Here is a 59,649-nt window from a genome sequence, read left to right as displayed (position 1 = left end):
CACATACACCTCAGTGTCTTCCTCAAACTCATTTCACCACAAATTAGTTTTCCTTTAATACTCTCCACCCACGATCCATTCAAACAACTGCATCGGTTGGCAATTTTTCCTCATCTGACCACAAAGCTCTTAATTTACCACGATGGCGCTGATGCATCACAAATCAAATGAAATAAAATCGAATTGCCTTTCGATTGCATATCAGCTTTTTTTAAACGTCCCAATTGCATATGATTTTTTTCGCTTGCCTGTGGTACTCTATATGTATGAAACCACAAAGCACTGCCAATTCGAGTGTAATCGTAAAGCTTTTACTGCAAATTATTTTTGCTACCACGAAGTAACCTAACCATATTTACACCTGCAGCACGCAGCCAATCCGTGCGCCAAAGGACCCCCAACTAAGTATTGGCAACACTTGCCACCACTCACTCTATCTATCACGTACCCATTCACAATGGTGGAGCCATTCGGTTTGATGCTGGCGATGATGGTTTCAATGCTAAAAGCTACTATGACAAAACGGAGACAACAAAAAGTGTCGCTAATCAAATTAACTCTTTGTGAAGTGCTGTGAGCGACCCGGGCACTTTGTGGATTATGAAAAGCGAAGGTCAGTCGTAGTTGGACGAAAATGGCTGTGTGGGGTGTGGGGTTCAGCGATTGCAGCGTAAGCAGTATGTGTGTGTGCAAAGACTTCCAAGGGCCTGCCAGTGCCGCCAGCTATAATAATTTTGGCCAACCTAACCGAGAGACTATTACACGAAATTTGTCAGCACCAACAACAACACACAAGATTGCAGTAATAGAATGGGTTGCTGGCGATCTGCTGCTGGTAGATGTCGTCGGAAATACTTTGATGTATTGTCACCTTTTTGACTTGGCTATTTTACACTTTCATCAGCAAATGTTGCACAAAAGCGTCTTCGGTTCGCAGGAAAATAATAAGGAAATGAGATTTTTGATGCGTCGCGTAACAAGTTCAAATATTGTATGTATGTATGTAAATAAGTATGCATGTTTGTGGGTCTACAATTAAAGTGGCATCAATGTCGACAATTGTCACAAAGTAAAATGAATTAGGCGCACATAAGAAATGTAATGCTTTCTAATTTGAACTTTGCGAACTTATTCACCTAAAATCTATTTATAATATTCATATACCGTAATCAATTACGATGTAAATATGTGTAAAAGTAGTACAGTGGTACATGATAACGGCTTATATAAGAATAACGAGGACATTCCAATTGATGGCGGCACTATCGCAAAATAAATTGACTACTAATTTACTAGGTTGGTATGACTGTCATTGACATCTGTGCCAAATGTCATATCAAAACAATATTTCTTCTTTACTGCCGTAGACACCGCTTACGCGGTTATAGCCGAGTGAACAGCAGCGCGCCAGTCGCAAGGTGGCGGCAATTGAAGATTCCAAGCGAAGCCAGGTCCTTCTCCACCTGGTTTTTCCAACAGAGTGGTAGTCTTCCTCTTCCTCTGCTTCTCTCAGCGGGTACTGCGTCGAACACTTTCACCAGTGAAAGTGTTTTCGTCCATTCAGGCAATATGGCCTAGGCAGCAAGAAGTGGTGTGTTTCGGTGGCACCAAACCTTTTTGAAGGGCCGGCAATAGGTCGCTGATGAGTGAGCAAATCCAAAGTGAAAACGATGCTCATTGTCTTTTTTGACATCACAGGTCGTGGACAAACCATCAACGCCAAGTTTTGCGTGGAAGTTCTCAAAAGACTCAAACGAAGAGTCAATCGGGTCCGACAAGACATCGCAGCCGATTGGAAGTTGCACCACGACAACGCCCCGGCTCACACCGCCTTTCTTGTGAACAGCTACCTAACCAAGGCCGGCATCCCAACGCTTCCGCAGTCGCCCTACAGCCCAGAAGTGACCGCCGTATTTTTTTGTTGCCTTGTCCGAAACAGGCCGATGAAAGGCAAGTATTTTGAGACGACAGTGGGGATCCAAGCAGCTTGCACCTCGGCTCTCAAGACTATTCTAGAGAATGCCTTCCGTGACGCCTTCTATGCTTGGAAATTGCGCTGGCAGCGCTGCATCGACGCAGAAAGAGTTTTTAAAGAATTGTAACGATTGGTTTAATAAATTTTATTAAATCGACTCAGTCCTATTACTTTTCGGACAAACCCTGTAAATCTTCCGCAGAACTTTTCTCTCGAAAACTCGTAACGTCGACTCATCAGATGTTGTCATCGTCCATGCCTCTGCACCATATAGCAGGACGGGAATAATGAGTGGCTTATAAAGTTTGGTTTTTGTTCGTCGAGTCAGGACTTTGCCTCAGACTCAGTTGCCTACTCAGTCCGAAGTAACACCTATTGGCAAGAGTTATTCTGCATTAGATTTCGAGGTTGACATCGTTGTTGCTGTTAATGTTGGTTCTAAGGTAGCCGAAATTCTGTACAACTTCGAAGTTATGACGTGGGAGCCTAGTCGCGAGTGCGACGACTATGACAGTAGATATTTCGTCTTGCCTTCGTTCACGACCAGATTCATTTGCTTCGCTTCCTTATCCAGTGTGGAGAAAGCAGAACCAACGGTGCAGTTCTTGAGGCCAATGATATCAATCTCCTCGGCATGCGCCAGCAAACTGTACACTCTTATAGAAGATTGTACCTTCTCTGCAACTCGTATTATTTTCTTCAGCAACAGATTGAAGAAGTCACACGATAGTTTCCTTGTCTGAAATCTTGTTTAGTATCGAACGGCTCGGAGAGGTCCTTCCCGATCCTGACGGAGTTTTTGGTGGTGCTCAACATCAGCTTATATAGCCGTATTAGCTTTGCGGGGATACTAAATTCAGACATAGCGGCATAGAGGCAGTTCCTTTTCGTGCTGTCGAAGGGGACTTCAAATTCGACGAAAAGGTGGTGTGTGTCGATCTTCGTTTCACGGGTCTTTTCCAAGATTTGGCGCATGGTGAATATCTGGTCGATTGTATTTTTCAGGTCTAAAGTCACGCTGATAAAATCCCACTTTTTTTGAAGGCAATAATAAAGATTTGTATTAAAATAGTGAAAATGTAGGTTTTTTGTCAGTTCGGGGTGGTATTCTAAATTAAACAGTAAGCATTCACAAATTCTAAATATGGCACAAAAGTTTACATAATATGATATTTTAGGCTATTTTTTGCACAGCCTTATGAAATACATATGTGGGCAGATGTAATTTTTGGCCTAATTTAACCAAGTTCGCATACCCTCACATATTTGCATATGTAGATAGTACATACATATATACAAGAACAAGAGTTAAACGCCCACACAACGCACTATGCTGCGCACCAAAAACAACAACGTCCTGTGCTGACATGAAAACACTTATGGTGTGCTATTCAATTCAACGAAACATATTTGCATTCAAAAGAATTCCATAACACTTTCGACACTTAAGCACATTAAAATCCATAAAGTGGTAATTTCGAAATGATAACCCGTTATTATTACATGAGCTGCATTTATCTTTGACACCTGAGTAACTGTTATCCATGGCAATGCACACACGAACAAACACGCATACATTTGCATGCATATTTCTGTGTGTGCGTGTGTATGTGGTGTTGAAATTGAAGTGAGATATAATGAGAACTAACGGTCACCGGTGACTCGTAATGGGCGTGATAAGAAGCGCATAAAATCAAGGAAATTGAATAGGCCAACTGGTGCCCACACACACCCACGCACACTCCAGCAGAAGCGCTCGTAGTTAGTGAAAATTACTCGCACGCATAACAATGCACAATAAAGTGTGTATTGGATATAACAAAAAATGTTCGCCGTAATGAATTATTGTTCGTGAGCAGTGTTGCACAGTGTTTCAGAGTGTTGATCTACTAGTTATTGGGTTATACTGACTAGTTTGTACAGAGGTCTCTTTGGTAAACTATTTTCCAGGTTTCTCTTAGTGGCAGTTCTTTGGTCATTCCTAGGGCTTAAATGGATCATAAATATACACGCAGTAGACAATAGATCTTACCAAGTAGTATTTTCTTCTTTGGCAATACAACCGTGGGTCGATCTGGTTGTTAGTTCCATTAGATCCGTGGGGTCCTTGCTTTCGTTGTCTACTTTTCGGTGCATCATCTTTTTCTATGGCCTAACCACTAGTAGAACTTATACAGTTCGTGGTTTCATTTTCTTCAATACTCATCGCTTACACGATAGGCTCCAAAGACCTTGCGGAAAACAGTTCTCTCATATATTTCAAGTACTTTTTCAACTCTGTTCGTCATCGCTCACGTTTCTGCGCGGTATAATACAGGATTAGTCCGAAAAGTAATAGGACTGAGTAGATTAAAAAAAAAAATTTATTGAACCAATCGTTACAATACTTTAAAAACTTTCAAAATAGCTTCCTTCTGCGTCGATGCACTGCTGCCAGCGCGATTTCCAAGCATTGAAGGCGTCACGGAAGGCATTCTTCGGAATAGCCTTGAGAGCCGAGGTGCATGCTGCTTGGACCCTCTCTGTCGTCTCAAAGTACTTGCCTTTCATCGGCCTTTTCAGGGAAGGAAACCAAAAAGTCCGAAGGGGCCACATCTGGGCTGTAGCGCAACTGCGGAAGCGTTGGGATGTCGGACTTAGTTAGGTAGCTGTTCACAAGAAATGCGGTGTGAGCCGGGGCGTTGTCGTGGTGCAACTATCAATCGGCTGCGAAGTCCTGTTGGACCCGATTGACCCTTCGTTTGAGTCTTTTGAGGATTTCCAGGTAAAACTTGGCGTTGACGGTTTGTCCAGGAGGAACAAATTCATGGTGGACGATGCCTTTGATGTCAAAAAAGACAATGAGCATCGTTTTAACTTTGGATTTGGTCATTCTTCCGGTCTTTATCAGCGACCTCTTCCCGGCCCTCCAAAAAGGCTTAGTGTCACCGACACACACCACTCCTTGCTAAAGCATCATCTGGGTAAGCGAGCTTGATCTTATCAAATGTCTCTGTCACAGATTTACCGAGTTTCACATAGAATTTAATTGCGTAACTCTGCTCTAACGAACGCTACATTTTCGGCTTGCACCACCCACAGAAACACGTCAAAAATGTTTGTCCTGATTCTCCGTGTATTCGGAGACAACTGAACAGCCGCTCGTTCGTTAGTTAGGAACGCTCTGTACCGTATCCAATTGGTGAGCGCACGCTCCGAAGTACAGTCACGGCGGAAGAAAATCAGTCCTATTACTTTCCGGACAAACCCTGTCGCAAAATTGGTAGTTTTCACAAGAAGCTATGTCCATGTTACACAAGTGTCTCTTGAGCCTGCTGTGCCCAGTATAGAGTGCGATAAGAAGACGTTGGTACCGTCCGCATAGTTGCGATGGATATTGATTTCTTCACACCAACTTATAGCAAAAACTTCTGCTTGAAAGATGCTCGGAAAACGTCCCATTGGTATGGATAGTTTGGTATACGGTCCGCAATGCCTGCTCCAATGACTTCCGGTGTTTTCGAGTCGTCAGTGTACCACTGGATAGTGCTGCTCCTCAGTAGGAGGAATCACTCCACTCCGCCTTACTGCCGAGAGTAACTCTAAACTTCTTTGTGAAGTTTACCTTCTTCGTTTCTTGGAAGAAGGGCCAATGGTGTGTCTTTCCTTAAGGCCTTCATTTGTTGAGATGACACTATCTTCCCTTTGCCAAAACCCTATGCTGTCATGAGCAGCGTGGTATGTTTCGCTGTCTGTTTGATCACTAAATGCAGCGGTCCATCATGACTTTAAGTTGTGGACCAGAAGCGCAAGCGCTGGCGAGTCTTTGCAGCTTTGATAGTTAAAAGCTTACTGAAGACTCCGTAGCCCTCGATGCCCAAGCAACCGCTTCATAAATGACAATAGGGCTTACGATCATGGTATACAGCCACCTGATGATACCTGGTTTGCAGCCCAGGATCTACCGGCTAGGCGTCTGCATATCATGAGTGCCTTGGTGGCTTTTGACAATGTTAATTCCACGTGAGGCCTAGAAATTTCACCTCTTTAGACACCTCCAACTCCCTGCCATCAAGATTTGGTTGCCTCAAGCCCGAAAGAGATCTTCGCTTTGTAAAAGGGACGACGGTTGTTTTTTGACGGGTTGGTATTAAACCCTAAGACTTAAGCCCCTTTGGACTATTTCAGAGTGTTTTCAAAGCTACTTACGTACCTCGTATCCCGCCAATTTATATTTTCGACTATATTCCACTTTCCACCTCACCTGCGAACATATGTCTAATTTTATGACGACAAATTCGCTACTCGAATACTAGTGTTTGATCTGCAAAGTCGCGTATTTAATCGTGCCGCCTCACAGCTAATTTTGCTGCATTTTTGTTGCCTTTTGATGTCAGATAACATATATAACCTTTGCAACAATTGGGAGTTTACGAAAATGCGACGATAAAAACGAAATCCTATGAGCTTCGACACCGGCGACACACGCACATGCCAACAACTAAACGACAAACTAATCAGCGACGATATCTGTCACAAAAAAGTCAACGCCACACGGATATTTTACTACTCCACGCCTCATGGCGTTGGCTTTCTTTGTCTGTGAGGCGAAAGTGTCGTGTCGGGCCACACAAAGCACAGACAGACAAATTGCCGAAATTGTTCAGGCACCCTTCCATCAACAGAGCCGTAGTCGCCCACTCGGCAGAAGCGCAACACTCTTGTCTGCCAACAGGTGTGTTCCGAAGCGGTGGGGAAGGCGCACAGGCAAACACACGAACACAAAAACGTACGATTACATGCAATCGGCCGTCCCATTAGCGCAGCAGTGTGCTTGTCTATTACGTGTTATCTATCTCGATATGTAAGTGTTGTTGTGTGCGCCTGTGTGTGTGTTCTGTGAAGTTGCAAGCGCAGCAAGCATGCTGCCGTGTCCGCTGCGTATAAAAGCCGCAGCGCTTTTGCTGTTGATTCTCAGTCGTAGTCGACATTTAGGCGTTGAGCATTGTGCGCTTAACGGTAAACCGAAACATTGCTGTTCGAACGGAAGTTTAACAGTTAATTGCAACATTTTGATAAACTTTCAACTTGTTTGCAACAGTCTTTTTAAATACTTTAACCTCTTCGTGCGCGCTTTCAATTAAGTTTGGTGTGTTTATTGCTGTTATTGTTTTCGTGAGAAGCCCGTAGGTGGAGCGTGCTACAGCATGTGGCTATTAAAACGCGGCATTTAACAACAGCTCGGATTACTTGAAATTTCGAAAAAAAAAATTTGTTTCGTAATGTTGGCAACATTTATTTGTTGTAGTCGCTGGAGAGGCGTGGGCAACAGTTGCAGCCGCGGTATGTTTACATTGTGGCCGTTCAAGTGGACTCTGCTGTTGTTGCTCATGTTTCTCATTAACAAAGGTAAGTACGCGTAGCAGTGTATGTGTGTGTGCGTGTGTGTGTGTTGTGTATCCTTTCGTGGTGGTCCGGTTGTCGAGTGTGGCTTTTGGCGGCATCTAAAAAAATGTTATGCCAAACGGGGGAATATAAAGTAAAAAAGTGTGGCAAAAAAGACAGAGGAAAAAGTTTCCCCACCTTGAGGTGTTGGTAATATGATAGTAATTGCTCAAACATTTTTAATTATCACTTTTTAATAATTTCCCTTCCTTGCAGCAAAGTCGAATTTTAGCTGTGTTAATATCCCTTAATTGCTTGTCATTTTGTTCCTCCAAAAATTGGAAATTTCACACTTTTTCTTTTACTGTTTGTCGAGACATCGTTAAAAGTAAGTGAAACATTTAAAATTTTCTCGTAATCTGCTGTAGTGAGCTCCTTCTCTTAACATATGAATATAGACAATATCTGGCATTATGTAGAGGCGTATAACATTTATTCCAAATAAAATATAACAAAAAATTGAATAATCAAAATGTTTGCTTCCTAAGTTAGCACATTTTGAGAAATTTAGTGTCCGAACAGGGCTTTGGATTATCGCCAGAATGCCTTTGGCCTATGAGAATCGTCATTATTTTGTTGTAACTAAAGGGTGATTCATTTCGAGGTTCCTCACTTTTTCAAAGAAAAACACAGAAACTTCAAATTTAATGGGAATGTTTATTATCATTCGAAAGAACATTCGTTGGCATTTCTTTTTTTATCTCTCTCTTTCAAATGTTAGCCACGCTAACTTTTCAGAAAGTCCATCCATTGAGTACAATTTTCGATGACCCGTTCAAGCATTTCGATTGGTAACTAGCGAATGACTCGCGTCATGTTTTGCTCCAAGGCCTGAATCGAAGCGGGATTGTCCGCATAGACTTCTAAACTTCATATCCCCACCAGAAAAGGGAAGTGGCGTCGTTTTGTTGAAATCAAATGTCGTCGAGATCACGAGCTTCCATTTCAGGTATCAAATAGTCGGTTATTACGGCGTGATAATGGTCGCCATTGACGATTACGTTCTCACTGGCATAATTTTTGAAAAAATAGGGTGTGGTGATTCCACCGACGGATGAAATGACAGCTCTTGAATCTCTTCAGGTTGCTCTTTGTTCCAAATGCGGAAAATTTGCTTGTTTACATTCCAATTGAGCCAGAAATGAGTCGCATCGCTGAACAAAATTTGCCTCGAAGACGTCGGATCATCTTCTTGAAATTTTTAAAAGCCCATATAGCGTAGCGATATCGCTTGGGAAGGACGAGCGGCTTCAGCGCAAGCTGTATTTTGTACACTTTGAATTTAAGATCTCGACGGAAAATGCGCCAAGTCGTTCCATACCTCAGTCCAAGTTGCTTCGGTCCATGGTCTACGGCTGCTATATTTTCCTCACTGCGTAAATGAATTTTCGTAATAAAGTTGAACGGTTTGTAAAGGTTGTTCAGGCGTAATACTGAACAAAAATGACATGACAGCTTGGCACGACTCACGCGAGAACGTGGATCACGCGTTATATTGGTTTCAAACGATTCGTCTTGACATAACGCATCAAAAAGTCGAGAATCATTTAGCTTTAGCATCTGATAGTGACTTTGTTATGGATAGAAAACCATTTTGAGTGTATCTTCGGGGTTTTTCAAACAGGGTGGGTTTGCATTAGCTTCATTGAGAAAATTAAGAGCCATTTGTGGTAAAATATCTGTTATCTAAATTACTAGTCATAGAGGAGATTGCTTTGTTCTTCATATAAATAATGTCGGAGTGAGGCATTGAAAATGCTAAATAAAAATTGTCTGAAAACATTATTAGCAATACATAACAGGTCAATTGAAAAACACATAGACGACGCCATATGATTTTTAGTTAGCCTTTTTAGTAAGCCTTCTTAGTCTACAAGATGATTTTGGATGAGCGAGTTGATGTTTTGGAGCAGTGTTTGTGGAGATGTTTTTGCGTAGTAAACCAAGGTTTTACTTTATGGATCCATCATTTCACACCAAAGTCCAATTGACAGTCATCTGAGTGGATTCAGTGAAAACGTTGGCAAATATCTATGAATTGGGCTTCGAATTGCTACCGCATCCACAGTATTCTCCTGGTCTGACCCCAGTGACTATTTCCTTTCCTCAGACCTCAAAAGAATAATCGCTGGGAAGAATTTTTCGTGATCGCCAAAGCTGAGACCCATTTTAAAGCAAAGGACAAATGATACTATAATGGAACGAAATCTAGGAAACAAAATTTGGCATTCGAGTTCAGTCAACATATCTTTTCAGTACACATTACATAATTTCCACCGTGCTTAAACTGCATTTTGTCCCTTTCGATAGTAAAATAGTAAAAAAATGGCGAAAATGCCGCGAATGCTGTTTTCGATCTTCCATCTTCGATGGGGAACCAAACAACAACTGTTCCAAAAAATTTAAGAACATATTTTACAAACAAATCTTACTATATCAGCTGTTCAAATATACAATGGTTAAGCGGTTAAGTATGAAGTTGGCTGCAAAAAAATCCAAAAAGATCAACTGTTGTCATCAAACGAAATTACTTATTAAATGATAGAATAATACAGCCTATAAGAAATCGGAATCCTAATTTTGAAAAGAATGATGCAAGTTATTACTTTTCAATTTTCCCAGAATTTTTTTGAGTATAACGTATATTTTTTTAAAAGCTTTATATATTTGTAGACAATCTATGTACCCATATTGTGTAAAAATTCTCACATTTTATATGTATGTCACTTATTTGTGTAAGAGTGATGTCATTAGCTCCTCTAAAAATACAACTCCCATATGCTGAGTGGCAAATACTTACACACATATGGTATGTAAGAGAACACCTCAGGAGTTTTTATAACTTCATTGATTTGCTCGGTAATTTGCGATTTGATCTTACTTTAGCAAATTAAGTTCGTTTTTACGCTACTTCGATTATCGCTGGCCAACAACTGAAAAAAAAAACTGATTGAGGTGAGCGGTTCTTAATCGCTCACGTAGTCGGTCGTCATTAACGCTTTTTAGCGGAGTGGGTGTAAATTCCGCATTTTTTAGTAGGTATATATTACCAGAAATATAAATATATCGTTTTCAAATAATATAAATCCAATTCTAATGCGCTGGATAAGCAAACCATATTCGTTAATGCGAGGGAGCAAATTTTGTTCTGTAAGAACATGAGGAACCCATAAGTGGGCGAGTTAGGATATCTAATTACGATTACTGAGCGAGTTATTCAAATACGGTTGCAAAGAACTAAGCAGCATGCATCAGCTTCTTTGTAGAATATGGTCAGATGAAAGCATGCCCAACGATTGGAATTTAAGTAAGCTTTGCCCAATCCAGAAAAAGGGAGACCCCACAATTTGAGCCAATTGCCGTGGGATAAGCCTCCTAAACATCGCATATAAGGTTCTATCGAGCGCATTATGTGAAAGATTAAAGCCCACCGTCAACAAATTGATTGGACCTTATCAGTGTGTCTTCAGACCTGGAAAATCAACTACTGATCAGATATTCACCATGCGCCAAATCTTGGAAAAGACCCGTGAAAAGAGAATCGACACACACCACCTCTTCGTTGATTTTAAAGCCGCCTACGACAGCTCGAAAAGGAACTGTTTCTATCCCGTTATGTCTGAACTTGGTATCCTCGCAAGACTAATACGGCTGTGTATGCCGACGTTGAGCACTACTAAAAACTCTGTCAAGATCGGGAAGGACCTGTTCGAGCCGTTCGATACCAAACGAGGTTTCAGACAAAGCGACTCCCTATCCTGCGACTTCTTCAAACCTTCTTCTGGAGAAAGTAATTCGAGAGAACTTAATAGAGAAGGTACCATCTTCTATAAGAGTGTACAGCTGCTGGCGTACGTCGATGATATTGATATCATTGACCTAAACAACAGCGCTGTGAGTTCTGCTTTCTCCAGGCTGGACAAGGAAGCAAAGCAAATGGGTCTGCTTATGAACGAGGACAAGACGAAATTTGACTCGTGACTTAGCTCCCACGTCACTACTGACAGTCATAACTTCAAAGTCAAAGATAATTTCATAATTTCGTCTATCTTGGAATCAGCAACAACACCATAAATAATATCAGCCTTGAGTGGATTCACTCTTTCTAATAGGTGCTACTTTGGACTGAGTAGGGAATTGAAAAATGAAGTCTTCCCCCCACGAACAAAGACCGAACTGCACCCTCATCACTCCTTTTCTTCTATATAGCGCGGAGGCATGGGCAATGACATCATCTTATGAGTCGGCCTTAGGAGTTTTCGAGATAAAAGTTTTGCGGAAGATTTATGGTCCTTTGCGCATTTGCAACGTCGAGTACCGCAGTCGATGGAACGATGAGCTGTACGAGATATACGGCGACATTGACATAGTTCAGCGAATCAAGAGACAGCAGCTGTGCTGGCTAGGTCATGTTGTCCTGGCGCGCTGTAGTTAACTCGGCTATATCCGCGTAAGCGGTGTCCACGCCAGTAAAGAACAAAAAAAAATATTACAAGAGTGCACAAAAAAGTTTCAAAAGAAAATAAAATAAATTCACTCCTCTGGTCTTTTGTAAAAAACAGAATAAATTCTGAATAAAATGACATTATGGCAAGAAACTTAGAAGGTTAAATATAAAGAAACAAATATAGCAAAATTACGGTTATTTCGAAAATGTCGATTTTCAGCCATTTTTAACTTTTCCGAATCAAAAAAAAATAATAAAAATTTAGAAAAAAATTATTTTTATTTCATAGAAATAATACGGAAAGGGAAAGTGCTGGAAGATTTTCTCTCTAAACGACAAATCATTTAATTCAATGATTTGTTTGCTCTTATTCCCCCTCCCCCCCAAACCAGATTCCACCTTGATATATCCATTTTATCATTCTCAAAAGTTCACTAGCGCACCCCTTTTGATGCATGCAAGTGTCATGAGCTTAATAAGTTGCTCATACGCCCCGTTAGCCATTTATTTAAACGGATACTTATTCATTACTTATCAGCCTATTTATAAATACTCTCAAAACAAAAACGTTATCTGCTAAAAATGAATGAAAATTTCATGCGTAACAAAACAGTGCTACAACAACACTTACCGGTCTCTAGAGAACTTGCAATCATAGTAAACATTGTTAAATTTATGCTTTAATATTTTTTTGTGGTCGTTGACCATTTTTCATTGCATACTTGTATAAGTACTTATGTGTGTTGGTAAGTGTTAATTATTGGCGGGTAATTTGTTATTTTAATTATAAATTTCAGATTTTACGTGGATGTTAAGTTTGGCAGCGACATTGACAAATATTTGAAAGTATTAAGAGGTATACCTAGTGTAAAAAAAAACAGATTTTTTTTTATAAAAAAAAACATCTAAACTGATAGGTCATCGTATGCATAACTATACACAGAACATTCAGAAAATTGGTTCGTATTGTTTGTCTCAAGCAAATTTGAAAAAAAAACGTTTGACTATAAACCGATGGAGCTGCTTAAGCTGAGGGTTATACTTTAGAAGGATGTAAATTAAAAAATATTTGAATATCGATATGAAAAAATAATAATTTTTTAAGTTCCAATTTTTTTTTTAATTTCATACTGGGTGTGCCCCTTATAAATGTAAATTTTTATAGAGTGCCTCAGATACATACATACATATGTGTTTACTTCCGTGTTTATTCACTTAAATTGTTTTAATTAAAATTGGCGATCAACACAATCACACAAATGTATGTACATATGTATATTTTGGCTTGCATATGTACATATTGATTTCCACTTGTAAGTGAGCATATTTACATGTATGTACGTCTACAGCTCCAAATAAAATTTTTGAAATCATAAATGTGCATATGTGTGTAGCTCATATCTACATATTATGATAAAAGTTCGCATATACACACACACATAATAGCAGAGCATTTGTTAAAGAAACTATACAAATCGTATTCGCGACGACACACCAACACACTGACCTCATTTATCATAGAGAAACACATACAATTTATGGGAAAAAATCTCGGTAAAACAATGGGTCGAAAAATCGCGACACCTTATCAGCGAATGTCACACAAAATCAAACAAAACATTACTCACATCTAACTTGCCTTCAAATGCGCACATTTCGGTTGTTGCATAATTGAAAGGGAATATTCATTGCGAAGGGTTCACTTAAAAAATATGCAATTCAATTTTCACAATAAAAGTAATTAAGCGCACAATATATACAATGGTGCTGTAGGTATGGAGTCTAAACAATATATTATTACAAGCAATCGAAAATGAATTAACTTCAATTATCATATGCCTTCATAAAGACTTTATCGTCATGAACCACGAAAACAAAACAATTTTCTCGAACTTTCTGAAGGCCATCTCTTCTGGCGTTACTGTTGTTTTAGTTGCATATTTGACCGCCAATACAATGTGCTTTTCATTCACTGGGACCTACATATAAAGCGCACTGTTACCGAATGTGTAGGATCAATACGGATATGGTTGGAATTTAACTTTCTGTACCAGACAGTTTTGGATTAGCAAAATAACTAAGCTTCAGCATTTTTTATCAATTTTACGGAACGTCCAACCTTCGTTGTCATTTTGGCTGCCTACTGCGATAAATATACGACTTTAAATTCCGCCAGATATATTATACATCAAATGTCCAATAGTACTTTAAATGTTGATGGATCCCTAACAACAGCACACCAAGTTGAAATGGCATTGTCTCTGATTAAGTTCTCCCTCTATGATTTAGTTCAGGTCATAAGAGTGGAGTACTGGAAAATCTGTGAGATTAAATAATGTTTTTCTTAAATTAGAGACTTTGATCGGGCAACGCATTCGATATAAATCTGATTAATCATGGTAGACAAATATGGCAACTTGACTTCTAAGTTTAAATGACCAGTATTACCACTGAATTCAGTTGACAACAAAGGAGTGCTACATAATTTGCTTGGTCAAATTAACTTCAGGACCCCACGGAATGTCTCAAGATCTATGCTCTTTGAATGGCGCAAATTCTTGAATGCGTGATAGACTAGACTTCCCAAACCGTTCACATTTTCAACAATTCGGCAGACGCGATTCCATTGGAAATATAAAATTACAAGGAAACTCGTTAAATTTTTTCATGACAACAATTACCAGACAAATTTTTCGCCTCCTAAACAAATAGCTGCCAAACAAACACTAATTGACATATTGATAAAACTTAACGCGTCTAGTCCGGATCAAATTTGATGAGATGGTTTTTCAGTTTGAAACTCCATAGAATAGAGAATTTCGGTCTCCTCCTTCTTTAATCCACATCAGTTACAGATCTCGTGTTTCTTTTATAAAGGATCAGCCATTTCGAGGTTCCCTACGTTTTTAAAGAAAAAACTCAGAAACTTCACATTTAATGGGGAATGTTTTTTCTCATTCGAAAGAACATTCTTTGCCAATTATTTTTTTGGAGATTACCTCTTTAAAATGTTGGCGGCGCCTACGTCTTAGATGGTCCATCTGTTGAGTCCAATTTCAGATGACTCGTTCGAGCATTTCGACTGGTAACTGCCGAATGACACGCGTGATGTTTTGCTCCAAGGCCTGAATCGAAGCCAAAACGTGAAATTATCTGCTCACCGAAGTATTAACTCGATATATTCATTGATTGATGCGGTGTGTGGGAGTTACGTCATCTTGCTGAAATCAAATGTCGCCGATATCACGAGCTTCAATTTCAGACATTAAATAGTCGTTACCATGGCAGGATAACGGTCGCCATTGACGGTTATCTCATCATTTTTGAGGAAATATGGATCGATGATTCTACCGGCCTACAAACCACACCAAGCCGTTGTTTTTCTGGGTTTTCTGGATGCTTCACTTGAATCCCTTCTGGTGCTTTTCGTCTCAACTGAGGCAAATTTGCTTGTTTACATACTCAGTGAGCTAGGAATGGGCCCCACCGATGAACAAAATTTGGCTCGAAAACGTAGGATCTTCTTGGAAGAAGGGTGAAGCGATGTCGCTTAGGAAGATCGAACCTCGCCTCGTTGGGCCATATCATTTCCGAACCATGGTTTCGCCTGTAGTAAGATATATACATATAGATATACATATCTCGTTTAATTCATAAAATTTAAAAGAAAATTTCTCTTAAACGTTAAATTCAGTTATTTGTATTATATACTTTGTCTCCGCAGTGGCAGCGAAATGGCCACCTGACGCACCGCTGCGCTACTATCCCCAACACAGGCCTCGCCAATACTTTGACGACTTTGCAATTGACTCGCGAAATTTCGACAATGAAAACTCTATAGACGGAAACGGAAATGCCGTATTTGGCAAAACATTCGCAGATGAAATGACGTTGCGAGATTTATTGCAATCAAATGATATTGAAATTCCTGCCGAGGATAGACGTCAGCGGCAAATGCAATGGCTGGGCAGTTGGTTATTTGGGCAAAGGCGACCGGAAGCGATGCGAGCGCAACAACAAACAGGCGAGGCGAAAACGTCACAACAGCAGCAGCTGGCATATACACCAAGGTTACTAATTCCCTTAGAACCGGCACCAAAGCAACAACAAACACAGCAACAAAATGACTTTGACATACACGACGCAGATATTGTTGTCTACAAGAAGACACCCGAATTTGTGCCAGGTGAGGAGAAGAAACTTTCACCTGAAACGGATAAAAGTCAGAATGATGTCGTCGCGACTGACGCGCTGGAAGAAGGTGGGGAGAAACGTGACAAAACTATTGACACCTTAACGGATTATGATTATAAACTGGATATGACTGTAGATAATGGGCAGTATAAAATCGAACAACCGTTACGTTCCAAACGTATTTTATACGCGCGTAATATTGGGCTAGATTCTGGTTATATACCCTACACAGCATATCAGCACGAACGACAGCAAGAGCTTAACGAAGCAAAGAAATTGGCTTACAAGCGCAACAAAACCGGCAATATGGATCAACGGAATTTTCTGCCCTCCATTAGCGCTGGTGAGTCTAAGCAATTGATTATTTATATTATGAAATATATTGCATATATATTTAATGTATATTATTCTAAAATTTTAGGCGCCATGACCCATCTGGGCAACTTCTTTACGGATCTCTCGAAGAATGTGCGCCACAATGAGAAAGCCCAACCGTTAAACCATGAGGAGGCGAATTTGCTCGAAGGTCATCATCCCTTCCGACACGAGGCAAATGCGGGTTGGTACACAGAACTTGTTTATTACCCTTGTAGTTCTAGTAGATTTCAGGCTTTCTCTGTTTATATTTGCAGATTTATTGCATGCGATTCGCACTTATCGGCCCTCGCAGAAGATCCGCTCTTTGGTGGCGATGAATCCGCGCGGCTATCATGGTGCACAATTCATCGATCCCAATTACATGTGGGTGGGTTTGGGTAAATAGCGTTACGCGCGGCGGCGTTGTGGTAGCTGGCATTGTGCCATTGATCCGCCTTGTTGGCATGGAGTAAGAGAATGAGGTTCTCAAGTGCCCTGCTCTCCTTCTCATACACTCCACTCCGCATATTCCACCACACCCCACCACACCGCGTTTGAATAGTTACAACGAAACACCATGGATGCAAATATGTTAATTAGAATGAAGCAAATATGTCTGTGAATATGATTGGCTTAAGTCTTTTCCATCCCAGAGTTTTATATATTGAATATGTACCGATGTGTTGCATTCTTTTTGTTTTTGAATTCTTTTCGAAAAAATTCAGAGTCGAAAGTGTGTGTATGCTCCTTCTCCCCACCTAAAATTCAGCTCATTATAAATAATATCCTTAAAATGTGTGAATTTATTCGTAAACAAATATTCAAATGGTATATACATAGATACATATAAAGTAGCTGCAAATCGTGAAAAAATGTATAAAATTCACCTAAATTGTTATTTTTGAAGTGTAAAGTTGCAATGCAAATAAATGCGTTTAATATTCTAAAAAAAAAGAGGAAAATAATTTTTAGATAAGAGATTTGCAGGTGAGATGAAAAAATTTCCTTAAACTGGATTTTACTCACCACAAGTGATTCGAACTTGATTAGCATAAAAGGCCAAGGCGAGATTTGTAGGTGAGGTGAAAAATACTTTTAAATTACTTTAAATGGTTTTTACTCCCCACAAGTGATTTGATCTTAATTAGCATAAAAGTTAGATAAGAGGTTTGCAGGTGAGGTAAAATTAATTTTACTTACCACAAGTGAATCGATCTCGATTAGTATGACCGGCCAAAGTGTGATTTGCAGGTGTGGTGAAAAAAGTTTTTAGTTCATTAAAATGGATTTTACTCACCACAAGTGATTCGATCCCGATTAGCAGGAAAATTGAAGGTAAGATTTGCACGTGAGGTGAAATACATTTATAAATTTCTTAAAATTAATTTTACTTACCACAATCATTCGATCTCGATTAGAAGTGAAGTTGCCGAAGAGATTTGCAGGTGAGGTGAAAAACAGTTTTAAGTTCCCTAAAATGTATTTACTCACAACAATTTATTCGAGCTCGATTAGCATGTAAATTGAAGGTGAGATGTGTGTGAAAAATATTTTTATATTCCTTAAAATGGATTTTACTCAACACAAGTGATTCGATCTCGATTAATAGGAAAGTTGAAGGTGAGATTTGCAGGTGAGGTGTAAAACAAGAAAATTGGCAATGATGACGGATGACTAAAGAGGTTAGTGACAATTAAATGGTACATAGTTGAAAACGGCGAAATTCTGAGATGGAATCCTGGGCTGGGGTTACTCGTAGAATACTGACAATATTCAAATATTGCTAAATAATAAATAGTTTTTGGACACACGAGGTAAGTAAATCTTCCGAGATAATCGTAGGAGAGGGGTTTATAGGATCCACTATCAAAACTTTACGAAACTTGTCCTAGCTGCCATATAACTAATATGGGGACCGGTTGACTTTATACCGATTTAAAAAAAATCAAAGAGCACCTATTTCTGTTAGCGATATGTGGTATTGCCGAAAAATTGATAAAATCGAGTTAATACTCCCTTTCTCCCATATATATTTTTGGTTTTTGGTAGAGTTTATTATTATTTTATTTTCTGAAAATTTATCGCGATATGGTAACAAAAAAATTTAAAAGTTATCGACAAAAATACTAAAAAATCTCTGACCAAATTAATTAATATAATATAATTATATTTGCTTATTACATAAAAACCTTCAAAGAATTCACAAAAAAGTTCCACAAGCATAGTACAAACTCAGGTTTGTTTTCCTTTTCGATAAACTTATCTTCTCAGGCTCGATATATCGTAAATCGATATGTTTGGTGCATTTTCAAGGTCACTTTTCAGCAGGTAACCGCAACTGCATACTTTCATTATTTGTATGAATTCATTCATCTGAGTCGTGTTCGTGGAAATACATCTGCACTTTGCCCAGTTAAACAAATTTTAACAGCATATTTATTTAGTTTATTAAACTAATTAAAATAAGACAATAATAAATAAAGTGTATAAAAATTTATCAGTGCATGAAAGATATTTAAAATTCGAATAAACGTTTCATGCAAATTGAACCCGAGTGCTAAATATTTATTCGTCATCAGCTGTTATTTTGGCCGGAGATAAGTTTTCGTTTATAACTTGGCAGCACTCAATACAGTTTTAGAAAATTCATATTCCATTTTAAAGTAGCGCGCGATTTTAAAAATGGAAAATAATGGGGAAAGCGCTGATAAATTTATTCGGAAATCTGTAAATGAAGAAAATACTCCGAAAAACGACGAATCAGCAACTGAAATGGTGCATGAAATAATTAATGAAATTAGAGACGCTGCCGTGGCTGAGGCAGCTGAAGCTAATGCTGTGAAAGACAATTTAAATGCTGATGTAAGTGCACCATCTCCTGAAAACATGGAAGAGGACGATGATAATCCTTTAGCAAGCATATTCCTGGAACATCAGAAAGAATTACACGATTACCCATTCAGATTTAAAAAAAGTGAAAAGGGGTAAGTAAATATGTTTATCATTTTGCTACATTTGTATGTATTCATTGCTGCAATGTTATATTACTATACTATTATATTTTTTTTAGAAATATTCTGAGTATGCACCACATTTCTGAATGGTTCAATACGAAGTTCAGTCCCAATCTTAAGTTGTGCACTTTTAATTCACAATGCTCTATAATGGTGGTAGTTGCTGAAATGTAAGTAAACTTGATAAGACTTTTTGAATCTTTAACTTTGAATATGTTGTCTTGCAGTGGTTTAATATATATATTTGACTTGGTGAACAAAAGTTTCCGGAAATTGAGTGACGTGATATTTTTTCCCAGTGCAATAACGCCATGGGGACAACGAAGGAATCATTTTCTCATAGGAAATAGTAACGGCGAGATAGCGTTACTGGATTTAGGTACATGAAATTTGCTATTTTTATGTAATAATGCTATATAATCTTTCATTTACAGATAAATCAACTGTTACACAGACCCTTCTGATAACCAAATATTATGTAATGACAATATCATGCCCACCTCCATCAGTAAACCGGCAACATTTAGTGCTTGTGCATTGTGACTACGAAGTCATACTCTTTGATGTAGAGCAATTCGTGGCAACACGTCGTTTTCCGTTTAGAAAGAAAAAATTTCAACTAAAGTTTTCAGGATATTTCTCACAGTCAGATCATATTTTTAACTGTTTTAATGATGATACCGTACAAATATGGTCCGGTGCCACTATGAACACTATACGTGCAATAAATCCCATAAAAATGCGTGATCGCAAGTTGCGCATGGAAGGCGCTGGTGGCTTAGCAGCAGATTTTCTACTCTGTCAAGATTATAACGGCAGTGGTGGTGTTTTCAACGTTGATTGTAAGGTGTCAAATCACTCAAATGGCATGATTATTGGATATTGTTTTCATCCCAATATGAATTTGATTTGCCTTTCCACACGCGACGGTTACTTGTTGTTAATAGACACAATTACTTTTGACTTGAAACATATATGCCGGCTACAAGATTTCGTTATAAGACATTGCGTATTTCTGCTACATCCAAAGGAGATAATAATTTGCGGCGTAACTGATAGATCTGGCGAAGCAGTCGTCTTAAACTGCCTTCAAAAGGATATTAAATTGCGTATCCAATCAGAGAATGCGGCCAGACTTACAATCTCCAGTGATGCCAAATACTTAGTGATATTCAATAAAACTGGTGAGTTGGATGTTTGGTCCACTAGTCAAATCTACAATATACTAAAATCACAAGAAGAATGCCTGCGTCTGATAAAGTTGTCTTTTAGACAAAATAAACCGTTGCTACTAGGGCCATCACGCCACTGTAAATCTGCGCTAGTGGCAGCACAGGAGGAATGCCTAAATGAGGATATTAGAAACTTACTTAGTCGCGATCGCCTCTTGAGCATACTGCGTGAATTTCGTTGGTTCCCGTGTAAATATCGTGTGCTTATATGGTGTGCACTGCTGCAGTTGCCTTATAATCGCAATGAATTCTTTCAACTTTTAAAAATGGGCACTCCCCCAATCGTAAAGCAACGCGCTAAACAGTTACCAATGCGTGATGGCACGTTGAAAAATGCTCTGGTACGCATATGGTCTTGCCTGGCACATTGGTGTCCCGTTTTTGCGCATAGTAAATTCCTGCCACAACTCATATTCCCTTTTGTAAAATTGATGCCGCGCAATTCGCTTGTCGTCTTTGAGATTTGTGTCACACTGTTGACGAATCACTTTCAAATGTGGTTCGAACTGCATCCATTGGAGCCAAATAATTACTTGGGTATGTGTGAAAACCTATTGCAATCCCAATGTTCGGAGTTATGCAAATTTTATGCCAGTATGCATATAAATTCCGAACACTATGCTTGGTCACTACTGTCCTCTGTCTTCTCTGAGGTGTTTAGCCAAACTGAATGGCTTTACCTGTGGGATAATATTTTGTCGGCGCCACCATATTATCCAATTTTCATAGTTGTGGCATACAATTACGTGCAACGTCGAGTAATTATGCGTCTACCCGACAAGCCAACAATTTTGACTTTCTTTCATGAACAAAATCCGGTTGATGTGTGTGAGGTGATAAATTTAGCGAACTCTATTATGGAAAAATGCCCGAAGACATTACATCCCGAACGTTATATGCCCGAGTTACAGTGTATACCCAAGAAAGTATATCCGAAGTTTTTGAATTATCCACGTCAATGGCTGGCCAAACACGAGAAAGATATCGCCGCGGTACAAAGAGAAAAACAGTGTATTGACGCACGCATAAGGAAGCTGGAGCTGGAAGAGATGAAATTAATGGAGCGTCTGCAGAGTGGCCTGCGCAGAGAGGAACATGCAAAACAAGTGAAAAGTGAGTTTTTGTTGTGCGGAAAAAAGGTTATTTAAATTAATTTTATTTTGTGTATTTATAGAAATGGAAAAGCTCTATCGTGACTCGCTCAAACGTGAGGAGGAACGTTTAGCTTGTCAACGACAAATGTTGGCTGTGTATCAGAAAGAGCTGCGCAACCGCAAAGCCGAAGTTGCGGTACAGGTGCAGGAGTCGGAGCAGCGTCAAAGAGCATTAGCAATGGAAAAAGACCTCGAGTTATTAGTGCAGAGTATAGAATGTGAAGTGAGTGGTGAACTAACATTTTGTAAAAAACTTGTTATGCAGTTATAACGTATTGCATGTCTATTTAGCGCACGCGCAATGACGCTGATTTACGTATGGCTGAAGAGGAGTTGCGTAATGAAGAGATGGAGTTGTTTATGCAAAAATGTTTGACAACAACAGGTGCTACTTCCCTGCGTACTAAATATCATGAGGATTTACAAAGATTGTGCAATGAGCGTCACGCACTCAAGCAGCAAGTTATAGAAGTAAAAATATTTGTAAAAATTTTTTTTAGAAATCGGTTTTAAATATTTCCTCATAATTTTTATTTCCCCTTAGCTAACAAATATGCCGAAAGGAGCGTTAAGCCCACGCAATTCCAACAACAAATCACATTTAGATACTATAGAGGAGAAAATTGAGGAAATACAAAGAGAATTTAATGAAATACTCAACAATTAAGAATAAGCAATTTTTAGTGGCCTTAAAGGTTTGAGCATGCCTTCTTTCTTATGAGTAGTTTGTAGTTTAAAATTTTGAATTAATTATTTTAATTTTTATTTTTATTTACGTTTGTGCTATTATATTTTGTGCACAAATAATCAGGATTTAGTATTAGTTTATGCCACATTTTACTGTTTCACAATGTCAGGTGTGGAAGTCATACGAGAAATAGCGTCCAATCGAAGAGACTACTCCCCAAAAAGACCTGCTGTACAAAAAGTTATAAAAAAATACAACACCAAAAATTACCCTCCAAAAAACCAACAGTTGCCTGCTTCATACTTTTAGGCTAACGAACCAAATATTAATTTTTTAAACAATTCTTAGTTTATATTTAAACATAATTTATATTTAGTTTTATTTCATGTCAACTGATTTACATACGAAATCATATATAATTGAGTTTACTGCATAAATAATATAAATCAAATAATCGATAATAAATCATTAATAAATTATTATAATATATATAATTAATTGCTAAATAAGCACGTATTTATAACAAACGCACTTTGTGCTAATACAATCACATTTCTAAACTAGTTTCACTATTTTATATACGCCATTAAGTCACTTAATTAGCAGTTTAACACTCTGTGGAAGACTTGTAAGGCATTTTCCAGTTCGATAAACTTCAAACTTTTATTTCTTCTCTACACGATATGTTATGGGCTGCACCAGAGATGGTTGTCCGGCTGACGGCACAACCATTGTTGGTATATTCATTACCAAATGCAATGTTGAAGGTGGAATTTGCATTTGTGTCGGCATTGCTTGTAAAGCACCTGAAATTTTAAATGAAAATTCATTAATTTCACGGAGAAAAGAAGAAATATTGTTAACTTCGGTTGCACCGAAGCTATAATACATAATTTGATAAGCAGGTGCTTGGGGAAAAAACCTTTTACAGGACACAAAAAGGTAGAAAAAAACGCAACTCACCATTGGTTGCCTGCAATATTTGTTGCTGCTGTTGTTGTTGTTGACTTTTAGCCAGCTCCTGCTCTAGTTGCTTGATACGTGCGCGCAATTTTTCATTTTCCGCTTGTAGTTCACCGTTGCGGCGCCTCAAATCTTTATGTTCGTTACGCATCTTGTTGCGATAACGCGTTGCTGCCGCACGTCGACGTACCATACAATCTTCATCATACTTACAAGCACCGGTTGCTGAATTGCGCGCACGTCGTGTGCTACTAGTGGTTTTTGTCACCGGCGTTGCCGCCGCCGTGTGTGTTTTATTACCGTGGCTCAGTATAGCCTTTAGACGCTCCTTGATGGGTAGTTGCGAGGTGGGTGTAAGGCTGGCGCTACTAGGTTCATGTTGTGTCGGCGTAGGTAGTGATGCAACGGTAGCAGTCGCGCTGGTGGTAGTGGTAAGTGCTGCCGTTGTGGTGGTGGCGGAAGTTTTTGTGCTCAACGGTGGCAATTGTGTTGTTGCTTTTTTTGTGTTGGGAGTTGTTGGCGCTGGTGCTAATTTTGGCATTATGAAGGGCTTAACCGTCTGTATGGGTATTGCATTGGTCGCTAAGACACCCGCTGGTTTGGCTTCTAAATTACTGCTCAGTGTTTTGTTTGTATTGTTCTCGGGGAACGTCAATGTAATCAACTGTGGTTGTATGAACTGTATCGCTGTGGTGGGTAGTTGTATGTATGGCACTTGCACTTCAGGTGCTGCTGCTGGTTTTTCAGCGATTGTGCGATATTTATAAATTTTTCCATATCCCCCCGAAGATGTGGTCGAATTGTTTGAGTTCTGTCGTGATGTGCCGATTTTGTAAGCGTCCGTTGCCGCGTTAAGTATCTCATCCACGACGGGTACGTCCAGCGTTACCGTTGCCGAAGTGGGACTGTCTAGCGGTTTGCTGAGCATTTCACAGCTCTGTATCGCTTCCAGATGTGGATACACTTGTGGTGTGTGCAGTGAATCTTCATCGGCATGCATCTCCACTGAATCGAGTTGACGTATTGGTGTCTGTCCGTTGTGTTGTTCGCAGGCGCGTCGAAAAGTCTCCTCGAAGGGATTGACATGACGTAAATCTTCGAAGAGTCCCACTTCTTCACAATTGCGTATCAGGCGTGTTGGTGTCGGCGTCTGGTCGGCTGCATATAAATTTAATTATTTACGTAATTTTCAAACACAATGCACCATCAACTACTTACAGCCCGCAAAGAGATTCTCGGTTTTTTGGTCGTTTAAACTCAAATCTAACATCATGTCGTGCTTCTTCTCACGTTCACATTCGCTGCCACAGTCAAAAACCTTATCGGTAGACAATTCCATGTTCCTGCTGTTCGATGACGTCCCAATCCAGTTGCTTATTTTAGTATTTTTGTGAGGAATTTCCTGCACAATTTCACTTTTGTTATTATTCTTTTTTATTATACCTTCTCTTTTACATGGTTTTCTTGAAATAGTGTTGTCGCAAATTGAACAGCAATCATATGGTCATGTTTGTATCCGGTTTTTTTATTCTGAATAAATTTGGAATGAGTAATTGTTTTCATTTTTTGTAATGAAAAAGTGGTAGTAAATGAAATATGTATGTATGTGCCTTTTTGAAATGTGTGCTGCATATAATGAAATGTTTAAAGTACTGATTTGTCGTTAACACGTGTTACTTTGAAAATCGAACTTCAACATAACCTATAAAACACATTTGTATTAAAAATCTTGGTATTCAAAAGTGGTGGTAATTGAATAATGTCCCTGTGTGAGCTAAATCAGCATAACTGAAGAGTTGATAAAATTATTTTAATTAATATTTTCAATAAACCAATGCTCTTTTCACGGAAATTTTGAATTCCCTTGATCCCACAGCCTTTCTTCTGACTGAAAAATGTTTTTGGCTGTCAGGAAGATTTTCTGCTTAAATTATCTCGAATCTAAAAACCCAACAAATGTTTATTTCATAAAATGTATAAAATGGCGACTTCCTAAAAAGGAGATTTTTCTAAAAAAAAATCTACACCTAAAAATCGAAATCATTGTCGAAATATCTCATTATCTTCGTATTATTTCGATCGCGACATACATATGTATGTATATGTATGTATGTATGTACATATATTTAATAAGGTGTGAAAATTTCAAATCCATTTCGGAGAATTTCCCCTCACCGACTCCTGAAAAGCGAAAAAATCATTAATAGTATTCGCCGGATCAATTTGAAATTTTCGGATGATATTTGAATATAAATTGTTTATAAATTCTATTTACTATATGCAAAAAAATCGATTTCACAAGTGGTTATAACCTCTTAATATACATAAGTGTCGGTTCACACACGGACTTTTTTGGCGCCCAAACCGTGTTCTTATAGGCGAGAAGACGACGAGGAAAGACCAAGGGACCGTGTCGCTCGTGCTTGGGTGGAACGCTTTGTGTTCTTATTCGGAACAGCTCGCTGCTACGAAATTTGGCATTCTTTTTCATTTTGAAACTCCTTTCATGGTTGCAATAGCACTCAGTTTCAAAAGCGTAAAAAGCTAATTTTATTATATATTTTTTTTTGTGTAATATCCATAATATAATAAAAATATTTTGGAGAAGGTTGAATTAGGATGAAATGAATAAGGATGAAAATTAGGCGTACGTGAAACATACAAGAATTTGAAAATATGATATGAAAGAAAATTGAGCGACACCAAAAATAATTTGCCAATAATGATCGATGAAAGAGTCCCCGTCTAAACCCCTGTAATTCATTTATCGAGACTTGACCATGAATAGTTTACTCACATATGTCCTGGATCCCCTCCCAATAGTATCCATCCTTTTTCAAGTTCATTTAAGCCTCTGAAACGAGATATTTGTTCTTAATCCAAAGACAACCTCATTAAGCTCTTATTATAATTCATGTAACTGTATGCTCATTCTAAGTAAAAGTAAAACACCGTGGAAATGTCCATAGAGCTTGAAAAAATTTTGTTAAATATAAAAAGTAAAGCTTTTTAGGGTGTAAAGTATTTAAAATTACCAATAACAAGGTTTTCAACAGTTGGGGTTTTGATTAATTGAATAGGATTTTGAGTTTTTCACTTATGCTGTTCTTCCAGTAAACCGATGCCATTTAAGTATTGACAAGTTGTTGATTGATCACCCACAATTTAAAAATTTGTTGTTAAATACGAGTACAGGTATATTCCGAAGCTGGCTCGATCAACTGGTCGTTATTGAAATAAAGTGAAGTGCCTGATTTCGTATTTAGCTTGATACTAGTAGTATTAGGGGATGCATTTTTTCTCTCTCTCTGCTCTTCAAAACGATGAAAAAGTTACCTGAATATAAAATATATGCAATATGTTGAGAGTATAATAGCTTTGTTCACCTAACGGTTGTTTGTCCTGTTGTTGTTGTTTTAACGGTTATCAATCCCCGTTAGGATAGTAAGGGTTATCTGTATTGTTATCGACGTCATCTAACGGGAGGCCCAGGAAACGTGCTGTTTCGACGGGGTTGGACCAAAGGGAAAAGGATGTTAGATAAGTGGGGTTGATAGGGCATGCAAAAGAGGTGTCATGCGAAGACTCGCTGCATGCAGAACATACATTGGGTATGTCAGGGTCTATACTGGATAAGTAGGAGTTTAACCTGCTACAATATCCAGAACGAAGCTAAGCTAGGGTCACTCGCGTTTCTCGCGGCAACTCGAGATCTTCGTCTGCGTTGGGTGGTGGTTTGACTCCAAGAACGTCATTCACGGGAAGAGAGTCGTTGAAGGTGTTAATGGCTCTACTGTGAATGGCAGTCAGTACCTGTCGAAAGTCAGTTGCGTCCGAAGTCCGCTTCAAGCAAATGACTGCAAGGGTGATTTCTACGAAAGCAGGAACTGCTTGGAGAGGAGTTCATTATGCTCCTTAATTGGGAGCATAAGCGTCTCACTGTGTAGGTGTTCGATGGGAGACATTAAAAGGCATCCCGTCGTGGTCCGGAGTGCAGTATTTTGGCAGGTCTCGAGTTTCCTCATCTGCGTACCAGTGCGATTCCCACGACAGCCGGTTCACGTACCGGAATTGACTCGGATTTCATCCGACCAAGGGCTGTTTTTTCGGCGATCTAACCCCGTTTGGATCGGTGAGTGTTAATTTGTGTTTGCGTATCTTCTTCCTCTTCTTTATTGGCACCATTTACGCGATTATAACCGAGTTCCAAGAGTGAAGGTCTTTCTCTTCCTCTGCTTCCCCCCGTGATTACTGCGCCGAATACTCTCAGAGCAGGAGTGTTGACCTCGCCATCGTAGTCGCAGTCTCTTAATCCGCTGAACTATGTCAATCTCGTACAACTCACCGTTTCATCGTCTGCGGTATTCGCCATTGCTAATGAGCAAACTACCATAAATCTTCCAGAAAACCTTCTTCTCGTTCACTACTAAACCATTTGCTTCGCTTTCTTATCCAGTCTGGAGAAAATAGAACAAACAGCGGAGTTGTTGAGGCCAATAATATCAATATCATCGGCGTACGCCTGCACCTAGACACTCGTAAATAAGATTGTACCTTCTCTATTTAGCTCTGCAGCTCGTATTATTTTCTCCAGATTGAATTGAAGAAGTTACACTATACAGAGTCTCCTTGTCTGAAACCTCGTTTGGTATCGAAAGGCTCGGATAGGTCCTTTCCGATCCTGACAGAGCTTTTGGTATTACTCAACGTCAGTTTACACAGCCGTATTAGTTTTGCGGGGATACCAGGGCAGCTCCTTTTCGTGATGTGTAGCGATCCTCTTTTCTTTCTAGCAAGGGACACCCAAAATTCCTCTAGTAGGCTTAATGTATATACATATCTCCTAAATCATTAAAGCTACAATAATTAAATTCACCTTCAGAAAAGGAATTTCCACCGCCAGTGTGAAAATGGATGAAATCGGATGATATTTCCTTCGTATGATTGGTATTTGTATGTGAGGTACCTTAATGAAATCCAGGAAACTATTTTTTTAGTATGTGATATTGCCAAAAATATATAAAATCGGTTTAATACTACCCGATAACAATTCGTATGTCAGTATTTGTTGTTTTTTTAAATTTGTTATTTTTTTTTTTTTTGTTTCTTTGTGTTTTTTCTATTTTTTACGGCTTTTGTTTTTGCTGTTTTGTGTTTCTGCGCTGTATTAAACAGTTGCTAATGTCAGCGATGACAGAGCTTGCTGCCCAAAATGCCGTCATCACATTTGAATTTGTGTCGCGCCCACATTTTCAAGCTGCCATATATGAGCAATAAACCAAAAATTGTAAAATTTTTGAAAAACAAGCTGTACTGGTATTGTTTGTTTTTATTTTTCTTCTTTATTTAGCGTTCAATTTAAAATGTAAAAAATTAGAAAACGTAAAGTAGAGAATGACTGCGATGGAGTCTGCTAAGCGACGGCAAGGAAATTAACATATTAATTAGTAGATAAATAAGCTTACAGCAGTAATACATACATACATATATGCATACATATACATAGATGTGTATACATACATGTATGTTCTAAAAAAATAATAATAATAATTTTTTGTAAATATAATTTTAAGAATATTTTTTTATTTTTATGTTATAATTTATATATATAAGTAGATTCATTATATATAATCATATATTAATAATTTAAAAATGCATACATAAAAATTGCTTACTGCATTAGGGTGGGCACACATTGCCGCCATAGAATTATACAACAAAAAAATCTTATTTTGGTGTTTTCGATTTTGTACTCATAATGCATTTATATGTATGTATGTACTACAGTATATGGCTAAGTACATAGGTGTATTATGTACATATTTACACAACAACGCCATGTGGTGTCGCTGACTGACTATTCCGCAATTGATGGAAGTAGGAGTAGACGAGATATGAGCAGTAGCCGAAAATCACTAAAAACAAGAAGAGAAATGTAAAATTATTGCTAATGATAAATTGAAAATGAAGAAAAGAAAAATTTCTAGTTTTGTTTTCGACAACAACAACTAGAAACTACATATTATGCTTGCTATACGGAAACTCTTTTCAAAGTCTTAACTTTCTGTTCGACTAACACATATTACGTTTCTTAATATAATATTTACCCAAAGCCAGTATATATTCGAATAGTATGAGAAAAACATTGTCGAAGAAAGCAGCTGCGCGATAATCGCCATAATTGAAAATTACACCCAAAACTGCGATTGGCCAATGTATGAAGAATAGCACGGCGACGACAAGCCAAGCCAAGACCAGCCAAGCGTTGCTCTGTAAATAATGTTTTCGGAAATTAGCAAATCGGCTTTTGATATATACATATACTCATTGCTATAAAATATATACTACTTACCCACAAAACACCGAATAGCAGCGCCAAATTGGCAAGCAGCTCAATAATGAAACCTACAAGTGAAGAACTGCTGTGCAAATCTGAAATTTAGTAAAAATTAAAAAAAATACATTATTATTTAGCGGATCTATGTACATATGGTTTTAGCGATTTTAACCTAAAAACACGTAAATTTAATAATCTAGGTCCACACTGAAAGTTTGAAACAAATTTAAAAGGGAAGCGTCAAGTCGGACTACAGCTTCTATACTTCCAGTCCTTTATTATAACCTTGCAACATGTTACACCCGAGATGATACAAGAGAAATTTATAGAAACCGGGATAAAAAAAAAATACAATGGACGTGGCACCTTCCACATTTCAGTGAAAATCAATATCTCAGGACCTACTCGACCGATCTTGCCTAAATTTAATAAATACTATTATTTATACATTCCTATTTTCCAGTGCGAAAATGAGCGGAATCGGACTACAACTACGCCTACTTTCCATAGAACACAATTTTTAATTCCTTATAACACCTTATAACTTCTGATCCAAGTAGAGGTACTTTTTTCAATAGCCTTTTTTTGACAGAGCGCCTGAACAATGTTTAAAGCGCTTTCCTCAACTTATGGTCAACATAATCGGCCTACTGAGCGTAATATTCGCAACACCATCACCCATCTTGAGACTCAGCATTCATTATTGGATAATGTTCGACTGAATAGATTACGTCCAGCAAGCAGTGAAGAAAATATAGCAACCGTAGCTGAGAATGTACACGAAAGCCGTGGAAAGTTGATTCGGCACCATTCGCAGCAACTCGGACTGACGTATGGAACGACTTGGCGCACAGCTTGTGTCGCTCGACCTTTCCAAGCGACATCGCTTCGCTTTATGGGCTCTTAAAAAGTCCAAGAAGTTCCGACGTTTTCAAGCCAAATTTTGTTCAGTGGCATTTGAAGAGCAACCTGAAGAGATTGAAGAGCGGCCATTACATCCAGAAAAAACAACGGTTTGGTGTGGTTTGTGGGTCGTTGGAATCATCGATCATGGTAACCGACTATTGGATGTCTGAATTTGAAGCTCGTGATCTCGGCGACATTTGGTTTCAACAAGACAGCGCCACTTCCCACACATCGCATCAATCAATAGATTTATTGAGAGAAACCTTCGGTTAGCAGATAATTTCACGTTTTGCGCCTGTCGAGAGATCCTGTGGGCATATTTCAAGTTAAAGCGCTTTGATTCAGGCCTTGGCAAAACACCATTCGTGAGACGTTAGCAGTCGCCATGCTCGTCATCGAAAATTTGACTCAAGCGTGGATAATCTTCAAAAAAATAAATGCCAAAGATTGTTCCTTCGATGATAATAAACATTCCCCTTTAAATTTTTGTGCCAAAATAAAATGGAGTGAAAAATTGCACTAGACCTCATATGTATGTGTATATCTAAAAAAAATGATTTCTATCTACAAAGAGCTGTAACCTCAGCAAGGCTATGTAAAATTTTCTGGCCTCCGCCTTTGATATTCCTTCAGAGCTTTAAATCCGCGTATAACTTGTTCACAATATACTAAGTCGCGGGACCAAGATAGAATTTAATTGAGGTTTGCTGTGGAACTTGGAGACTATTGTGCCTTCCTCTGTATCACAAGCACTTTTGAGAATTCCAGGAACTTTCAGATGCTCAGGAGTTTCTAGCTTCCATATCTTCGTCGTCGGATTTTTCGAATCCCTTATTCGCGACATAAAATTTAAGTCGCGTACCTGTGATCGCCGTTTAAAATTGCTACAAAAATGTATCAAACCTGATATGTGTCAGCAAAAAAAAAAGCTACGCTATAAAATTAGTCATTAAAAGTTTTAAACAACAAAAGTGCCGCATAATGAGATCAAGCTAAAGCAAAAATAAACAGTAAAAAACTCCGACCAAAATGATGTCAACAAAACAGACGAAGGCAATAAACAGAATGCGAAACAATTGACAACACACGATTCTCACAAAATGTACAAAAATAACGAGAATTTTTAGATGTTCCTCACAGCACCCACGACGCATTGATTGCTGTTTGTTTTTGTAGCCAAAACGATTAAATTGCGCAAAAAAGAAAATACAATGAAATGTAATGAAACCGAAAGCAGAACAGAGTCACCGCAGACACCTCCAGCGGTTTGTAGTTTGCGATTTATTTTGGTTTTAGTCATTTGTTGATATTTATACCCTAAACAAGGTGTATTAAGTTTGCCATGAAGTTTTTAACAGCGAGAAGGGTACGTCGGAGACCTTTAAATACTTTATATACATATGTACATACATATGTATATAAATGATCAGCGTGACGAGCGGAGTCGATTTAGCCAAGTCCGTCTGAACGTCTCACCGAGTATACGCGAACTCGTACTTCGTTTTTTGAGATATCGATCTGCAACTTTTCAGACGTTCTTTTCCTTTCAAAAAAGCTCTAATTTGACGGAACGGCTGATATCGGACTACTATAGTATATATAGTACATAGCTACCATACAAACGGATCGATTAAAATCATGACCTGGTGTGGAAAACTTTTATTTGACGAGATATCTTCACGAAATTTGGCGCAGATTTTTTTCCAAGGCAATGATACAATCTCCCAAGAAATTGTTCAGATCGAACTACTATAGCATATAGCTACCATACAAAGTGAACGATCACAATCAAGTTCTTGTATGGAATCTTTTGTATTTGTGAAGGATTTGTGCTTCGTTGCACCCAAGATATCGTGTTCCTTGTTATTTTTCACAATTTACTCAGTAATTAAATTCGTTGCCGTTCGCTTTTGTTTTGGGACTCTTTGGAAGCTCAAGCAGCTCAGTAATTTCTGTTTATTTCTTTATCTTTATTTTTACTATTTACTTCTATGATTTTGTCATTTAACGCCGTTCGTTTTGCATTTTGCACTTACAACTCGGTCGCGCTATGACGCCCAGCACCAGCATGACCAGAAAGAATATCGATATGCCCAGGCAGGCATTACGCAGACTGACATTGAATAACGCTTTGTCCGTAACGTATTTGGCCATCTTCGCACTTTTGTTTACAAAAACTGGTTTTCAATAGAACAACAAAGTTTTCTACAAAGAATTCTTTATAATTTTCACTGAGGAATGTTTGTATGTATGGCAACAAAAAAATGGAGACCTCACACTTATACCGGTTTGCCGCGCGTTCCTCGAAACAATCCGTACGCGTTCGCGTTCACAACAGAGACTGATCACTGTGGCGGCTGAGTGAGATCGCCAACGTGGTTGTCTCGTTTCGAATGAATGCTTGTGAGCACGCAGCAATGCCAGCGCTGGTTTTCATCTACCTACATATGTACATATGTATCTAGAAATGAATATGTGCTCAGAACTTGAGCTCTAGAAGCGGCGTAAGCTCTCTATTTTAGATGTGTGATCGTATAACGAAAAGCAGTTAAAAAATAAAAGGTGTCACAAAATGTGCTGCGGTTTGAAATTGTGTGGTGCTTTTGCGTGGTTGTTATTGTTGCTTTAGTGTCGTAAAAATCTTATATGTATACTATAAAAAGTTAGGTTTTTCGTCTGTTTGCTATAGCTGACTAAACCGTTGCATGAAATGTAAAATGGCCTGCACCACTTTGAAGGTAATCCAATGAGGGTGGTTTGTAGAACAAAATTCAGAAATCTTGAACAACAATCAATATGTTCTATCCGTAAAAATGGGCCTCTTGGTTAACTTTTGCAAGACGCCTCATTGATTAAATGAGATGAATGCACCATGAGCCATAAAGCGCATATAGAGGTCGTGAACGTAACATTAAAAGACCTTAGAAACACCTTTGCTTTTATGGGCGGGATAACTTTTGTATTTGCTGGAGATTTCCGACAGATTCTTCCTGTCAATAACAGAGGTATGCAAACAGTTATCATCAAAGCATGCTTAATATCGTCGCCCTTATGGACTTCGATTGAAAATATAATACGAGTATTATGGACGAATATGAGAGCTTATCTTCATGGAATCACTGGTGGTGATTTCCCACAGCAACTGTTTAAACTTGGGGAAGGAATTTTTCCCACTCCAAATTTAAGCAGTATTTGTAATATTCTGCTGGATGAGTCTCCAGACCAAATAGTCCATAGTTTTAATTTTAATAGATGCAGTATACCCTGACAACGAGAATTTGCACGAAAAGAAATTTCATTGGTTGTGTAACAGGGTTATAGTGTCACTCAGGAGTGATAGTGTCAACGATATAAACGGTCTAATTATTGAAAAAGTTATTGGAGAAATAAAAAAATACAAATTACCATTATCCCCAGGAGTTAATTAACCTACTTCTGGACTGTCACCACATGAATTGGCTTTAAAAAATTGGAATTCCAATTATCCTTTTGAGGAGTTTAAGTCCTCCAAGCATGTGCAACGGGATGAGGCTGCTTATACTGAGGACTCCGATGATTCCAAGTAATCTGATAATCCCAATGAAGCAGCTTAAATTTTCAGTGAAAACATTTTTCGTTCTAACTACAAACAAGTCCCAAGGCCAAACTTTCGAATTAGTACGGATTGACCTACGAAAAGAATGTTTTACTCATGGCCAACTGTATGTTGGTCTATCGCAGGTCGGAGGTCCTGAAAATCAATTTATATTGCTCCCACAAAATAAATTAACATCAAATATCGTTTACAGGGAAGCTCTAATTCAATAAATTATTCAGGAGCAGAGAAAGTAAAATATAAAGTAAAGGCCTTTTTACAAGAAGTAAAAAAATAATACTTCGAATTTCTTTCATTTAACTAATTTTTAATGACCCTACGCAAAAACGAAAAAGTATTATAAATATAAAAAATACCCGTGTGAAGCCGGGGCGGGCTGCTAGTTCTCTATAAGACATAATGCTGATATAATTCTGATACTGAATTCATTCCTATTGCTTTACTCTTAGGCAAGTAAAATATTATATATTTCTCGTTGTTGTTATTGTAGCGGCTGAGTTTTGACGAATTGACATTCCTTGGTCGAATAAAAAATCCGTGTCCGTTCCGGTTACGTAAATCCGACGTTTCAGCAAAGGATCGCAAATGTTAATTCGGTCCACTAAATTTTTCACAGACAATTCATGTGGTTCCCAAACATCGAGCTTCTTTTTGTAGCCAGCCTTTTTTAAATGGTTCAAAACCGTTTGATCATGAATGTTAAGTTCCTTAGCGATGTCATGGCTGCTTAAGTGACGGTCCTGGTCAATCTTTTCCCTAATTTCAACGACTTTTTCGACGATAGGTCGACCATAGCGAGGTGCATCTTTCACATCGAAATTTCCAGAACAGAAGCGAGCGAACCATTGTTGTGCTACACGAACTGATACAGCATGGTCTCCGTAAACTTCACAAATTTCATTGGTGGCTTACGTGGCAAACTTCCCTTTTTTATACAAAAATTTCAAAATGTAGTGAATTTCTTCCTTATTTTCACTCAGTTTTGAACAGCTGTAACTTTTTTTCATCGTCCCCGAAATACATTTGCTTAAATGAAGCTTACAGTCTCACCTTTCCAACACCATATGGTATGACACAATGTGTTTGGTAGCACTGGATATATACGACTGCAATGATATATTTTGACAAAACACGAAAAGACCTTTTCGACTAACCAATAGATGAATGATCAGAATGACGAGACGGGGCGAAATCCGGATGTCTGTCGGTCCGTCCGTTGTATAAAATTTACTCTTCTTTATTTGTTTAAATTTCATTTGAATCTGTTATACCTCAAAATTTATTGCGTCCAGCAAACAATTTATTTTTCAAAATATATTTTTCATTTTTATTTTTATTTTATAATATATGTATATATATAATTTAAAAGTGCATACATAAAAAATCGCTTACTGCATTAGGGTGGGCACACATTGCCGCCATAAAATTATATAACAAAAAAATCTTATTTTGGTGTTTTCGATTTTGTACTCATAATGCATTTATATCTATGTGAACTACAGTATATGGCTAAGTACATATGTATGTAGGTGTATTATGTATTTACACAACAACGCCATGTGGTGTCGCTGACTGACTATTCCGCAATTGATGGAAGTAGGAGTAGACGAGATATGAGAAGTAGCCGAAAATCACTAAAAAAAGAAGAGAAATTCGAAATTATTGCTAATGATAAATTGAAAATTGAAAAAAAAGAACAATTTCTTGTATTGTTTTAGACAACAACAACTAGCAACTACATATTATGCTTGTTAAACGGAAACTCTTATCAAAGTCTTAACTTTTTGTTCCACTAATATATATGTATGTGTATAATATTTCTTATTATTATATATTTACCCAAAGCCAGTATATATATGAATAGTATAAGAAATACATTGTCGACGTAAGCAGCTGCGCGATAATCGCCAAAATTGAAAATCACACCCAAAACTGCGATGGGCCAACCTATGAAGAACGGCACGGCGAAGACAAACCAAGCCAAGACCAGCCAAGCGTTGCTCTGTAAAAAATATTATCAGAAATTAGAAACACCGCTTTTGATCTATACTCATTGCTATAAAATATATACTACTTACCCTCAAAACACCGAACAGCAGCGCCAAATTGGCAAGCAGCTCAATAATGAATCCTACCACGAAAGAAATTTTGAGCAAATCTGAAATTTAGTAAAAATTAAAAAATAAAATAAATGATTAATTAGCAGATCTATGTACATATGGTTTAGTGGTTGTAACCTAAAACACACATATAATTAATAATTTAGGTTTATACTGAAAGTTTGAAACAAATTTAAAAGTGAAACGCAAGTAAGCCCACTCCCGCCCACTACCCATATAACTGTTCTTTTAAGATACAAGAAAACTTTATAGAAGGCGGCGTCAAAATTGTACGATGGACGTAAAACCGCCCACATTTCAGTGAAAATCCATATTCCAGAACTTACTAGACCGATCTCGCCTAAATTTAATATATACTATTATCTTGACATTCTTATCTTCCAGTGCGAAAATGAGTGAAATCGGACTACAACCACGCCTACTTCGCATATAACACAATATTCACTTTTTTCACTTTCCAGTATGCAAATCAACCATCAATAAATGCGTCTGGATAAAACTTTGCGCCTCTGAGGTCTGCCAGTAATTGTTCCAATCGGACCAAAGCTTTTCAAGCCCCAGATACCGAATATGTGCATCAAAATTGCAATTGCGAACTTTTTATCGAAAACAAGCGTCAATCTGTGAGATAAATTATATAAATTCGAATTTTCGAACTTCCGGTTGACTTTATAACGAGTCACCCAACTTATGGCCAACATAATCGGCCTACTGAGCGTACTATTTGCAACACCATCACCCACCCTGAGACTCAGTATTCATTATTGGATAATATTCGACTGAATAGACCACGTTCAGCACGCAGTGAAGAAAATATAGCAGCCGCAGCTGAAAGTGTACACGAAAACCGTGGAGAGTCGATTCGACACCGTTCGTAGCAACTCCGTCTGACGTTTGGAACGACTTGACGCACAGTTTGTGCAAGAACTGAAGCCGCTCGACCTTCCCAAGCGAACCCGCTTCTCTCTATAGGCTCTTGAAAAGTTCCAAGAATATCCGACGTTTTCCGGCCAAATTTCAAGTTCAGCGATGAGACCCATTTCTGGCTCAATGGGTAAATAAACAATCAAAATTCTGGCATTTGGGACGAAGAACAACATGAAGAGATTCAAGAACTGTCATTTTATCCAGAAAAAAACAACTGTTATTTCTTTCTACAAAAGGCTGTAACCTCAAGCAAGAAAATTTACAATTTCTGGCCTCCGCTTTTGATATTCCTTCGGAGCTTTAAACCACTAACCTCCGTATAATGTGTTCACAATATACTGAGTCGTGAGTCCAGAACTCAGTCGAAACGAAATATGATCGTCGTACGAAATTTATGAGAGCATTTTTTGGCCAGGAGAAAGCTCGCATTAAGATCCGATAGTAGATAGATAGATAGAATTTAATTGAGATTTGCACTGGGTCTTGGGAACGTTTGGGACCTTGAAGAATTCCAGGAACTTACTGGGCGCTATTGATCTGGATATATGGATCCAAGAACCTTAAAGCTGCGTATGCAGATTGCTGTGTATTCTAAAATTAGGTGCAAAACAGTTTGCAAAAAGGCTATATCCATATCTTCGACACCAGAGTTTTGGCATTCTTGATACGCGACATAAAATTAAAGTCTCGTAAAAATATTTTATGCAGTCTTAGATTGATCTAATAATGAAGTGAATAGCACAATAGCACAAAGCTGCCATACAAACAGATCGATCAAAATCAAGACCTTGTATGAAAAACTTTTTTATTTGTGAAGGGTATTATAGCTAACATAATGAGTTTCCTTGTTTTGTTTTTAGACTTTACTCAAGTAATTAAATTCGCAACCGATGTTTTGGAACCCTTTGGAAGCTCAATCAGCTCAGTAATTTCTGTTTATTTTTTTACTCTTTATTGATTTATTTATTTAATGCCGTTCGATTTTCATTTTTCACTTACAACTTGGATGCGTTATGACGGCCAGCGCCACCATGATCAGAAAGAATATCGATATGCCCAGGCAGGCATTACGCAGGCTGACATTGCACAACGCTTTGTCCGTAACGTATTTGGCCATCTTCTCACCTGTGTTTAAAAAAAAAACTGGCTTCAAATAGAACAACAAAGTTTTCTACAAAAAATTCTAATTTCCACTGAGGAATGTTTGTACCGGTTTTCCGCGCGTTTCTCGAAACAATCCGTACGCGTTCGCGTTCACAACAGACACTGATCACTGTGGCGGCTGAGTACGAATACAATGAAACCAAACTGAAGGTTTGCACTTTCTTCTCTTTGAAGTTGTTTCAAGTATTTCTCTCAAGTTCATACAGAGTTTGATAATAAAATTTTCAAATACCGGAACAAGTAATAGTCCGAAGGTGCCAAGTCAGGAGAATGTGCTGGATGTGATAACACATCACATTCAAGTTGCAAAAGCTTTTAATGGGTTATCAAACTTGTATGAGGACCCTATATGTCAAGTCGAAATTAATTCCAGACGTATCATGTGCTTGTAAATGGTCGCCTTGTGCAAATTTGCATCGGCCAACGACTTTGTTTTATCCACATCGGTTTGAAAAGTCTCTCCAGTGGTGCATTCTCAAGATCGCTTTTACCGGAACGAAATTTTGCAAACCAATTTTGGCATTGGAGTTCGGTCAATAAATCTCGGTACCCATCACATAATTTTCGACCCTGCTTGAACTGTATTATTATCCTCTTGATACGGCTGATCCGATCATTTAGAATTTTTCACATGGCCTTTTAAGTTATTTCAGTTAGGTAATAAACGAAGCAATAAAAAATTTGATTTTGGAAATAATTTCGATTTTCAAGCCAAGAAAAAAAAAATCAAAATTTGGCCCAGTCCTTTGATCATATCTGTAACTAATATTTTTTTGTTTCTGGATTTGAGATAATTTTAAGCAGAGAAATCTCTGGGGTCATCTTGAAAATAGGGTATGGAGTCAAGGGAATCCAAAATTAGAAAAAGAATCCGATTATTAAAGTACATTAAAGTTCAGTACAGTAAATGTAAAAATCATATGCGTTACGAGTGAATATAACCTCTTAAGAAGACAACCCCAATTAGATCCCTTCGAGACACCCTTTAAGATGTAGCTGAAGCTAACGTGGCATTCAAAATAAAACAATAGGGCAATTCACAATCTGGTGCAAATGGTTTTGCATATTTGCTATTGCAAATTCGCTGTACATTTTGTTAGTGTAAAAGCATGATGGAGTCATGTGTAGAAGTTCACGCAAGTGAGGAAAGTTCTCTGATCGCCATTCACTTGGGAGTGGCCAGAAACTCAAGCAGCTCACGACTTCCCGTCTTTGACCAAGTATCCTCTGGGTAGCCTAAGAACATCCGTTTGAAGGCGAGCTAAAGTGAGAAGGCGAAACTTTCCCTCCGCAGGGTTGTGCGCTGGGTTTGGGACCCGCCACGTAAAAAAAACACCCCCAATGAAAGGAAGCAACAAGCCTCAACAAGCACCATGGCAAACGAAATAAGGACTACGAATTAAGGGCATGCACCTGGAATGTCCGGTCCCTTAATTGGGAACGTGCCGCTGCCCAGCTGGTTGATGACCTCGTGAATCACCGCCGTCCACGAAATGCGATGGACGGGACAAGGACAGAGACGAGCAGGTCCTTGTGGCATTTACTACAGTGGCCATATAAAGGAGCGCAAGTTTAGTGTGGGATTCATGGTGGTAGAGAGACTCCGTCGCCAAGTACAATCGTTCACTACGGTGAATGAACGTCTAGCCACAATCCGCATCAAAGCGAGGTTCTTCAACATATCGCTGATTTGCGCCCACGCCCCGACGGAAGAGAAGCACGATGTGACCAAAGATGCCTTTTATGAGCGCTTGGTGCGTGCTTGGCGACTTGGCAAAGAAGGTATCTTTGGCACTACGGTTGGTAAATTCAGCCTCCACGACGAAACATCCGCAAATGGGTTGAGGTTGATCGACTTCGCCGGGGCCTGAAATATGGTTATCTGTAGTACTAGATTCCAGCACAAGAAAATACATCAAGCTACCTGGCTGTCTCCGGATCGAAAAGCAACCAACCAGATCGATCATGTTGTGATAGACGGAAGACACGTCTCCAGTGTTCTAAACGTGCTTACGCTCCAAGGTCCTAACATCGACTCGGACTACTATCTTGTTGCAGCCAAGATTCGCACCCGACTCTGTGCAGCAAAAAACGAACGCCAACAAACAAAAGGAAGGTTCGACGTCGAGAAGCTGTAATCACAACTGACAGCAGAACGATTTTCAACCCGGCTTGCACTCTTGCTCTCTGAGAGCACTCGTCAACAACTCTGTATAAGGGAACTGTGGGACGGCATTTCAAACTCCTTACGTACAGCTGCAACCGAAACCATTGGTTTTCGGAGAATGCATAAGAACAGCTGGAACGACGAGGAGTGCCGTGTCGGAACAGAGAGAAAACAGACTGCCTACCTAGGAACGTTACCATCGACCACAACACGTGCGGGATGGGATAGATACCGAGAGTTGAAGAAGGAAGCGAGACGCATTTGCAGACAGAAAAAGAAAGAGGCCGAAATGCGTGAGTATGAAGAGCTTGATAAGCTGGCCGACAGGGGTATTGCTCGAAAATTCTATGAAAAAATGGGGCGGCTTACAGAAGGTTTCAAGACCGGAGCATACTTTTGTAGAACCCCCAAAGGTGATCTAGTCACCGATTCCGAGATCATACTTAAATTATGGAGGGAACACTTCTCCAGCCTGCTGAATGGCAGTGAACATACAACACCAGGAGAAGGCAAACCTGATTCCCCAATCGATAACGATGGAGCAGACGTTCCATTGCCCAATCATGAAGAAGTTCGAATAGCAATTACCCGCTTGAAGAACAACAAAGCGGCAGGGGCCGACGGATTACCGGCCGAGCTATTCAAACACGGCGGCGAAGGACTGATAAGGAGCATGCATCAGCTTCTTTGTAAAATATGGTCGGACGAAAGCATGCCCAACGATTGGAATTTAATTGTGCTATGCCCAATCCATAAAAAGGGAAACCCCACAATCTGCGCCAACCACCGTGGGATAAGCCTCCTCAACATCGCTTATAAGGTTCTATCGAGCGTATTGTGTGAAAGATGAAAGCCCACCGTCAACAAACTGATTGGACCTTATCAGAGTGGCTTTAGACCTTGCAAATCAACAACCGACCAGATATTCATCATGCGCCAAATCTTGGAAAAGACCCGTGAAGGAGAATCGACACACACCACCTCCTCGTCGATTTCAAAGCTGCTTTCGACAGCACGAAAAGGAGCTGCCTTTATGCCGCGATGTTTGAATTTGGTATCCTCGCAAAGCTAATACGGCTGTGTAAACTGACGTTGTAAACTGACGTTGTTAAAAGCTCCGTCAGGATCGGAAACAACCTCTCTGAGCCGTTCGATACCAAACGAGGTTTTAGACAAGGCGACTCCCTATCGTGCGACTTCTTCAACCTGCTGCTGGAGAAAATAATTCGAGCTGCAGAACTTAATCGAGCAGGTACAATCTTTTATAAGATACAACTGCTGGCGTATGCGTATGATATACAAACAGTCGTCGCACTCGCTTGGCTCTAACGTCACTGTTGACAGTCATAACTTTGAAGTCGTAGAAAATTTCGTCTATCTTGGAACCAACGTAAACACCACCAACAATGTCAGCCTGGAAATCCAACGCAGGATAACTCTTAACAAAAGGTGATAATTCGGACTGAGTAGCCAATTGAGAAGCAAAGTCCTCTCTCGACGAACAAAAACCAAACTCTATAAGTCACTCATAATTCCCGTCCTGCTATATGGTGCAGAGGCCTGTACGATGGCAACAACTCATGAGTCGACGTTGCGAGTTGTCGAGAGAAAAGTTCTGCGAAAGATTTATGGTCCTTTGCGCGTTGGCCACGTCGAATATCGCATTCGATGGTACGATGAGCTGTACGAGATATAGGACGAGATATACGACGTAAAAGATGAGCTAGGTCATGTTGTCCGGATGGACGAAAACACTCCAGCTCTGAAAGTATTCGACCAGTACCCGCCGGGGGAAGCAGAGGAAGAGGTAGACCTCCACTCCGTTGGAAGGACCAAGGGGAGAAGGAAAGCGTAGCGAAAAAAAGAATCGCGTAAGCGGTGTCTACGCCAATAAAGAAGAAGAAAGCAACAAAATGTACAGCGAATTTGCAATTGCAAATATGCAAGACCATTTGCACCAGATTCTGAATTGCCCTAATATTTGTATAAAATATTCATACGTACATTTCTATAGAAACGCTCTATTTAGAATCGTAAGTTTTTTTTTATAAAAGTTCACTGTCTCGTTCTTTGCATAATTTACTGTTCGGTAAGTGGATTGTTTCGTGAGCGTGCCTTGACGTGAACAGATTGGATATGACTGTTCCAGCATTTCTAAAAGCAGCAACAACAAAAAAGCTTATAGATAATTTCCCGTGAAGCATTTAAATAATTATTGGAAATCTAATATTTGCCGTTCAAACCGCTCCTCTCTAGCTTCGCTTTGCATGCTTTTGCATGCTGATATTAGAGCTTATCTTTGTGTATAGTTCTAATGCTGCGAGTTAAAGCGAAATTCACGCAGTTTCGCAGTCGCCGTCGTTGCTGATTCACTATGCAAATTCTTTCCACCATTTACAGGGTGTACTCGTCGTGACTTCATCAGCGGTTAACCTTCGCTAGCAACGTCTATGAAATCATTCGCTACAGCATCTTCTTTTTAATCGCTTTTAAGCGGGAAAGCGAGAAAACATATAAATTAAGTCATGCGCTGGGAAGCCTTATTAGTGTCTCTGATGTGTTATATTTAGAAACATACATACATACATACATATACATATATACATATGTATTACAAAACATGAGATCGTTTTAATTACTCAGGCAAAATAAGCCATAGGCGATGGCCATTTACAAAATTTTCTATAAAAATTTAAATTTTTAGTCGCAGGTTTGTAGCTAATATAATTTTAAGATTTTAAAATGTCCTCCGATCGCCTGGTGAGTTCGTTATACGTTTAGATTCTGCCCTGTTCTGGCTTTCCTCAATTGTATGTTTGTCATTCGCCTTCAGTATGTCTCACTGCATTAATTTTTCATATTCCTCAACTTTGTCGACGACATAAAACAATACGCCGACCAGACTCCGGACGCAAGAAACTTTAGACATGCACTCACAGCCATTAAAATCTTCTCCGCTTCTTCTCACCACACATTGGAAACGAAGAGCTTTGTTCTAGATACTGTACCAGGTTAAACCCCAACTTATCCTGAATCGACTCCGACATTCCAGAGCCGTTCTATACCAAACGAGGTTTCAGACAAGGCGACTTCCTATAGTGCGACTACTTCAATCTATTCCTGGAGAAATTAATCTGAGCTGCAGATCTGAATAGTGTATACAATTGCTGGCGTACGCCGATAATATTGGCCCCAACAATCGCGCCGACTGGATAAGGATGTCAAGAGTATGGGTCTGGTTGTGAACGAGGACAAGACGAAATATCTCCTGTCTTCAAACAAACAGTAATCGAATTCGCGAATTGGCTCCCACGTCACTGTTGACAGTCATAACTTCGAAGTCGTAGATGATTCCGTCTATCTTGGAACCACCATTAACAGGAACAACAATGTCAGCCTCGACATCAAACGCAGAATAACTCTTGTCAACAGGTGCTACTTCGGACTGAGTAGGCAACAAAGAAGTAAAGTCCTCTTTTGACGAACAAAGACCACACTCTATAAGTCACTCATTATTCTCGTCCTGCTATTTGGTGCAGAGGCATGGACGACGACAACATCTGGTGAGACGGCATTTCGAATTTTCGAGACAAGGTCAAAGGGAACATTTATGGTTATTTTGGTATTGGTAACGGCGAATATCGCATTCGATGGAAAGATGAGCTGTATGAGATATACGACGACATTGACATATGTAGTTCGACGAATTAAGAGACAGCAGCTACACTGTCTAGGTCATGTCGTCCGAATGGATGGAAACACTACAGCTCTGTACCCGCCGGGGGAAGCAGAGGAAGAGGAAGACGAACTTCGAGCGACTAGACGGAGAAGGACCTGGCTCCACTTTGAATCACCAATAGGCGCCAAACAGCGAAAGGGAAGAACAATTGACCAGCTGTTGTAAACTCGGCTATTACCGTGTAAGCGGAGTCTATGCCAATAAAGAAGAAGATTGAGAAGTCACATACATATCTCTCTCACTCTCTTTTCATCTTTCTTTAGAGTACTTTACTATGACGTATTGTCAACCCAGAGTGTGTAGCTCGTTTGGGGTTATATTATAGACTCCCTCAACTCAGTGGGGCATGTACCATGGACGGGTTTACTTAAACTGTACGCACAAATCAACTCGATAAATTTTTTTCTTAGATTGTTACAAGCTTTTTCATATTCGTATGAAATTTGATCTCCATAGTTTTGATATTTTCTGTTCCATCGGCCAGATGGCCACAGCTACGTAGTTGTAAGAATTCCTGCAGAAGTGTTTTGGGGAGTCTACTTTATCACGGGCACAAAGCATTCAGTCATACAAGGTCATGAAATCATTGAAACCCTAACTCTTTGTAGTCGTCAATCCACTTCGAAAACGTTAAAGAAACAGTGTTTGAAAATAGTCACCTTGGCATCATAGAGAGAGAAGAGGATCTCAGCATCTCCTATTGATCGACTAAACATATTTCGGCTATGAAACGTGTCAGACTCGTACTAAAATACCTGAATAAAAAAAGTCGCGTAGAGGTCATAAACGAAATGCTTGACAATGTAGCAGAGAGCCCTACATTCACCAAATGCGTCGAAGGTGTCGAACGGTCTAGCGAATGGCTTTTGGGGCGCCAGGACACTTCAGGCCTTCCAATCCGAAACTTATGACTAGTTTGTGGAAAACAGTCTTAAGCGGCATTCTTGCATTGGCTGCGGCGCTTACACAGCTGTCATTCAAACTGGCTGATCAAAATCAGAGTAAAGATCTTTTTATACCATTTTATGTAGAAGTAATAACTTACGATGATTACCATGGCAACGGTGCAGCTGTTTAACGTTTTTTCTTGTTTTTATGTAATATCATATACCCAGTAAGTATGGAATACTCCCCACATACACATATACAAATATTTATTGCATTTGTTGCGTTGACAAATACTCGGCAATAAATAATTGCACGCCTACACAGCGTATTTGCGTTAGTATTGCCTTGTAATTGCAGATGGCAAAGGTTAACAGTGCTCACTAAGCGGTCAACGATACTCACATGCACTTGCTAGACACTCCTGCAGCCATAAGCAGCACTTGCAGACCGCACAATAGCACAGACTACAGACAATTGAATACACAAAGTTTTTATTTAACAAACATAATTGCACACAGTGACAGTTGATGAGGCAATGGGGGTGGCGAGGGGTTGTTTTGAATGCATGTTTTTTTGTTTTTGTTTATATTTGTGATTCATTGCAAACTACACCGCCAACACCAACACCAACATTGACACCATCCGTCTTTCAGCTACTTTATTGTACACGTTACATCATTTATCATCGTCATCTGCTTAAACATCATTATCATTTTCTTCTACTTCTTCTTCAATTATCATAATCTTTTTCTTCTTCATTATCACCATCATCTTTTTTATCGTCATCATCATTATCTTCTTTTTTTCATCATCATCATCATCTTCTTCCTTTTCATCATCATTATCTTCTTTTTTTGATCTTCATCATTTTCTTCTTTTTCATCATTATTATCTTCTTTTATATCGTCATCATCATTATCATCTTCTTTTTCATCATCTTTATCTTCTTTCTTTCATCTTCATCATTTTCTTTTTTTCATCATCATCATTTTCTTTTCCATCGTCATCATAATACTTCATCATCATCTTCTTCAACATAATCATCATCATTTTCTTCTTCATCATTATCATCCTCAATACATTTATTACATCTATCTGTTTCGTCAATTTCTCTTCGTGTTAAAATTCTATCATTCAAATAGTAAGCTGTGGCCTTTGCATTGCCAACAATTCTACACTGCTGAGCAAAAACTCGAAACAACACTCTATGCATGTATGTGTGTATGTACTTTTTATATATATTTTTTTCTTTATATGTATGCATGTATTTAATGTAGGTATGTATAAGTATATCATAATAATGCAGCGCATGCGCAATTACGCCATTTTTCGCATTTTTTTTATAATAATTGTTGTTTTCTTTCTTTTCTCTTTTCGCATATTAGCTAATAGTAATTAATTATATAAATACAGGGCGTTAATATTGGTAGGTATAAGTGTGTATGTATGTGTGTGTATTTTTCTTCTTAATAGCCATTTAGCTTAAAAGTCATTAAAATTGTGGTCCGTTACGTTTGCTTTAATACATTTATGTTCCCTCCTTCCACACTGCTTGACGCAAATATTCACCGTTATTCTAACACTATATGCTTTAACCGCCTGCGTTCTTCTTCTTGTCTTCCAACTGCTGCTGGCCTTTACTCAAACATAGAATGGGAAATTACTTTTTTTAGTTGTTGTTGTTATGGTGCTGTGACTATTGCTAAGCGTGTAGCTCGTCTCTGCATGCGTCGACTGTTGCTGGTGGTGCTGCTGCTGGTTGTGATAATGCAATAGTTTGAAGTGACAAGCCGCGGTGACGCGACTGCTGAAAGCGCTACCGCTCGACTCCAGTTCGCCGGCAACTTCACGGATCGCCGTCACTAACTTTCACCTAGGCGTCGTGCTGGTCGGCATCTTTTCCAGAAAATCCTTAGCAAGCACATCTTCAATTTCGGCCAAACAGCTGGCGACCTCCTTATCGATATCGGCGTGATTGTGTGGGTTCGGGCAATTGACGCTCAGTGTTGAGAAGAAACCGTATAGATCTTGGAGAGAATGAATTTGCTGAAAGGTGAGCATCAAGTGGCGGCCACGTTTAACGTTGTTGGTCTGCAAAGCAAAAATATGTATATAAATACAAACTTATGAGCTTAAAATGCCTTTGCGAGTCTTACCGGCGAGTGCACTGCATACTTCATGTCCATCAGTCGGCCGATGCGTCTTATGTGCGGCACATAGATTGTCGTCGGCAGTGTGGCGGTCGTCGTCAGCTCATCACTGCTGCCATTCATAATCGGCACCTCCTCGTGAACATCGAATTCGGTGCCCACGAAGGCCCAACGATACATTTGGAAATGTGGCAAATTGGTTGCCGGCAGCACGCAGCCCAATTCCAGCAGCTTCGACGCTTCCAGTTGCACCGAACGCCAGTGTGTGACTTGATTTTGTGAACTCAAACCATTGCTGGAGGAATTCGATGACCATGAAACATCCATGCCGGAGAGTAAACGCATTTGTTGGCTGTCGTTTGTAACGAGTAGCAACAATAATTAAAATGATTGTTTTTTATTATACCGAGAAAAGCTCACCTCAAGTCCTCGCCATCGGATTTCAACTCTTGCTCCATGGCCAAGAACACATGTACCATCTCGGCGATGATAATGGGCCACAAGGATGTCACGTGATCGGCTGACATGCGCAGCAGGAGCACACGGAAGCAAAGGAAAACAGCTGCTTGAACGGAGGGCACCATGGAGAGAAGGCGTAAGCTGTTGGCTAGTTGTTCTGCAGAAGAAATTAGTTTATTTAATTTAGAAATGTTCATGAGATAAGTGTTTGAGGATTAATAAGGGCAATAGCAATCGGTTTTGAGACATTTTAAATTCATATAAACACTGCCTACAAAGCGCCTAAAAGTATGCAACATTTTCAAAAATTCAAAAATAAGCACTGCATACATTTAGGGAGCTGCCAAATCATCAAAACGAAAGACAATATTTTTTCAAAACTTTCAATCAACCGAAAGAACCCTAAATGTAGGCAATAACAAATTCCACAAAATATCCACTCATTGATTAAACGAAACTCACCTTGTATTTCGGGCATATACTTGTGGTACTGATCGAATTCACTGCAGAATATCACAAAGGCCAAGCGTTTCAGCAACATTGAGCGCTGCTCGTATTCCTGCTCGCGCGACGTGAAGATGTTCAAACTGCCGGTTTGCGTGAGCGACACCCGACTCATCAGTTCGCGGAATGTTGTATTGTCGTAGGTCATCAGACTGTCCATAATTTGCTTCCAGAAAGGTAGCGAGGAAATATCCAACTGGAAGAAGGAATTATCCAGCAACAAGTCGAGCATGTCCTTGCGCCACGCCTTGCGCGTATACTGATAACCACTAAGGCTGGCCAACAGACTGGAGCAGGCATAGAAGGAGGGCACATTGCGCGCCGTGTGATTTTTCAGGTATGGCGTAATGTTGTACAACAACGTCGTTATAATATTCACCACCTTATCCTTCTCCTGCGAGCCATACGCCACATCCAACAAATTAGCTAAGGTGGCCGCTAAAACGCTTTGCGCTTGCACGGCATACTGTTGCTGTTGGCCACCGATGCTATCGCGTAGACTACCCTCCGAGGTTATCGGCGAGATGTCCTCTTTGACGGCGAGGTTACGACGCAACCAAGTGGTTTGCTCCAAACACGAGCCAGCCACATTCGACAGCGAGTCGACCAGCCGCGCGGTGACGTCATGCAAGTCACGTATGTCCTTTTTGTCGGGGAACGGCATTTGCGGACAACGTTGCACGAACTCATTGAGCAACATGAGCAACACAAACTGTGCGGCTGGTGTGAGGTTGAGACAATCGCGCAGTAGCGCTAATAGAGAGCTCCACGAGTCGCCAAGTTGTGGCGCAGGTGCGGATTTCATGTAAAAATAGAATAATTCTAAGGCGCTCACTTCGATGGTGAGGTGCACTGGTGGTCGATGTATCGGCGGCGGATTGCGCACCACTTGATGTAATGTCTGCACGAACGAGTCCATCGGCATGACCCGAATGCTGGAGACCAGCGTAACGAGACTCAACTGTTCGGCGCACGCCTGTGGCGCCGAATTGCGTTGATACTGTTCGGGTATGCTGAGTGAAGAGAGCGGTTTGGCGCGTTTGGCATACGCTTCACCGCGCTCTTGCCAGGTAACGGCGACGGCTGCAAGGAAATTCGCGCCATGGTGTAGCGACACCGGCGATAGGAATTCCATTAGCTGTTGCTTGACCGGACGCACTTGACCCAATTCACTGTCCCACACAGCCGCAACGCTGGTAACGATGCGCGAGAGATGTGAAAGCACGGCATTGCGCGCAGCTAGCAGTTGAGGATTGCGTGGCGCCTGCGCTTCCGAGGATTGTGATGTGGCGGCAGCGGCCGCAGCAGCGCTGGACAGGAATGAATGTACAATGCTGTTGAGTAGTTGGCCGGTATTGGAGCTCTGCGCGGAGACGCTCGTTTGTGGATAGGCCTGGTTGAAGAGGTGTGAGAGCGTGGTCTGTTGTGTGTTGTCGAGTAGACAGTAGTGACAGAGTATGGTAATGGCTTCTAGCTGGGAGACAACGTAGTCTGGCGGAAAGCCACTCTGCTCCTTCAAAGACAATTTCGCTATGCGATCAATATTGTGACAAAGCTGATGTACGACGCTGATGACGATGTTCGTTAGCGAGCCGCAGCTAAAGCAATTCAGCGATGCAGTCACCAGATCGGTCCAGTTGCGGTGTAGATGCCGCAACTGATCATTCTGTAGCGCGCTTAGCACCGCTGCCAGAAACATTGGCTGCTGACTGATCAGACAGTTGGGCAAGTATTTGACATTCGTGGCGCTTGCTTCGCCCGCAATGTTGGTGAGACGCGTCGGCGATATATTACCGGAGGTATCTTCCTTGCTGCTACCAGCGCCGTTTGCGTTCGACCCACTGTTCTCTTGCTTCAGCAGCTGCACTTCATATTCAAGTTTTATCACAGACATGAGTAGGCGCAACAGCTGTAATTGCAGCGATTCGGCGTGCAATTGATCGTCTTGGGGATTGTTGAAGCTCAGTATGCGCGCAGACAGCGTATCGGACACGCGTTGTTTCTGCTGGCGCTGTTGGCCGCTAAACATGCTCACCGATGCGTTGAGACAATGTAGTATTACTTTTTGTAGTTTGCAACGTGCCATCAAGTCGGCGATGTAATAGGCCAGTCCCTTGCCCATGCCGCGCACAATATCAATTAGCTCGGCGCATATAAGCGACAGCAGTTCAACGCTCTCCAACTGCACGCGGCAATTGCCCATAACATCTTCGGCGTTGGGTGCATCGGCAGCGCTGTCCGCATAGCGCGCCTCATGATGGAAGAAGCCGCGCGCATAATAGAGACAAATTGTGACCAACACCTCCAGATGCATGCAGGCGCGATAGCTCTGCGCGTACTCGGTGTTATTGATGCTGCCCGTGAAGCCCTTGCCCTGCATGCATTTGCGATGACGTATCAGCAGCTGTTTCAGCGTGCCACTGGCCACGGAGGTGGTGATGGACAGACAGAGGAAAGTGCGTGTGTCACAGGTGATGATGTTGCGTAGCGTTTGGAATGCGTACAACGTTTGCTTGGTGTCGTAAGCGCCGCTTGCGTATATCAGCATATGCTGGTAGTAGGTGGGCATTTGGTCAGTGGCTAGGCGCGCGGATGTATCGCCTGCGCTTATGCTTGAATTGGCGCTCTTCATTGATGAACGTTTACTGCCCGCATCGCCCCCAGCGTTGCCGTTTTGTTGCTGCTGTTGAGCGGCGGCGGCATTTTGACGTAAAATCTGCAAATTCTGTTTGCTCTTCTCCAGTGTTTCCTGTGTGAGCGCCCACTCGGATTTCGGTTGGCTGGGCTTCTGACTTGTCTCCAAACTAAGCGTGCGTCGTTTATCCTCCACATTTATAGTGGAGGCGGTTGTGAGCGAATTGGATTGTGAGCGCGATTCGTAAAGCTCCTCATCATCGTCGTCGCTTTGCAGCGAATTGCATGTAATGGGCTCCTCCTGCAGACTGTGCGGCCCGGCCAGTCCAGAGTAGCTATTGTTGCTGTCCGTTGAGGTCTTCGAAATGCAGCTCATGCGTTTCTTATCACTGCCACCAGGCGACTTTTTGCCCGCGACATGTTTCTTCTTATGCAGTTTTGTTGTGCCATGCGCGCGCTTATGCTTGCCGTTGCCCGCGTTATGTTGTTGCTGTGTCTGTGGTGGTGTATCGATTGGTTGCGCGGACGTTGGCGCTACTACATCTTTGAGTGTGGTCTCTGTCGCGGCGCTTTCGTTGGCACTACCATTGTTGGCGCTGAAGTATTCATCGGCTGCATGCGCCGAGTCATCTAGTATACTAGAAATGTGTGTTGGCGCGCCCAGTGAAGAATGTTCGTCGGTTGTTGACGTGACCGAAGCTAAGCTCGAATCACCGGGTGTCTTTTCGCGCGTTAGTCGGTACGTTTTGCGATTCTTCGTGCGTTCGTGCTGCGAAAGTAACTCAGTTACGCGTTCGCAGTCGCCGACGAAACGTTTGAGATTGCCGCCCACACCGGTATTGCCATTACTAAGGACACCAGCACTGGAGCTGATCGTCAGGCTGTCGTCCTTCTCTACGCTGGTTTCGCGATTTTCCGATTCCGAATCGAACATGCTGCTCTCCGAGTCATCTGTGTAGTCGTGTTCGAAATCATGCGCGTCCAACTCCTCCTTATCATCGTCCTCCTCTTCGGCAGCATCGTCATCCTCAACTGCGCTCTTCACGCTTTGTGACTGCTCTGCTGGCTTTGCTGTGGAATGTGCCTCACTTTTCGAGGTCAATTCGTGCATTTCGCACTCGGTCTCATTGTCTTCGGCATCATCAAAGTCCGGCGAGTTGTCCAGCGGATTGACTATGAGTCCTATGGTGGCGTCTGGTATTTCTGCAGCGGGTATAGTTTGTGTGGGTGTTTTGTCGCTCAAAAAATTCGATGTTTTATTTTTGCTACTCAAAGCTACACCGAAAATCTTCTTGTGGAAACTACGTATGGGACTGCGTTTCTTGTTGCTGGAGGTGTCCATGTGATACTTAATGTTGCCATACTCAGAACTGATGGCATAAATATCACGTTCCAGCGAATTGTCGCTCTGCGCGCCGCCCAACTGTAGCTTGTCGCTCGCCTTAGCTTGTCCATTACCCTCTTCGCCGCGCTCCTGCTCCAGCACGTGCAAATGCATAATGCTAATACGCTTCGTCTGCGGACCGAGTAGTATTTTGTAGAGCGGCTTAATGAGACGCGGCAAATCGCCGCGCAGCAAAGCGGACTGCAACCATTTGGTGACACAAGTGCGCACAGACATATATTGCGGCAGCGCCAACGTATCCAATACCTTTAGCAGCGTTTTTTCGAAACCCTTTGAGGGCTGCTTGTCACGTCCCAAATGCCAGAGCAGCTCAAACTTGCGAAAACTCTTCGATTCGCTCTCTTTGAGCTGTTCGATTGCTGCGCGCGCTACTGGACGCGCTGGTGAAGCACACACCAATTGCACATCACGTGCGCGATCGTAACGGTAACTACGTAGTGCAGTTTGCGGCAACATACTGCTGTATTGTTCGCCCCAGCTGGCAGCGGCCAAGGCATCGGCGGCGGCAAATTGCTGATGCATGCTATGCGCATACATGCGATTGCCGATGATGGTCTCCACCAGGCCGCTCTCCAAGCAGTTGTGCAGCTGATAGAGCAGCGATGTGATCTGCGCTGGATCAACACCCGGTTCGCCCAGGTAATTCCACAGTACAGAGGTGATCAGCTGGAAGATGCGCGTTTTGTGTTCAATATAGCTGACGTGACCAAATTTGAGCAGCGGCAGCATCACCACGAAGGTCACACCGGGGCTGGTGGTGTGTTCGATTTGCGACTTTAATAGGCTGGAAAAGAGTGGAGTTGTTATTAGTTGTTGTTTCAGTGTAAATGAAGTTTGTCATACCTTATTAAATCGAAGAGCGTCGTTATCGCTGCTATCTGCATTTCCTTGTCGCTCTGCGTGTACGCCGTAACCAGACAGAGCACCTTCAACCAACTCGGTATTTCTTTGTCATTCTTATCCAGCACAATATTCTTATTGCAATTGGGGAATGTGGACATTTCAACGAGCAAATTCGCTGCCAATTTGATGGCGCCACGCAAACTATTCGATACACGTAGATCCATGAGCGCTTGTATGCGTCGTTCGGTTCTGTCATCGCATGTCACTTGCGCTTCGTCGCCATCATCGCTCGCATCGCTGGTGGTCGAGTCAGTGCCTGTGGCCGCCGTGTGTCCCAAGGAGCGATTTAGTAGGCTGTGCAGCTGTTTGGAGCGACTCATTACATTGACGCGTAGCGTGTCAAAGAGTCGCTCGATCTCTAGGAGCCGTTCGGGGCTTGCGTCTTCATAGATCTGCTCATTTTGGAAAATATGCTCCACACTAAGCGGCTGTTCGCGTTCTACTTCGACTTTAATGCGACATTTCTCTTCGTCCACGGCAGTGGCGCGTTTAATTTGCAACACGTGACGTGTCAAATAGAGTTCGAAGAAAATCTCATATTGTCTAATGCATTTTTCTAGTATTGAGAATTCTTCTTCGTTGTTGGCGTTAGCGTCGTTATAGTCGAAAATCAATTCCTCCACACGATCTTTGGCCAACTGCTCGGTGGCCGGTGCGCTCTTTGGCAAATCATCAGTTTCGTCCTTGGTTTGCAGTAAAGCTGGATCGAGCGATTTGGGTCCGCTGAGTGCGATGTCCTTGGGACGCGTCTTCTTGGGACTGGTGCGTATGCGCATATACGGTTTTGTGGCTTTCGATTTTAATTTTTTAATGCTCAATGGCGTGTCCAAGTCTGAGGAGGATTGTGGCTCGATAATTTGTCCGGTGTCGGGGCAAATCTGTGTGTGCAAAAAAATATTTTACTTTAATTTAGGAATATTTGCGTATAATTTGTTGCATTTCAAACCTCTTTGTCCAGTTCAGATAGCTTCGATGTTGATTTGGCCTTCTTCTTCTTCGGACTTTTGCGCTCCATATGTTGATTGGAGTTCGAACGCCGCATTGGCGGCTCTGTGTAAGCGCTATGTGCGTAACCGCCCTTATGTTTGCCATGCTGAGACATGCCATTGCTGTCGTCACCGGAGAAATGATTTAACTTGGAATCGGATTTGCTCTTCTCCAACGCATACATAGCGCCAGCAACTTGCGCAATCGATGTGTTCTTCAGCACACTTTTGTTGGCGTTGCCAGCTTTCTCATCGGACGATGAATAGTAGCCGTGATTGGTGCGCGGTACAAGCTTTATGGGGCTACTGTGTGTAGGAAAAGAAAAAAAAAAAAATAAACAGTTTTTGAAATATATATTTTTTTAGGTTTCATAGAGTTTACTTACGTAATCATGGGCTGCACGCGTGAAACAATTTTCATGCAAAGTTTCAACGAAGCATTTACTTCGTCACTATTTATATTATCTAGGTGTATGGTGAGCATCTGTGTGATAGCTAGAAATACTTTTGGCAAATAAATGCGCGTCGTTTCATTGTACATTTCCAAGGAGATGGTTTCAAGTAAAAATTCGGTTAGATAGCATATTTCCACCAGACTAGGATCGCCAGAGCCGACTTCACATTGAAACTTCGTTTCATTGCTGTTGCGCGAAATGCTGCGTGATAATTTGCCTCTCGATTGTGAGCGACTCATCGATTTGTTGGTCTGAAAAATAACGAACATTAAAATAAATATTTAAAAAATATAGGTTATGTTGAAAATACGTCACAAACCGAAAAGGTTCTTGAACAAACACTATCATTTACTCACCTTCTTGCACGACTTGTCATACATGCTCGTCATGAAACTCCAAATATACACTGGGTCGAATGTGGCGAATAACAGATTGGCTGACTTGACCACCTCCGCATTGCTGCTGCTCGACAACGACATCGTGCGTATAATATCGCAGAGCACATGGTCTAGCACAGCGCTACCGATTTCCGCTTTATCCAAGAGTGACACCATTATACGATATGGCTTCACATCTACTGGATTGCTCTCCAAACTGAATTTCAGTGTACATATTAAAGATTTTATGACAATATGTTTCGAATGCTTCTCAAAATATGTTTCCGTCTCGGCGGGTGCGCCATCTAGAGAGGCTGTGTCATAAGTGGGCGAATTCTTAGCCACCTCACTGCCAAGCAACCACGAATATAAACGTCGATTAAGTGACATATCACGTCGTAGTATTGTATTCAAACCATTCGTAACCAATTTGATGAGATCCGCTTCGGTTAGGTAGATGGTATGCATGGGAAAGCCAAGTAGTAGAAATTCTAAGGTATTACGTTGTACTAAAATGACGCTATCATTGAGGCAAGCGCATAGACCGGACATCATAATATCACGATTGTGTCCCATAATAAATACTTGTTCCTGCATGCTCAAGCGTTTGTTGAAGTGTTCAAGTAGATAGGTGACAGCAGGCAAACGTATTGAAGCATTTGTTGCCATACATTCCCAGAGCACGGTGTAAAAGTGTGTTGGATTGACGGCGGTGCAGACTTGCGTAAGCAGCGAGTTGGTGCGATCGAAATGATCTAAGCCATTCTCATAGCCAGGCAGTACACCGCTGAGAAAGCCACTAAGCGCTGGACGTAGTTTATCGCCCAGTGGCACAAAGTAGGTCTCATAAATGCCCAAAAGTGCGGGACGCACATTCATTGCCGCATAACCGAGTAGTGGGAAGAGACCGGCGCTGGTTGAAAATAAGAAAATATAGATATGTGAGCATTATAATAATTTATATGATGTAAAGTCAATGCAACGAACCTGTATATGAAAAGCTCTTGCGCCAAGCGCTCTGCGCCTGTTTTGCCGAAGATAACATCGTAGGTCTCCAGTGCTTTTAAATGCACACCAGATGGCAGTGCTGGATGCATGCATTGCGCCAAACGTTTTGAGATTTTTATGCGTCGCGGTATTACTTGGTATTGTGTATTTCCGGATATTGCCTGCAGAGTAATGTTTATAAAATATATACATAAATATGTATATTATTTTAGTTGAATGACTGATAAAATTTCCAAGTCCAGAAATTATAATACGATTAATGGTAATTTACATGCACACATGTCCGCATATGTAATTATAAAACAATTATCGTTGAAAAAATAATTAGAAACCACAGCAAAGGGCACAGACATTTTTATCAGTAATTTTTATGTGTATATATGTTGAATTTTAACAGCCCAAATAATGAACATACGTACATACATATATGCATCTGTACGTAGTAACAGCACTTTGTTGACCTTTAACTTGTTTCCCTGATTTTTTTCTCACTTATCACCGCTCATTTTCGTAAAGTACCAAATTTAATTTGAAAACAAAGAAATTCTTTATCGCTTGCATAAATGGTTGTAAAAAACCTTAAACGTGTGAACTGATAAGAATCACGTAGCAGGCTCAGTGACCCAATGTTGTAAGCAGACCAAATTTTAAGAAATAAACTTTACTTATAATAATTTCCATCAACAATTAATAATACATTTAATTCGTATCAATCAATATTTATTCACGCTTTTATTTTTACATCTGATGCGTCAGTGTAGACATGAGTATGAGTATGTGGTTCAGTAATTAATTTAATTTGACCACACTTTATCATAAACAAGAAAAACGTTAACTTCAGCTGCACCGAAAATATAATGTGGTTGTCCAGTTTCAAAAGAGCAGCTTCTTGATAAGAAAAGTACATGTGCAAAATTTCAAATCGATATCTGAAAAACTCTACTGGCTTAGTCGCTTATATTCAGACAGACGGACATGGCTAAATCGATTCTGCTCGGTATGCTGAACATTTTCATATGTATTTTAAATGGTCTGCGACGTTTCCTTCTGCGTGTTAAAAACTTCCTGGCTTACATAATATACCCCGATTAGGGTATAAAAAGAAGTACTATACTTATAACTACTAGCAGCATGTATGATATATTTAACTACCAGCTGTTCTGCCTTAAAATTTATTACTCATCCAACAAAATAAAATATAGTTGGAAGCTATTTATCAATAAAGGGGGTGATCACAAAAGCAATGTAATATATTTCATGCTTTCGTGAAGCACGTTTTATTATCAATATTGCCGCTTTTTATCTTTAAGCATATAAATAAATAACTGTGTATGAGTCAGTTGTAAATTATCTGCACATTTATCTATATTTAATTTGCACAATACTTTTAGCCAACTGTCAAGCAAATAAATATTTGCAATACATTCCATTGTTTACATATGACTTCCTCTTTAATACATTTGAATTGACGTTTCACCAAATATCATTATGACTTATGTATGTATGTACGATCAGCATATGTTCATTTTACCTTGCTAAGCTTGCCAAGCGCTGATATAAGGTCAGCCCATTCGCTTGAATATTCAAAGTTTCGTAACGCTTTATCAATATTTGACATATAATTACGATATTTCCCTTCCGCCAGCAATTTCTTCTCCTCCATCAAAGCATCGGCTGTATCCATTTTTCATTTGTTACTTTTATTATCTTTCCAATTGTTGAATTAAATTTCCAAGGAAATTAAATGTGATGCTTGTTGTAGAGTGTTTTATATTTGTGGTAAACCTGTAATAATACAGTAATTAATTATAAAACATACACATAAATAATGCAAATACAAAATATGCAAATGAGATTTCAAATGAAAAGCTAACTTCTACTAGTGTTTTCTAACATGTCTAAAGTAGTGCGACCATTTTAAAAATACAACTAATATCCTGCATGACATCTGCTGATTCCCACAACACTTCAAATTCCTATAAAGGAAGTATAGAATGTAGCACATCAATTATTGCAATTAAAATGGAAAGTTTATAGAAAAATCGATTGACATTGAACTCTGCCACTTGCAGATTTACAGATTCACATTACGAAAGAACACTTGTTGCATTGTGACGTGTGCGAAAGGAAAACGCCAATTCAATTATGCCACACCATTACGTCCATAGCAACCATATTGTGCATACATGTATTTGAATTGTTAATGTTCAGTATGCAGTCTTTTGGAATTTCTAAATTTTGATTGCAACACATTTTCTTAGTTTACTTTTCAATTACGTGGTTCTTGGTTACTATTCCAGTGGCTGCTGCTGTGTAATAAATGAAATTTACATGTACGAGCTATATGTATGTATTTCCCCGTAGACGTCTCAGAGTTTCACTAGATCAGCGATAAATGATTAGTGTTGTTCACAAATGGCACGAATCGCAGCGTCGAGCATTCACTCGAATTCAAACGAACTGTTTTGTGTGTGAGTTTGCTTTCAATTATTGCGAATTTAATTCTATCGCTCCGTCAATCGAGCGATTGTTTATTTACTTCATTACGTTTTGTTCTCAACACAACTACTAGATGTATGTAAATATTCGCAATTTTCTTGTGTGGGTAACATTTATGTTTTGATTTTTTGTTTGCTAATTTTTGTTGCATGTATTTTGCTCTGCTTTCGTTTTTAACCCTCCGCCCCTTCCTTCCTGAAATGTGATGTTTGCCATTAACTTATATGTCGCGCCGAGGGTGGCTGTGTGTAAATCGTACAAATCAATGGAAAGTGAGACCACAAGTTAATGTTGCTTTAAAAAGAGCAAGTCTACCTCCATCACTAACTACCAGACATATGTATGTCTCGTCTGGAACTAAACAATAACAACAACTTCTTTGTTAGATTCTGCCCACAGCACTGATTGTTGTTATTTTCAAGTTGTAGGTGTTGTTCCAGCATAAATCTAATATACCTTTACTGCGTTGTTGCCGATGACACACCAGTCAATCAGCCAATGCCAACCCAATTTAAAACTTTCAAGTATTATTTTTTAGTTTTACTTCACTTTTTCTTTCTTTCAATTAGCCAAATCCATAAAATTTTCAACTCATACTACTTTTACATTAAAATGTTTTTCCACCTGCAAAATTTGTTGCAAATCCTAAAGTTGTAACTAAATTATATTTGTATCACATAATTGTGGCTTTCGATTATCGTTTTTTCGCAAGAAATGTAAAAATTGCAAACGATTGCAACAACTTCAAAGTGAAAAACAGTGAAAAAATCTGAATGTATATTCACTGACGTAGAATAATCTGTTTGACAAGTATGAACAGTGCTGCCCAGTCTGAACAACCATGGTTGACGTTGCCAATGGTGTTATTTAGGGAAATAATAATTGTGATTTGGTGATTTTGAATTTATTTAAGTGGTGATATTCTTTTAATAATTTTTTTGGTATCTATAGTTTTCATAATAAGTATTATTTATGTTT

The 59,649-nt window shown here is 40.0% G+C and overlaps 5 protein-coding genes across 9 annotated transcripts; 2 read left to right on the top strand and 3 right to left on the bottom strand.

The window, feature by feature from the left end:
* The first annotated feature begins 6,943 nt into the window (after positions 1-6,943).
* LOC126756121 (uncharacterized) lies at positions 6,944-17,349 on the top strand. Its single transcript, XM_050468962.1, has 4 exons — positions 6,944-7,363; positions 15,571-16,383; positions 16,462-16,599; positions 16,673-17,349. Exons 1-4 carry the CDS (start codon positions 7,237-7,239, stop codon positions 16,801-16,803), a joined length of 1,209 nt encoding a protein of 402 aa, XP_050324919.1. The 5' UTR covers positions 6,944-7,236; the 3' UTR covers positions 16,804-17,349.
* A 1,592-nt stretch (positions 17,350-18,941) lies between these two features.
* LOC126755610 (TBC1 domain family member 31) lies at positions 18,942-22,718 on the top strand. 2 transcript variants are annotated; one of them, XM_050468309.1, is made up of 8 exons: positions 18,942-19,381; positions 19,468-19,581; positions 19,639-19,790; positions 19,846-21,756; positions 21,818-22,020; positions 22,089-22,268; positions 22,342-22,492; positions 22,609-22,718. In XM_050468309.1, the coding sequence occupies exons 1-7, from the start codon at positions 19,080-19,082 to the stop codon at positions 22,462-22,464; spliced, it is 2,985 nt and encodes a 994-aa protein (XP_050324266.1). In that variant the 5' UTR covers positions 18,942-19,079; the 3' UTR covers positions 22,465-22,492; positions 22,609-22,718. The 2 variants fall into 2 exon arrangements, with proteins under 2 accessions (XP_050324266.1, XP_050324265.1); XM_050468308.1 differs by having other exon boundaries at positions 22,342-22,718.
* A 108-nt stretch (positions 22,719-22,826) lies between these two features.
* LOC126755611 (cyclic AMP-dependent transcription factor ATF-2) lies at positions 22,827-24,888 on the bottom strand. Its single transcript, XM_050468310.1, has 3 exons — positions 24,667-24,888; positions 23,449-24,606; positions 22,827-23,291 (listed from the first exon to the last, which is right to left on the bottom strand). Exons 1-3 carry the CDS (start codon positions 24,785-24,787, stop codon positions 23,149-23,151), a joined length of 1,422 nt encoding a protein of 473 aa, XP_050324267.1. The 5' UTR covers positions 24,788-24,888; the 3' UTR covers positions 22,827-23,148.
* Positions 24,889-29,011: 4,123 nt separating this feature from the next.
* LOC126755944 (uncharacterized) lies at positions 29,012-38,624 on the bottom strand. 4 transcript variants are annotated; one of them, XM_050468680.1, is made up of 5 exons: positions 38,333-38,624; positions 36,365-36,444; positions 36,126-36,288; positions 35,816-35,920; positions 29,012-29,254 (listed from the first exon to the last, which is right to left on the bottom strand). In XM_050468680.1, exons 1-4 carry the CDS (start codon positions 38,448-38,450, stop codon positions 35,829-35,831), a joined length of 453 nt encoding a protein of 150 aa, XP_050324637.1. In that variant the 5' UTR covers positions 38,451-38,624; the 3' UTR covers positions 29,012-29,254; positions 35,816-35,828. The 4 variants fall into 4 exon arrangements, with proteins under 4 accessions (XP_050324637.1, XP_050324636.1, XP_050324635.1 ...); XM_050468679.1 differs by lacking the exon at positions 35,816-35,920 and having other exon boundaries at positions 29,012-29,363; positions 38,333-38,622; XM_050468678.1 differs by lacking the exons at positions 35,816-35,920; positions 36,126-36,288 and adding an exon at positions 29,556-29,718 and having other exon boundaries at positions 29,012-29,363; positions 38,333-38,611.
* A 7,141-nt stretch (positions 38,625-45,765) lies between these two features.
* On the bottom strand, positions 45,766-59,445 carry LOC126757376 (protein dopey-1 homolog). Its single transcript, XM_050471239.1, has 11 exons — positions 59,296-59,445; positions 57,704-57,957; positions 56,152-56,333; positions 55,144-56,077; positions 54,719-55,038; positions 54,293-54,638; positions 53,287-54,224; positions 48,363-53,227; positions 47,862-48,057; positions 47,448-47,793; positions 45,766-47,382 (listed from the first exon to the last, which is right to left on the bottom strand). Exons 2-11 carry the CDS (start codon positions 57,854-57,856, stop codon positions 47,161-47,163), a joined length of 8,502 nt encoding a protein of 2,833 aa, XP_050327196.1. The 5' UTR covers positions 57,857-57,957; positions 59,296-59,445; the 3' UTR covers positions 45,766-47,160.
* Positions 59,446-59,649: the final 204 nt, after the last annotated feature.

This window comes from Bactrocera neohumeralis, chromosome 4 (assembly GCF_024586455.1).
Source record: "Bactrocera neohumeralis isolate Rockhampton chromosome 4, APGP_CSIRO_Bneo_wtdbg2-racon-allhic-juicebox.fasta_v2, whole genome shotgun sequence".
In the NCBI taxonomy this organism is placed as follows: Eukaryota; Metazoa; Arthropoda; class Insecta; order Diptera; family Tephritidae; genus Bactrocera; species Bactrocera neohumeralis.
The sequence above is the reverse complement of the archived record's forward strand: the minus strand, read 5'-3'. Positions and strand labels throughout refer to the sequence as shown.

Coding starts and splice junctions, on each gene's coding strand:
- LOC126756121 (XM_050468962.1), top strand. CDS start 7,237: ATGTTGGCAACATTTATTTGTTGTAGTCGCTGGAGAGGCGTGGGCAAC. Junction 7,364..15,570: donor CATGTTTCTCATTAACAAAG/GTAAGTACGCGT, acceptor TTGTCTCCGCAG/TGGCAGCGAAATGGCCACCT. Junction 16,384..16,461: donor TCTGCCCTCCATTAGCGCTG/GTGAGTCTAAGC, acceptor CTAAAATTTTAG/GCGCCATGACCCATCTGGGC.
- LOC126755610 (XM_050468309.1), top strand. CDS start 19,080: ATGGAAAATAATGGGGAAAGCGCTGATAAATTTATTCGGAAATCTGTA. Junction 22,021..22,088: donor TGCAGAGTATAGAATGTGAA/GTGAGTGGTGAA, acceptor ATGTCTATTTAG/CGCACGCGCAATGACGCTGA. Junction 22,269..22,341: donor TCAAGCAGCAAGTTATAGAA/GTAAAAATATTT, acceptor ATTTCCCCTTAG/CTAACAAATATGCCGAAAGG.
- LOC126755611 (XM_050468310.1), bottom strand. CDS start 24,787: ATGGAATTGTCTACCGATAAGGTTTTTGACTGTGGCAGCGAATGTGAA. Junction 24,607..24,666: donor CGAGAATCTCTTTGCGGGCT/GTAAGTAGTTGA, acceptor ATTTATATGCAG/CCGACCAGACGCCGACACCA. Junction 23,292..23,448: donor AATATTGCAGGCAACCAATG/GTGAGTTGCGTT, acceptor TTAAAATTTCAG/GTGCTTTACAAGCAATGCCG.
- LOC126755944 (XM_050468680.1), bottom strand. CDS start 38,450: ATGGCCAAATACGTTACGGACAAAGCGTTGTGCAATGTCAGCCTGCGT. Junction 36,445..38,332: donor CGTCATAACGCATCCAAGTT/GTAAGTGAAAAA, acceptor ACTAAATTTCAG/ATTTGCTCAAAATTTCTTTC. Junction 36,289..36,364: donor TGCTGTTCGGTGTTTTGAGG/GTAAGTAGTATA, acceptor TATTTTTTACAG/AGCAACGCTTGGCTGGTCTT.
- LOC126757376 (XM_050471239.1), bottom strand. CDS start 57,856: ATGGATACAGCCGATGCTTTGATGGAGGAGAAGAAATTGCTGGCGGAA. Junction 56,078..56,151: donor CAAGAGCTTTTCATATACAG/GTTCGTTGCATT, acceptor ATTTTCAACCAG/CGCCGGTCTCTTCCCACTAC. Junction 54,639..54,718: donor CGCGTGCAGCCCATGATTAC/GTAAGTAAACTC, acceptor TCCTACACACAG/TAGCCCCATAAAGCTTGTAC.